The 72,089-nt window shown below is 37.3% G+C and overlaps 4 protein-coding genes across 5 annotated transcripts; 2 read left to right on the top strand and 2 right to left on the bottom strand.

Annotated features, from left to right (window-relative positions):
• Window positions 1-47,305: 47,305 nt before the first annotated feature.
• Window positions 47,306-50,856, top strand: LOC107779798 (uncharacterized). 2 transcript variants are annotated; one of them, XM_016600283.2, is made up of 5 exons: window positions 47,306-47,604; window positions 47,866-48,270; window positions 48,353-49,643; window positions 49,741-49,887; window positions 50,014-50,856. In XM_016600283.2, exons 2-5 carry the CDS (start codon window positions 48,217-48,219, stop codon window positions 50,505-50,507), a joined length of 1,986 nt encoding a protein of 661 aa, XP_016455769.2. In that variant the 5' UTR covers window positions 47,306-47,604; window positions 47,866-48,216; the 3' UTR covers window positions 50,508-50,856. The 2 variants fall into 2 exon arrangements, with proteins under 2 accessions (XP_016455769.2, XP_075088855.1); XM_075232754.1 differs by lacking the exon at window positions 47,306-47,604 and adding an exon at window positions 47,720-47,760.
• A 9,415-nt stretch (window positions 50,857-60,271) lies between these two features.
• On the top strand, window positions 60,272-61,044 carry LOC142170211 (uncharacterized). Its single transcript, XM_075232059.1, has 2 exons — window positions 60,272-60,397; window positions 60,601-61,044. Exons 1-2 carry the CDS (start codon window positions 60,272-60,274, stop codon window positions 61,042-61,044), a joined length of 570 nt encoding a protein of 189 aa, XP_075088160.1.
• A 2,743-nt stretch (window positions 61,045-63,787) lies between these two features.
• On the bottom strand, window positions 63,788-64,600 carry LOC142170210 (uncharacterized). The gene is made up of 6 exons (XM_075232058.1): window positions 64,524-64,600; window positions 64,336-64,441; window positions 64,166-64,246; window positions 63,969-64,049; window positions 63,858-63,913; window positions 63,788-63,808 (listed from the first exon to the last, which is right to left on the bottom strand). Exons 1-6 carry the CDS (start codon window positions 64,563-64,565, stop codon window positions 63,788-63,790), a joined length of 387 nt encoding a protein of 128 aa, XP_075088159.1. The 5' UTR covers window positions 64,566-64,600.
• Window positions 64,601-68,893: 4,293 nt separating this feature from the next.
• On the bottom strand, window positions 68,894-70,724 carry LOC107763049 (protein WHAT'S THIS FACTOR 1 homolog, chloroplastic-like). Its single transcript, XM_016581466.2, has one exon. The coding sequence runs from the start codon at window positions 70,483-70,485 to the stop codon at window positions 69,274-69,276; it is 1,212 nt and encodes a 403-aa protein (XP_016436952.1). The 5' UTR covers window positions 70,486-70,724; the 3' UTR covers window positions 68,894-69,273.
• Window positions 70,725-72,089: the final 1,365 nt, after the last annotated feature.

The following is a 72,089-nucleotide window of genomic DNA, read 5'->3' as shown; positions in this document are numbered from 1 at the left end:
CTTTCCTCTCTTCAGGCGGGCTCCTGATTTCAACAAACTTTGAAAATAAAGTGTCATTCCTTCCTTTAGGTTGGCGAGATTTAAACAACTTTAAAAATAAAATGCCTTTCCTCTCTTCAGGCGGGCTCCTGATTTCAACAAACTTTGAAAATAAAGTGCCATTCATTCCTTTAGGTTGGCGAGATTTAAACAACTTTAAAAATAAAACGCCTTTCCTCTCTTCAGGCGGGCTCCTGACTTCAACAACAACTTTGAAAATAAAATGCCATTCCTTTCTTTAGGTTGGCGAGATTTCAACAAGTTTTAAACATATCCTATTTGAGGGCGGATGAACCCAACATATCCTATTCGAGGGCGGATGAACCCAACATATCCTATTCGAGGGCGGATGAACCCAACATATCCTATTCGAGGGCGGATGAACCCAACATATCCTATTCGAGGGCGGATGAACCCAACATATCCTATTCGAGGGCGGATGAACCCAACATATCCTATTCGAGGGCGGATGAACCCAACATATCCTATTCGAGGGCGGATGAACCCAACATATCCTATTCGAGGGCGGATGAACCCAACATATCCTATTCGAGGGCGGATGAACCCAACATATCCTATTCGAGGGCGGATGAACCCAACATATCCTATTTGAGGGCGGATGAACCCAACATATCCTATTTGAGGGCGGATGAACCCACCATATCTTATTTGAGGGCGGATGAACCCAACATATCCTATTTGAGGGCGGATGAACCCAACATATCCTATTCGAGGGCGGATGAACCCAACATATCCTATTCGAGGGCGGATGAACCCAACATATCCTATTCGAGGGCGGATGAACCCAACATATCCTATTCGAGGGCGGATGAACCCAACATATCCTATTTGAGGGCGGATGAACCCAAAATATCCTATTCGAGGGCGGATGAACCCAATTTCCTCAACTTAAATGTAAAGACTGAAATGTATTAACTTCAAAACTTGAAATTTAAATTGCCATTCTACAGGTGGGCTCCTGACTTCTTCAACTTAAAATTTAACAACCTCCGTTCTACAGGCGGGCTCCTGACTTTAACAATTTCTTAAATTTTAACACCTCCATTATCCAGGCGGGCTCCTGACTTCAACTCTAATACTTTAAAAATAAATCAAGCTCCTTTCGAGATTTGGAGAAAGATTCATCGGACTAAGATTTGATATCTCAGGAGAAAATTTCATCAGACTAGGACTTTTATCCTAGGAGGAAAATGTAAAGATCAAAGGTTTGAGAAACTTACCTTTGTAATTCCTTTTTTTTCTTTTCTTTTTCCCTTGCGCTGCTTTGTTCCTGTTTCAACTCTCAAGCAAAGAAAATTTTATCAGTTTTTTTTTATGGTGGCCGATTTGTGGCCTTGCTGGGGGATGGTTATCTCCTTTAAAAGCTCGTGTTGTCTTTCCCCGAGACTGCTGGGGATAACACTGCTGGGGAATTATTTACTTACCTGTTGGGGAATAATATTATTGGGGAGTCTCCTTTCTTCCCCTTTTCTCCAAAGCTACTTCCTTCAAAACTTTTTTCTCTCAACATTGCTGGGGATAAAATATTATCAGCCAGGGATAATGCTGTTGAGGATAACACTGCTGGGAGATTTTGATTCCTTCAAAACTAGTGCTTCACTCTTCTGAAGGCTGCTGGGAATGATACTGGCCTTTTGCTTTTTCCGAGCACAAGTTTCATCCTTTTGTTCTGTCCGCTGGGGAACAACTTCCTTTATTAAAACTTGTTATGCTGGGGGTAAAACTGGTTCAAAGACCACTTCCCTTGAGACTGGTGCTATCTTTATTCTTCCCCAAATGAGTATCTGACTTCCAGAAAATTTTCTAAATGAAAGGAAAATTTTCTCCCCCAGTTTGATAATCTCCTTTGTGGCATGCATTTCCGCCATCAATCCCATTTCCTTTTAAGATTCGACTGTGGTGGTTGGTTGTGATACTCCTACTGGGGATGACTTTTCCCTTTCTCCTTCCCTGCTCTGCGTTCCAAAAAACTTGCTGGGGATGATATTATTTGCTGGGAATGATCTCTTTCTGCTGGGGATATCCCTCTTCTTTTGTAGCATAGTTCGGAAACTGTCATTTTCCCGACCTTTTATTCTCGTATGAATTTCCCAAATCATGCCCATTGCTCTTCTTTATTTGTCCCCGGGCCTTGGCCTTGAGGTTTATAACCTTTGATTTCGGCAAGGATATCCCTCTTGACATTCGTTAATCCTTTTGTCAATTTCCTTTTGCTGGGGATATCTTTCGTGACACTGGCCTCGCGCTTGTTCCTTCCTGACTTAGACCATTTGGATCTTCTAATCAGATCTGCTCTTGCCTAATTGGAAAACTGATGGTAGATTTTGAAGTCATTTCTCACTTATTCTGACCAAACAGACTCTACTAGGGAATTTTCTATGAAAGGAGAAAGATAAACAAAAAGGGAACCGAATAAAAGACAAAGGAAAAAGATGACTCTTTAACAAGAGAAATTATAAATAAAAACCTATCAAATGCAGATACCGACTCTAATGGTCATGACATGCGCATGTGGCCTATCCTCTACCGTCAATCGTCTTTCAAGATCTTCATTTGGCGATTCCCCATCTGATTCTCAATCTTATTCGACTTGTAGTGCCCGAAGGGTTTTCACTATCAAGTCTCTCTCATTTTTTTTTATTTTTTTTTCTCAGCTTTCATCGCCTTATGGCGTCCGTGAAGATTTTCACCGATAGAACTCTCTCATTTGTATCACTTTCCAGCTGGGGATTTGGAGTGTTGCCGGTATGATTCTCTCTGCTGGGGATTAGAGTCCCTTCTGCTGTGGAACAGAGTGTTATGTTCACCGGTAAGACTCTTATTTGTCTGACTTGGCGTCTTTTGCAGACTGATCAGAAGGTCTTTCTTTGGACAGTAATGTGGGTTTTTGGATAGGCTAGAAATAAAGGGTATTAAAGGCTCAAAAATAAATCAATTTGAGGTTCAAAAATTACAACCTTCGGAACCATATTTGTTTATAACAAGCGCAACCCTTGCCCCAATTTCTTGCTTGGGGATTATTTATTTATTTTTTTAATTTTTATTACACCATCACCGAGCCGTGAGGCGCCTGCGTATCCTCTTTGAGGAATCAGGTCGTACGTAGTTCCCAATTTCTCTGTTTTCTTATGACTTTTTTTTTTGTTATCATTTTTCTTTTCTTCTTTTTTCATTTTTCTTTTGTCGTTTTGTTGATTTTTTTTCTTTTTCTTTTTGTGTTTTTTTTTTCTTATCTTTTTATGTTTGTGTTTCTACTCTTTGCTACTGATTCCGAAAGAGGGGTATGAAAGAAAACAAATAAGGCTCAAAGGGTTAACGAAGGAGAAAGTGTTTAGATAGCAGAATAAAATGCCTTCGTCATTCCAATCTTCAAAACACGCCAAGCACAAACAACACCATTAAATATTCACCACATCTTCTGATTGTGCCGGACTTGATAACCATATGCATACATTTGCCTTTTTCTTTTGTCATTTTAAAGCACCGTTGGGCAATACTCTCACTTGATTTTACGGTTTTTCTTTATGTTTTATTTGCCCCAGTTCCACATGACTCGAGCTCCGAATAATCTCAAACCGTCTTTATTCCTTTTAAATGTTCCGATCACCTCCCAATGGTTTTATGATTATCTTTTAAGATCAGGCCCAAACTGTGTGCGCATGTCATGTCACCAGAATCGGCGCTGAACAAAAATGATAAAAGGACCAAACAAAAAGATGACTGGAAATAATAAAAGACCGGATTTTGCATTAGATTACCGGTGAAATGGTTTGGATAACAAAATAAACGAAACAAACCAGAATAAAATCCTAAAACAGCCTGGACAAAACTTAAACAAACCGCTATGACAAAATGGAAAGATAAGAAAGTTTGACGCAAGACAATATCCGAATTACAACCCTAATAATCTGGAGAACATAAATGACAACAAAATAAACCATCAAAAGCTTCTCTCTTACTAACCAAGGAACGAAGCGCCCTCCCAATTATCAAACCTGGCATCTTAGCCACTGAGCTTTGCATCAATACTGCCAAGACCATTACCAGCTTCAACATCATCAACCTCCGTCAACAAGTTCTCGATAGGGTTCGAGTGCTCCATGTCACTATTATTGATCACAATCCACCTTTTTTGGATCATTTTTTCTACTTCCCTTTTCAGATTACAACAGCTCTCAAGTTGTGCCCTCTGACATTGGAATGGTATGCGCATCGTGCTGCCGGATCAAAGTTTCTTGCACGTGGATCTGGAGTATATGCGGGGAGCGGCTCAATCAAGCCAGCATGCCTTAGCCTTTCAAACAGACTTGCATAAGATACTCTGATAGGGGTGAGAGCCTTTCCTCGTTTCAGCAACCTCTCGTTCCTAAATGCTTGATTGGGCCGGAAACCTGATCCAGGGGGCTTCCGGTAGGCTTGTGAGGGTGGATAGTCCTTCTGTGGAGCTGGGTATTTGGAAAGTGAAGCATGTCTTTGGGAGTCTCGTGGAGAGAAGTAGTGTCGAGGAGGGGAGTAGCGTTGACGAGTGATGGAGCTACTCGGGTAGCTGGGAAAGCTGCCATAAGTGGGTTGGGATGGAGAGTATGGGGGATCTTCCGTTATGGTGTTGGGTGCTTGGGTAATGACAGAGTTCAAGAAGCTTGGCGGTGGAGGGGGTGGTGTTTTCCCAGTCATCCATGTCTGATACATGTCTGCCATATGCTATCTCAGCATTTTCACTTCTTCTACCAACCCGTTGTTCCGTTCGACCAGTTGTTGTCGGTCATCAGTACCGACCCACTTGGTTCTGAGGTTTTGAGTCATTGTCCTTTGACTTTGCTTTGCAGGGAGGAGTTACCACAACCAACCACTTTTCTATATATGAACAACAGCAAAGTGAAGCCATCACGTTAGTGTTAGGGCATTTGACAGATAATCATATATCAGAGATACAGTGCCCCTAAGCAGTTAGACCGTTCTATCACGCATTCACTTCATTTACGTGCGTCATTCCGGCTTCTTGTAACTGTGCCCCTTTGAAAATCTCCCACACTTTCCTTTATTTTTTTTTCTTTTTCTCTTTTCAATGGTGGTCGAATCTTATGGAGATTGCCTACGTATCATGACCCCGCATGAATCAGACCTTGCGTATTTCGGACCAATAAAAGATAAATATTAATAAAACATTTTTTTTTTGGAATTTTCAATTTTCATATTAAAACAAACTTGATTACAAAAGTTTAAAAACTGACCATACTAACAGACTTTGACAAAAGACAACAAACGGCCTCGAAAATCAAATAACTCGCATACTCTAATCAAAGAATTACAAACTCAAAAACAAACGGTCAGTTCCTTTCCCCGTTTGACAAATGCAACCGAACAATTATTTTTTGCAAATGTGGCCCCTTTCAAATTTCACATGAATATTGAGGTCGGGGAGGATTATTTTATGACACTTTACAAACTTGTTCGTTCTTTTACGAAAATAGCCTTTCGACAACTGAAAGATACTCTAAGGCTATTTCGGCAAGAACGGTTTAAGACACGGCCGAAGCTGGCTCAGCTTATTTTTGATTAAAAATCCAAACGGTATTCACCTGACCGCTTACTCTTTGTTTTATTTTTTCAAATTACAATAAAAATCTGGTGTTGCAAACACGGCCCTTCAGCGCCTCGGGGACGGAGATTTTTAAGGATGTGTGGGTCAACTAGACCAAATCTTAAACAATGACCCAAAGGTGGCTGTTATGCAAAGTCAGCCCTCCGGCGTCCCTTTCGGAAACATTCGGTTATTTTTGACAAAAACAGCATCACCCGACTTATTTATGACTCTTTTATCGTTTTTCAAAATAGAAAACTCAATATTGCAAACACAGCCTTTCAACGCCTCGGGGACGAAGTTTTTTAAGGCTGTGTGGGTCAACTGGACCAAATCTTAAAAAATGACCCAAAGGTGGCTGTTTATGCAAAGTCAGCCTTCCGGCGTCCCTTTCGGGAACATTCGGCTATGTTTTGACAAAACAGCGTCACCCGACTTCTTTATGACATTAAAATTTTAACATGTTTTTTATTTATTTGTTTGTTTTTGGCTATTTTAGCAAAAAGGGAGGTTGGACCCAATGAGGGTTGCCTACGTATCTCACATCCGGTGAGAATCAAACCCGCGTAGTTCGGGAAGATCATGAATAAAGTAAATAAACTAACTTTTTTTTTTATATATATATATTTTTTTGAAGGAAAGACTTATAAAGAAGAAAGGGAGCATTTTTGCAAAGAAGGATTTCTAAAGAAAAAGATTTTAAAATTTTTTGAATTTCGAAAGAAAAACATCTAAGGAGGAAAGAAAATATTTTTCGAATTTTACTTCCAATGAAAGAAAAGCTTCTAAAACATATTTTTGAATTTTTAATTCTCTTTTCAATTTTGAAAGAAGAATAAAAATATTTTTGGATTTTTTTTTGTAAAAATAAAACAATTAAAAAGACTTTCTAAAGAAATCAATAATGGAAAATATTTTGGATTTTTTTTTTGAAAATTGGGGGTCTAAAAAAACTTTTCTAGAAAGGAAATAAAGAAAAATACTTTTTGGATATATATATATATATATATATATATATATATATATATATATATATATATATATATATATATATATATATTGCAACAAATAATAAAACCACGTTCAACGCAAGACTCTTTTTATTTTTATTTTTGGCATTTTAATAAACAAATAAATAAATTAAAAAAATCATTTTAAAAACAAGACTCTTTTTTCATTTTCATTTTTCATGGCAAGACAAACTATTTTTCTTTTTCTTCTTTTTCTTTATTTTGAAAACAAGACAAAGTGAAGATTTTTTTTTTCTTTTCGTTTCAACAAAATGACCAACCTATTCTTCAACCTAAAAATAAGAGACTCTTTCCTATTTTTTCTTTTGCTTTTTTGAGTGAAACAAACTATTGTCACACCTCCTTTTTGCGCGCCCGGCCCTGAAGGGTAGAATGCGCGAGGGGAGTTTTTCCAATTTAAGTGACAATATTCGAAATGGGATTATTTATTTAATTCAGAGTCGCCACTTGGGAAAGGTTTGGCTTTTGGTGTCCCAAGTCACCGGTTTATCGTGAATCCCGAATCGAGGAAATTTTCGACTTTTCCGAACCAGAAATTCTAAGTAAGGAATTTTGTTGACCCGAGGGAAGGTGTTAGGCACCCTCGAATCCCGTGGTTCTAGCACGGTCGCTTAAATTGTTATAATGGCTAAATATCTGACTTAAATACAATGTTATGACTTAAATGCTTTTATTAAGTTTAAACCACTTTTATCATTATCACTTATTTTATAGAATTGCAACGTCGTGAAAATGCATCTCGAACCACGTCACAATCAATGCGCCCGTGATTGTCAACACATTTTGACTTCGTTGAGATTTGGATTTGGGTCACATCAATGTGCACCCGAATTTAGAATATGATTTAATTAAGTCGCGCCTAAAGAGCCTAACGCGTTATAATTTTTTGAGAAGGCCATGAGATTCACTAAACGGCCTAGCCTGAATTCTAAATATTTATTATGATTATTTATCGAGGGCCCCCGCAATTTTGCATTTTTTATTTGGCGAGGCTCGTCTCTATTTGAGAAAGGATATCCTAAAGTGGCTACATTTCTAATACATTTGTCCCTAAAAAAAAATTAAAAGAGAAAAATACCAAACTTACTTGTTTAAGCAACTAACATACTAAATCTCTACTATATATGACAAATCCGAATTTTTGCTTGATTGCCTAATTGGTTATTTATGAGGTGAGAATTATTTCATGCCTCGTCTTTAAGGAGTGAATAAGTTCTGTTAATTTGATAGGAGGGATTGCAAGCAACAGATAACTCATACTAAATTTACATTAAACAAACCTTAAGTTTGAACTTTGTAATTAATTTATTTAGGCTTGATAAATGAAATCGGCTACTTATTAAGAAAAACTACTGTTAATTGGATTCGAGAATGCCTATTAGTTTTCCTCGAAAGTCATCGCATTATTCCGAAACGATGAATCTATATTGAAGCCCATATCGAAACTATGTAGAAACAAGTAGTCTAACAAAGGGTTGGCGTACATTATTACCCTGTTAACGTAACGCTGCATGAGAATTAGTTTGGGGTACACTTATCTTGGAGTCAAATGGAACCGAATGTAGCAGATTCGATAGTTCAGAGATCTAGGCAAAAATACATACATGTGCTTGCATGATTCTATGTTATGATGTCATAACTGAAACAAAACTAACGGTCGTATGCATTAAAACATATCTGATCTATCAAGCCAATGCTATCTAATTGTTCATCTCAACTTAGAATGTATGTTAATTTATACAGAGTATTTGCAGTTTGCATTTAAACAAATACAGGCCAAACTAACATTCAACCTATTTTTGAACACAAGTATTATAACATAAACAGACATTCGTTTCTTTATTTCTGCTTCAACTTCAAACTTTCAACAATCATATGGTTTCAGAAGTTGTGTACCTGGAAATGTTTGACAATTGAAGAAAAAGGGAAGTCAGCAGAGTAACAATGGCAACAAGTGCAGCAGCAGTAACAGCAGATAACCAAAATCCCAGTGCAAGATGCAGTTATAGCCAATGGGAAGAGGCAGCAAAATGACAGCAATAAGCAGGGGAGTGGACTCAGAATTCAGACGATCCAATTCCAAGAGAAAGCAAACCAATACGAACCAAACAAACAAAAACCTAGCTGATACTTGAGAGGAAATCAGCACTTATTTGAACAGGTTAAACAAACTGGGAATCGAACAAACAGTAGGAAGAAGAAAACAGTTTCTGCTTTCTGTGTATCCCTCTCCCTATCTCCTTTCTCTCCAGAATCCAAATGTCAATCTTCAGTTTTGAAACTATACTTGAGTTATCAAAAGAAATCTTTTCCAGTTTTCTGTTTATCTTCTTGAACTTCAAACCCTCAATGATTCAGTCTGAATCCCCTATGTCTGTCCCTCTAATATCAGATGGTATTCTTTTCCTCTCCCCCTCTCCTATATGTTCTGTGTGTATTAATATGTATGTATTTCAGCTCTTTTTTCTCCAATCCCTCCTCTGTCTGTGTCTTCCCCTTTTTCCCTTTTATCAGATGGTCTCCTTTTATAGGCCCTAACCTCAGCCCTTTAACAGCCTGTTAGACCAAAAAAAAACCCTCCCATGTGCCATCTTCTTTTCAGTTTCCACTCAGCTATTTAAGTATTGACCCCATGACATCCCCTTGGCCGGCTTAACTTTTTAGTAATATTTATTATTTCTGAAACTTAAAGCAAAATATGGGCAGCAGGATGTAGTCTGACAGCACATGCTGTCAAACTATTTAATTCAAAAGCACTTAGGCAGGGCACAGGCTGTGCACAAAATGCACATGTTGTGCATAAGTGCACATGCCCTCCAATTTCAAAACTAGACTAAACAGAACATTGATTTTTACATTTCTGATTCAAATTAACAACTATAAGTAGACAAACTCAGTTCCTAATTGATTCAAACAAATGCTTAGCAGAAGTAAGTCGATTTGTTATTGTTCGGACAACTAAAACTAATTGACGACATATGTCGACTCGACTATACTAGTTATAACACATACAATCGTAACCAAAAATCAGACATTTAACAGTATCACACAAGGGGTTCATATTGCAATGTTAACACAGAAAAGCCCTAGGAACTAAATGAATGGCCAATTACGAATTCAATTGAACATACAGTGTATACACACACATTATGAAGAAAGACTTGACTGAATACAGGAGTCCGGGCAAAGGGGGCAATTGACAGTTGACAAAAGAAATTCAAAGACAAATTACACAAAATATGCACAGACCTCTAAACCACACACGTACTGAATAACAAAGAGAAAACAAACTTACCTTAAAAACTTTGAAAGAAGGAACAGAAAATCAGCTTGTGTTTGAACAGACCCTTTTTAAGGTTGAACGGACTTTAATCGAAGGGTTTCTCAGATGAGAAACACCTCGATTAAGGTCCATTAGACCCTAACCTCTTGGCTTAACAGGCACGGACCGGGCTTGGGGTTTTTAGGTTTTGTGGAAGGTAGATTTGGAACTTGAGCTTCCATGGTTAGATTCGGACCAAACCAAGCATGGTTTGGTCACGAGGGGGTCCGGGGATTGTCTGGTATGAATCTAGGACAGATCGGCGTAGATCGAGTTTTGCTCGAATCTTCAAATGAAGATTCGAGGACCTGGAGGATGATTCGAACTAAACGGTCAACAGGTCCGTGTTTAGGGGGTGAGATGGTCCTATGGTGTTAAGGTGAAGGCCACCGGTGTTCATGCCGCTGGCTTTCATGGTGAAGAATACAGAGGCGGCTCTAGGGTTTGGGGTTCTGGTAAAGACGATGAAGGCTGGGGTTCGGATAGGGGGCAGGGTAAGGTTATGAGTTTATATAGTTAGTGGGTAGGTGGATCCTGGCCGTTGGATGAGATGTGATGAAGGGCCAGGATCCTTCGACTAACAGGGAACGGCGTCGTTTCAAGGATAAAGGGTTGGGGTCGGTCCGGGTGAGACGGGTCGGGTCTATTAGGGGGTACGGGGTGTGAGATTTTGGCCGTTGATCAATCTGAGATCAACGGCCCAGATTAGACCAGGTTAAAACGGTGTCGTTTGGAAGCTCTGGGTATCAGCTGGTCTGGACCGGGGCAGGCTCACTCTCTGGGCTTGATTTGGGCCTCAAATTTAATAAAAATGAGCCCAAGCAGATTTTCTAAACAAATTCTGCATTCTCTTTTATATTTTCTTACATATATTTTTATTTTATTTTTTAAAACAAACCCAAGTAAATCAAATTAAAATTAAATAGACACTTAATACAAATATTTACACACATATCAAAATATTTGAAGCAGGTAAAATCAAACAAAACAAAAATCACGGACCAAGATGCCTATTTATGATTTTCTATTTAAACAACCGGATTATGGTTCAAATTACGCATGACACATACATTTTTTTGTATTTTGTTTTAATAAAAATAAAATGGGCAAAAGTCATAAATAATTAACAAAGTGCCATGTAAAAAAAATCCAGAAATTATACAGCAGGACCACTTGTTATTATTTTTATTTCTTTTGGAGCAATCGTCGCGCGAAACAAAAATCACATGCTCACAGCTGCCCCTCTTTGTTCGGAAACACGAAGTGTTTTCGTGCAAAGATAAAGTGAGTGGATATGAGCGATATTTGCTTATGGACTACTCCGTGTGAAGCATGTTTTTGAAAGATCTGACCGAATCTTGCTTCAAAGATTTCCTACATATCCTGGGCTAAACAGGAATCAGGTTAATGTAGTTTGGGAAGTTTTGGTAGCTGGGACTACCATGGGATTGCGATGCTTGCTGTTACTGCTGTTGCTGTTGTCACTGCTGCGTCACTGACCGCCTTATTACAACCAAAGGAAAATTGGAACTGAACTAACTACTTATATGCATGTCAACTGCGAGTTACAAGATTCCTATCTATGATTCTTTTGCGACTTGATCTTGGGTCTTAGCTGATTGTGTTTGGAGACTTTGATCCGAATCTTGATGCTTGCGAGTTGCGGCGACTTGTTCAATCTTTGGGATACTGAGTGAAACAAGTGTTGATGAAGGAAGATAAAAAGGTTCAGTTCAGGGTTGGAGCCCTAATACTGACTAGCTGGGGAGAAGTTCAGTTTTAGAGTTGAAATTCTAATACTGACCAACTGGGGAAAAGTTCAGCTTAGGGTTTACAACCCTAATGCTGACTGAAGGGAAAAGTTCAGTTTAGGGTTTAAAACCCTAATGCTGATTACAGGAAACAGTTCAGTTTAGGGTTTAAAACCCTAATGTTGATTAAAGGAAAAAGTTCAGTTTAGGGTTTAAAACCCTAATGCTGACTGAAAGGGAAAGGTTCAGTTTAGGGTTTTAAAACCCTAATGCTGACTGAAAGGGAAAAGTTCAGTTTAGGGTTTAAAACCCTAATGCTGACTGAAAGGGAAAAGTTCAGTTTAGGGTTTAAAACCCTAATGTTGACTGAAAGAAAAAGTTCAGTTTAGGGTTTAAAACCCTAATGCTGACGGGAAGGAAAAGTTCAGTTTAGGGTTTAAAACCCTAATGCTGACTGGAAGGAAAAGCTCAGTTTAGGGTTTAAAACCCTAATGCTGGCTGAATGGAAAAAATTCAGTTTAGGGTTTAAAACCCTAATGCTGACTGAAAGGAAAAGTTCGGTTTAGGGTTTAAAACCTTAATGCTGACTGGAAGGAAAAGTTCAGTTTAGGGTTTAAAACCCTAATGCTGACTGGAAGGAAAAGCTCAGTTTAGGGTTTAAAACCCTAATGCTGGCTGAATGGAAAAAGTTCAGTTTAGGGTTTAAAACCCTAATGCTGACTGGAAGGAAAAGCTCAGTTTAGGGTTTAAAACCCTAATGCTGACTGGAAGGAAAAGTTCAGTTTAGGGTTTAAAACCCTAATGCTGACTGGAAGGAAAAGCTCAGTTTAGGGTTTAAAACCCTAATGCTGGCTGAATGGAAAAAATTCAGTTTAGGGTTTAAAATCCTAATGCTGACTGAAAGGAAAAGTTCAGTTTAGGGTTTAAAACCCTAATGCTGACTGGAAGGAAAAGTTCAGTTTAGGGTTTAAAACCCTAATGCTGACTGGAAGGAAAAGCTCAGTTTAGGGTTTAAAACCCTAATGCTGGCTGAATGGAAAAAGTTCAGTTTAGGGTTTAAAACCCTAATGCTGACTAAAAGGAAAATTCAGTTTAGGGTTTAAAACCCTAATGCTTATTGCATGGAAAAGCTTAGTTTAGGGTTTAAAACCCTAATGCTGGTTGAATGGAAAAAGTTCAGTTTAGGGTTTAAAACCCTAATGCTGACTAAAATGGAAAAAGTTCAGTTTAGGGTTTAAAACCCTAATGCTGACTAAAGGGAAAATTCAGTTTAGGGTTTAAAACTCTAATGCTGACTGAATGGAAAAAGTTCAGTTTAGGGTACCCTAATGCTGACTAAAAGGAAAATTCAGTTTAAGGTTTAAAACCCTAATGCTGATTGCATGGAAAAGCTCAGTTTAGGGTTTAAAACCCTAATGCTGGCTGAATGGAAAAGCTCAGTTTAGGGTTTAAAACCCTAATGCTGGCTGAATGGAAAAAGTTCAGTTTAGGGTTTAAAACCCTAATGCTGACTACATGGAAAAGCTCAGTTTAGGGTTTAAAACCCTAATGCTGGCTGAATGGAAAAAGTTCAGTTTAGGGTTTAAAACCCTAATGCTGACTAAAATGGAAAAAGTTCAGTTTAGGGTTTAAAACCCTAATGCTGACTAAAGGGAAAATTCAGTTTAGGGTTTAAAACCCTAATGCTGACTGAATGGAAAAAGTTCAGTTTAGGGTTTAAAACCCTAATGCTGACTAAAAGGAAAATTCAGTTTAGGGTTTAAAACCCTAATGCTGATTGCATGGAAAAGCTCAGTTTAGGGTTTAAAACCCTAATGCTGGCTGAATGGAAAAGCTCAGTTTAGGGTTTAAAACCCTAATGCTGGCTGAAATGGAAAAAGTTCAGTTTAGGGTTTAAAACCCTAATGCTGACTAAAAGGAAAATTCAGTTTAGGGTTTAAAACCCTAATGCTGATTGCATGGAAAAGCTCAGTTTAGGGTTTAAAACCCTAATGCTGGCTGAATGGAAAAAGTTCAGTTTAGGGTTTAAAACCCTAATGCTGACTAAAATGGAAAAAGTTCAGTTTAGGGTTTAAAACCCTAATGCTGACTAAAGGGAAAATTCAGTTTAGGGTTTAAAACCCTAATGTTGATTGCATGGAAAAGCTCAGTTTAGGGTTTAAAACCCTAATGCTGGCTGAATGGAAAAAGTTCAGTTTAGGGTTTTAAAACCCTAATGCTGACTAAAAGGAAAATTCAGTTTAGGGTTTAAAACCCTAATGTTGATTGCATGGAAAAGCTCAGTTTAGGGTTTAAAACCCTAATGCTGGCTGAATGGAAAAGGTTCAGTTTAGGGTTTAAAACCCTAATGCTGACTAAAATGGAAAAAGTTCAGTTTAGGGTTTAAAACCCTAATGCTAACTAAAGGGAAAATTCAGTTTAGGGTTTAAAACCCTAATGCTGATTGCATGGAAAAGCTCAGTTTAGGGTTTAAAACCCTAATGTTGGCTGAATGGAAAAAGTTCAGTTTAGGGTTTAAAACCCTAATGCTGACTAAAGGGAAAATTCAGTTTAGGGTTTAAAACCCTAATGCTGATTGCATGGAAAAGCTCAGTTTAAGGTTTAAAACCCTAATGCTGGCTAAAAGGAAAATTCAGTTTAGGGTTTAAAACCCTAATGCTGATGGCTGGGGACAAAATTCGAGAACAACCACTGACTTCTTTTTTTGAATTTTCTTATTTTAGTAAAAGAATAAAAGGGAGTTTCGTGGAAACTTACCTTTCGAGTGAATTCCTTATTGCCAAAATGTTTCTTGTACCCATGTACCTTCTTCTTTGGGCGACACCTGCTTCTTGCACGGTTGTCTTGGATTAAGCCTGTTTGAACTTTTCAGAAAAAGAACATTTGTTAGTTCGAAAAATGACGGTCGGTTTGGTGACCTTGATCGTTCCCGGTTGCCTTGTTGCGTCTTCATTTCTGTCGCTAAGTCCCGCTATTGATTTGATTCATATGTCGGAACCCTTTAGACTGCTCAGGCTTGCATTTCCAGATTCTGTGATGATTTGCCTCGTAAGGCTCTTTTTCTTTTCTCTCTCTTTTTTTTGTCCCGTTTTGATTGGAGGTTATCAACGGGGATCTTATTGGAGGTATTCTGTGGGAATTTGTACAAAAGGAAGCTCTGTGGGGGAATATTTACAAAGTGGATTCTTTGTGTGGATTTTGTACAATGGGGCATGCTGGGTATTTGTTTCAAAGCGAGTTTTCCAGGGTTTGTTGGGGTAAGCTTGTTGGGGAATATTTACAAAGGGACTCGCTGGGGATGTGCTGAGGAAATCACAACGGGGATTTTTTTTTTTTTAAGTATTGGGGAAATTCTGCGGGGGATTGTACAGGAGGAGACTCTGTGGGGATTCGTCCGAAGGCGGACTTGCTGGGGGAAATTTCTCTTTTTCCTCCTTACTTCGAACGCCATCAAACATCATGATTTATCAAGTTTGGACAGACGTACCAACGAAACGGGGTGTTTTCCTTCATGAAACGGAATTCCGTGAAAACAAACCTACCACTTGCCCTCTCTGGTATATCCTGAACTTGGGGTTAAAACATAAAAAGGGATTCGATTAGAAACAAAGAAAGGAGAAAACAAATTTCAGGAAGGGAGTGTCCCTTTCGGGACGAGAAAGACTTATCTGAGGAAGATAACGCTGGCTTTAAATGACATGACATGCTCTTTGGACTGGACGCCTGACCTTCCATGAACTTGCGTTTCTCCGAACCAGAACGGATCTGTGATTCCAAACCGGTGGAACTTTGCCGAGACCTCCTTGGGGTGGAGTCATTCTTTTCGGCCAACAGCGCCCTTTGCGGGTTTTCGCCAGCTGACCTCTCTCATTTCTCTTCCTGTCATCGCTTGATAGCACTCTTTGTGAGTTTTTACTAAACAAGCTCTCTCATTTTTGTTTCTCTGCTCCCGTCGCCTCGTGGTGCCCGAAGGTTTTCACCGACGAGACTCTCTCTTTTTATCTTTCTCAATTCAGCGTGTGCCGGTCTCCATTTGTGACGCTTATTGGTTCCCCACCATCTTTGGTAATTGATTTGAAGGCTTGTGCTTGGTAAAGAGAGGTAGATAATACTAACTTCTCAACTGCTCGACGTGCCCCGGTTTCCATTTCAGGGCGAATGGGATTTTATTGTTGGTGTGACTGAACCTCAGGGAGAGGCTGCCTACGTATCCTTTCGGAATCAAGTCAAACGTAGTTCAGGCCTCAATCAATGTTTTTTTTTTTTTTTTGTAAGCGGCTCAAAGGTTTGTAGAGAGAATTGGGTAGTGTTTGGGTAGTGGGGAATAAAACCTTCGTCATTTTCAAATGTGTCAGGACCACTGGAGTATGATTTAGACGTAGTATCTCTTGACTACATCTGCATTTACTGCTGTGTCGGGGTCATTTCCTTCGATATCACCTAAATACAATGCTCCTCTCGGCAATATCTTCCTTATGATGTATGGGCCTTTCCAATTTGGAGCAAACTTCCCTTTTGCTTCCTCATGATGCGGCAGAATACGCCTCAGTACCAGCTGACCTACTTCGAAATTCCTGGGCCGGACTTTCTTGTTGTAAGCGTGGGACATTCTTCGTTGGTACAACTGTCCGTGACAAATCGCGGCCATTCGCTTTTCATTAATCAAAGTCAATTGCTCTAACCGAGTCTTGACCCACTCGCTGTCTTCGATTTCTGCTTCGACAATGGTTCGAAGCGAAGGAATTTCTACCTCTGCCGGTATTACAGCCTCGGTCCCATAAACCAAAAGATAAGGAGTCGCTCCTACCGATGTGCGTACCGTAGTGCGATACCCCAATAATGCAAATGGTAACTGCTCATGCCACTGACGGGAACTTTGGATCGTTTTCCTCAGAATCTTCTTGATATTTTTGTTTGCCGCTTCTACAGCGCCGTTGGCCTTTGGCCGATAAGGAGTAGAATTCCTATGCGTTATCTTGAATTGCTCACATACATCTCCCATCAAGTGACTGTTCAAGTTTGCTGCGTTATCTGTAATGATAGTCGCAGGAATACCGAAACGACAGATAAGATTTGAGTGTACAAAATCCACTACAGCTTTTTTAGTGACCGACTTGAGAGTGACAGCTTCTACCCATTTTGTGAAGTAATCGATGGCAACCAGTATAAACCTGTGTCCATTCGAAACCTTCGGTTCGATTGGTCCAATGACGTCCATGCCCCAGGCGACAAATGGCCAAGGTGCAGACATGGGATGCAGCTCCGTGGGAGGTGCATGAATCAAATCACCGTGCACCTGACACTGATGACACTTCCGAACGAAGCTAAAGCAATCCTTTTCCATGGTCATCCAGTAATAACCTGCTCGAAGGATTTTCTTTGCTAAGACATAACCGTTCATGTGAGGTCCGCACACACCTGCGTGTACTTCGTGCATGATCTTTCTTGCCTCCTCGATATTGACACATCTTAGAAGATTGAGGTCTGGGGTCCTCTTATACAACAATTCACCGCTTAGAAACAAACCATTTGCATGTCGCCTAATGGTCCTCTTTTGATCTCCAGTAGCGTGCTCGGGGTATTCTTGCGTCTTCAGGAACCTCTTGATGTCATGGTACCAAGGCTGCGTATTTGATCCCGCCTCGATTACACTGCAGTAACCGTGTCTTTCCTTGATTTGGATTTCCAAAGGATCGACGTGCGCGTTGCCCGGGTAGGGTAACATTGAAGCCAAAGTAGCAAGTGCATCTGCCAGTTCATTGTGACACCTCGGGATATACCTGAACTCTATTGACGTAAAGCACTTGCTGAGGTCCACCACATGCTTTTGGTATGGGATAAGTTTGACATCTCGAGTTTCCCATTCGCCTTGAGCTTGCCGGATAATCAGGTCAGAATCTCCCATAATCAGTAAGTCTTCGACATCCTGATTGATTGCCATGTGCATGCCCATGATGCAGGCTTCATACTCAGCCGTATTATTTGTGCAGAAGAAACGCAGTCTAGCTGTGGCGGGATAATGCTGACCGGAAGGCGAGATCAAAATTGCCCCAATTCCTACACCTTTGGCATTCACGGCTCCATCAAAGAACATCTTCCAAACATGAGCGTCCTCCGAGACCACTTCTACGGTATTTACCTCTTCATCTAGAAAGTAGGTACGCAATGGCTGGTATTCCTCGTCGATCGGATTTTCGGCCAAATGATCTGCTAACGCCTGGGCTTTCATTGTCGTGCGAGTGACATAGACTATGTCGAATTCCGTAAGCAAGATCTGCCACTTGGCCAGTCTTCCAGTAGGCATCGGTTTCTGAAATATATATTTTAAAGGATCCAACCTGCTTATGAGGAAAGTAGTGTGGGCTTGGAGATAATGTCTCAGCTTTTGAGCAACCCATGTGAGAGCGCAGCATGTCCTTTCCAGCAGAGTGTATTTGGCCTCGTAGCCGGTGAATTTCTTGCTTAAGTAGTAGATTGCTTGCTCCTTTTTCCCGGTTATGTCGTGTTGCCCGAGGACGCAACCGAAAGAGTTCTCCAAGACTGTTAGATACAAGAAAAGTGGCCTCCCTGGTTCTGGAGGGACCAAGACCGGGGGATTCGAAAGGTATTCTTTGACTTTATCGAAAGCTTCTTGACACTCAGTTGTCCATTTAATCGCCGCATCTTTCCTTAGAAGCTTGAATATGGGCTCACACGTGCTTGTCAACTGGGCAATTAACCGACTGATGTAGTTCAACCTGCCCAACAGACTCATCACGTCTTTCTTTGTTCTCGAGGGAGGCAGATCTCTGATGGATTTTATCTTAGTTGGATCTAGCTCGATACCTCTCCTGCTTACGATGAAGCCCAAAAGTTTGCCCGACGGAACTCCGAAAGCACATTTGGCTGGGTTTAGCTTCAAGTCATACTTTCTTAGTCTCTCGAAGAATTTCCTCAAGTCTTGGATGTGATTATCCTGCGTCCTGGACTTGACTATCACGTCATCCACATACACCTCTATTTCCTGATGCATCATGTCATGAAAAATGGCAGTCATGGCCCTCATGTAAGTAGCCCCAGCATTCTTCAAACCGAATGGCATAACCTGATAACAGTAGGTGCCCCAAGGCGTGGTGAAGGCAGTTTTCTCGGCGTCCTCTTCATCCATCAATACCTGATGATACCCGGCGTAACGATCCACGAAGGACTATATCTCGTGTTTGGCGCAATTATCAACGAGGATGTAGATGTTGGGTAGTGGGAAATTATCTTTAGGACTTGCTCTATTCAGATCTCGGTAATCTACACATACTCGAGTTTTACCGTCCTTTTTCAGTACTGGAACCACATTTGCCAACCAGGTTGTATACTGGACTACCCGAATCACTCCCGTTTTCAGTTGTTTGGTGATCTCTTCCTTGATCTTGTCACTGACCTCAGTTTTGAACTTTCGTTGCTTTTTGTTGAACTGGAGGACAGTCAGGATGAATCGGCAATTTATGAACCACTAGATCAACCCCTAGACCCGGCATGTCATCATATGACCAAGAAAACACGTCTTTAAATTCAAAAAGAAGTTGAATTATCGCCTCTCGCGTTTTCTCGTCCGTGTGAATGCTTATTTTGGTCTCCCGGATTTCTTCAGGAGTTCCTAAATTAACCGGTTCGGTGTCATTCAGATTTGGCTTGGGTTTATTCTCAAAATATTCCAACTCTCGGTTTATTTCCCTAAAAGTCTCTTCCGCATCATACTCTGATTCTGGGTTCATTAATTCGCAGTTAAATAGCTCATTGTGATCTGGGCGTGAAGTCCGCAAGCATGTCATTTTTAAAGCCGCATTATTATAACTGAAAAGAAAGATAAAGGGAAAAATAACAAAAATCAGAACAAAAGAAAGAATGGGAAAGCATTGATGATTTTTTTTTTATTTTCTTTGGAAAGTTGGAGGACAACAATGTTTACAACTCAGGAATACAAAACAACAACGGAAAGGAAGAAAACGTTCAAGTTATGTCCTGGAGATAACTTGTGAAATAGGAAAGGTGGCAGGACAGGTCTACCCGGACTTCCGTCTAGTCGGGAATGGCGTGGCCTCCCAGTTTTGAAGTTCGGCATTCGGCCCCACGTACATCATCTCAGCAGCGCTTGTGCCTTCACCTGGTTGAACCATGTGGATCTCGTAGAGCGTCTCTCTCATTGCCCCACATATCTCCTCAATTTCCTCAGCTGTGAAGACCTCATCATCTTCTTCTTCGACGTACCTTGGCCTGATGAAAGTTGCATATAAATCTGGCAGTGGTCGAGGTAACTTCCAACCCTCATTTTTCCTTTTCTTTGCCCACTCTTCGTCTGCTGGAGTAGGCTTGAAACCTAGTCCAAAGGGTTTCTTGGTGACTGGCAAGGTAATGGGTTCTGTTATTCCCTGAAGGGTTCGTCCAAGCCCCTTCCCTGGCCTAAATCCGTGCCGGATCATCTCTTTGGCCACCATAACCGAGGCGTTAGACAAGAAAGGCTGGGGGTAGGGTATTCCCTCTTCGTGCTGCTCTGCCAGTACAATCTCAAAATCTTGATAGACCGTATGTTCGCTCCCTTCTGTTGGTTCCAGATATGGGATCGATGGGTCCCGATAGATAGCATGCTCATCTTCCCCATGGACCACGATCTCTCGGTCTTTGTACTCGAACTTCACCATCTGGTGAAGAGTGGAAGGCACAGCTCCCTGCCGCATGGATCCAAGGTCTGCCAAGGAGAAAATTGTAGGACGTATCCATGTCGAGCACCTGGAAGGTTACTTGAAATTCGACTGGTCCTATGACCAACAACAGGTCTATTTCCCCCATGGTATCTCTCTTGATGCCGTCGAAAGCTCTTACGCAGACATTGTTGGGTCGGATTCTTCCGGTCCCGATTTCCATTCTTTGTAGCGTGGAGAGTGGGCAAATGTCAAGGCCTGAGCCCCCATCCAACATTACCCGCTTGACATAATAGTCTTCGCATTTAACTGTTAGGTGCAAAGCCTTGTTGTGTGCCGCTCCTTCCGGGGGTAGATCGTTCTTGCTGAAAGAGATTTGGTTGACGGCGAAGAATCTTTCTGTCATCCGCTCTAATTGTTCCACCGAGGTTTCAACTGGCACATATGCTTCATTCAGGGTCTTCAGTAAGATCTTTTGATGCTCGGTCGACTTCATTAACAATGACAGCATGGACACTTGCTCGGGGTACTTGCGCAGTTGATCTATCACTTCGTAATCCGGCATTTTCATTTGTTGGAAGAACATTTCCGCTTCTTCAACACTCACGGGCTTCTTTGGCGGGAAGCGCCTTTATGTGGCGTTGTTTAGTTCTTAAGTATTTGAATACCTTCCAATGAAAGTATTTTCTGGAAGTTCTCCCATGACCTCTTTACCTTTGTACATCACCAAAGTCTTTTGATAATTCCACGGCACTATGGACGGGTTGGTCAATGGCCTTTGTGGCACGCGTCCGATAACCACTGGCTCGTTCAGCCGAGGTGGTTGAATCATCCCCCGGACCACATAGGCCCCTTTTGGCACGTACATAGGTTTTGTCTTTTTTATTCCGAAGTTCTGCGTCTTCTCAGCTTGACCTCGTGGTATGTAAAGAACTCCATCCTTTACCGGTACCACTTTCTTCTCCACCTTCTTTTCAGGCACTTTCTTTATAGCTTTGGCCTCTTCCCCTTTTTCTGGTTTCTGTTCTGTTTCGGGCCTCTTTCCCGTGTCGACAATGGCAATTATGGCTTTCAGAGCAGAGTCGAACTCTTTGTCTTCACAAATCATTCCGATCAGCGGCCCATTATTGTGAGCAGGTAACGGATTGTTAGTTACATTCGGGATCTCCTCGTCCCTTAGCACTATTTTCCCTTGCTCTATCAAGTTTTCGACCACTCTTTTTCAACGACCAGCAGTCATTTGTATCATGTCCCTCGGCCCCTGAATGATAGGCGCATCTGACTCCAGCTTTGTAAGAAGGTGATGTCGGGTTTTGCCTTGTTTGAGGGATTGGTTGCAAGAAACCCAACTGGACCAGCTTTGGGAACAAAGTTGAGTATGGTTCACCGATGGGCGTGAAAGTCCGCCTTCTGAGTGGCTCCTGAGGGCGGAAGTTATTCTGCGGGGGTTGTGGATTATAGTGGTTGCGGTAAGGAGGCTGATTTCTGGGAGGTGGAGCTGGGCCTCGGTTGGCTGGTTGTGGTGGATGGGTATAAGGTTGGGCATTCATGACCATATAAGGTTGATGAGCATATGCCAAATTTGAGTGGGGGTAGTAATGTTGTGGGGTTCTTTCCGGAAAATGGGGCCTGGGATGATGATACTCCCTTGCTTCCGAGGCTGCCATAGTCGTTTCTTCCTTCTTTTTCCCTCTTGTCGTTCCTCCGGACCCACTTTGGACGGCCTGGGAAGTCGCCCTTATGGCTGCTTGACTCAGAATCCTGCCTGTCTTCAAGCCATTTTCCACCATCTCTCCAATCTTGATCGCTTCCGCGAATGGCTTACCCATGGCTGACATCATGTTTTGGAAATAATCAGACTCTTGAGCCTGGAGAAAGGTAGTGACCATCTCCACTTCATCCATGGGAGGCTTCACTCTTGACGCCTGTTCACGCCACTTAATAGCATATTCTCTGAAGCTTTCTGAAGGTTTCTTCTTCAAATTCGACAGAGAATTTTGATCTGGCGCAATGTCGATGTTATACTGGAATTGTTTCACAAAATCTCTGGCGAGATCATCCCATATATGCCATCGGGACATTTCTTGGTTCATATACCATTCCGAAGCTATCCCTACTAGACTTTCCCCAAAATATGCCATCAGCAGTTCTTCTTTTCCGCCGGCTCCCCGCAATTGGTTGCAGTATTTCTTAAGATGTGCAATGGGGTCACCGTGCCCATCGTATTTCTCGAACTTTGGGGTCTTGAAACCCGTCGGCAGGTGCACGTGAGGGAACATGCACAGGTCGGCGTAAGAGACGCTCTTTTGTCCGCTCAATCCTTGCATATTCTTCAAACTTTGTTCAAGGCTTCTCATTCTCTTGGCAATCTCATTTTGTTCTGCAATTCTGGGGTTCTGATCCTGCCCGGGTGCAAGCTCGCACTGAGGCGGTAGAGGATTAGTGCTGGTAGCGAACCTAGTTGGTTCCATTGAGAACGATGGTGCTTGGAATGTAAAAGAGGATGAGTCAAAGCTTGGCTTGTACGTGGCCGGCTGTGCCGTGATCGGGCAAGGCGACGCAGTAAAGATGTTCATGCTTGCATCAGTGACTGACATTCGGGGATGAGGCTCAGAAGGCGATCCAGCAGAGAAGGCTGAGGTGGTTGGGTACCCGAATGGGGTAGCAGGATAATTTATGGGGACATTAGAAGTCCCACTCGACCTGGAGAATAATTCAGGGAATCCGGGGACGGCACTTGGTGGTTCTTTCCCATTATTCTAGTCGTCCAGCATTTCCAACATGTGGAGCCGTAGGATTCTATTTTCCTCCGCAGTTGCGGATTCAGGTGTGAGGACGGCTGAGATTGAGCTCTCCTCAGAAACAGGAATCGTTTGCAATGGAATTTCTGAAGACATTTCCACACTTCCTTTTGACCTGGTGAAGTAAGTGTGAGTACTGCTTCTGGTCCTAACAACAGGTAGTTGAACACTTCTCCTTGACCTCGTGAAGTATGAGTGCGAGGCCAGAATATCACCAAACCAACCGCCTTTTCAAAAACCCTGGAAGATACTCAACGACAAATGCGCGGTTAATTTGCAGCAAATAACAGATAGTCAATCTCACGTTGGGCATGATGCACCTATACAGTTAAGTGGATTACTATATGTTTGGCTACGATAGCATGCGTCATTCCGGCGTTTTTCCTCTTATTTGTTTTCCCCTTTTTTTATTATTATTTTTTATTATTTTGTAGTAAAAGAAATGCGACCGGATCCGATGAGGATTGCCTACGTATCACGATGCCTACTGAATCAGATCATTACGTAGTTCGAAAAACACAAATGAGCGTAAAAGAAACAACCTCTTTATTGTTGAAATGGTCTATTACAAACTACATTTTGCAAAAGAAAGAGCAAACTTTGAAAATAAACCTAGACTCAAAATAGACTAAAAATCACCCTGATGGGAAAAAACAGGCCGAAGATGCTAAGATACAGGCTTGACTTATGAGTGCATTATGGTTTTGAAAATTGGTGTCCGCGGGGCATCGTTCGACCTCGCCGCGGTCCTAGGCGTGAGATCCCTCTCAAATTGCTCCAGCTCATGCATAGTCTGCTTGACATAAGCCATCACTGCCGAGAGGACGGTAACGCTGGACATGTTCTCACATCGTAGACATCGTCTGGTGATGGCATGGGCAATGGCCTTGATCCTATCTCTGGTTTTCTTTTTCTCTATGAGTAGGCGTTTTATCTGATCGCTACATATCTTGAATACTTGAGCATCCTGTATATGCTGGTGCTTCAGTCGCCGTACTTCCAACTTCATCTGGGCTATTGAGTCGTACCAGTATCTGCTCTCAATTTGGAAACCCTTGGCCTGATTAGCTGCTTTGATCTCAAGTGTAGCCATCTCTCTCTTTATTTTAGCAACAATTTTCTCGTGGTCGCCTTCCAATTGATTCAGGTATCGGCGATGCTTATCTGCTCTTGTATCCCACTGTGCCCTGAGCTCTGCTATGACGTTTTCAGATTTCTCCAAACCATTTTGCCATTCCCTGATTTCACCTTTTAGCCTTTTTATCAGCTGCTCGTCTGATCGACGCCTTGGCTGTTTATCCGTATCCACCCTTATCTGTTTGATCTGGGCTCTGAGCATTTCGTTTTCCTAAATTAACCTGTTCCGCTCTCCTAGATTGGTAGCAACTTGTATGTTGTGCTCATATTTCAAGCTTCCCACTTGTTGCTTTAACCTGCTGATTTCGGCGCAATAGCCTCTTTCCTTTGCTAACCAATCCCACTGTCTTTGCGATGATTCGGTGAAATTCCGGATGTGGGGTCTCTTAGCTGGCCTTTCATGCTCAAGTTCCCTTCTATACCATGCAAGGTAACCTGGTGCCGTCTCTCCTTTGGCTCGATCCCGCACGCAAGTATCTGATTTCAAATATTGACACTCACTCCAGATTTGGCGAATCTTCGCTTCTGGGAATTGTCCGTTAAGACTTATCTCAACTGCTTGAGTGCTAAGATCTTCCTCATGAGGTACTGTCTGGAATCTTCCGAGCTGTCTCAAAACTCGGCAGGGTGCGTAAGGTTGAATGCTCTTAAGCCCCATCAGTAAGAAATGAGTTTTAGCTGCAGACATATATAGGATCTCATCAACAGGCAACCATCCCAACGTCCATTGTACTTGGCTGGCAGTAAGAGCTTGAAAGAACGAAGTCCATGCCAGGACTCCTTTGGGCAAACTGATCTCTTTGGTTCTCGTGTAAGATTCTTCTATGCGGGTCTTTTCCGGGGAACCATGGCTCAAAATCTCGGAATGATGGCAGAGGTGCTCGGTCATCCATATCTGTAGGAGCAAGTTACAACCTTCGAAGAAATTTCCCCCAGCTTTACAAGCTGTAAGAGCTCGAAAGATGTCAGATACCACCATTGGCGCGAGAGTACTGTCACTTTGCGTGAGTAAAGTGCTGACGACCCTGGATATCTTCAAATCAATGTTTCCGTCTTTCCTTGGAAATACCAGAAGGCCCAGGAACATCATCATGAACGCTACCCGTCCGTGCTTGTCCCACTTCTGACGAACTCCTTTGCTGCACAGTTTGTTGATTGGATTATTGAATCCCCCCTCATGACCGTACCTATCATATATGAAGCATGGAGTACAAAATCCGGCTGCCAGATTCGGGTTGTGGACTGTTCTAGGTATCTTCAATGAATCTAGGAACCGATGTACCGTGACGACTCTTGGGGCGACCAAGTATTTTTCCCTCAAAGGAAGTTCAGTATTCCCGATGTATCCGGCCATTTCTTCCAAAGTCGGGGTGAGTTCAAAATCAGAGAAATGGAAAACATTGTGCGCCGGGTCCCAATAGGTAACCAAAGCTCTTATGATATCTCCCCGAGGCTGGATTTCCAACAAACCCACAAGACCTTTCAGATATTTCTTAACCTCATTTTGTCCTTCAACACCTAGATCATTCCACCATAGTCGTAACTTGACAGGGATTTTGGTCATTATTGAAAAATGTTCATTTTGCATCGTGCTCATCCTGCACATTTATTAAGGTGATTTTAACAAAAAATGACTTGACTCAAAATATTTTACAGAGGGGATCAAGTTTTGAACACGGCCTTTAAACACTTCGGAGACGAAGATTTTAAGGCTGTGTGGGTCAAATGGGCAAAAATGCTACACAAGACCCAAAGGTGGCTGTTTATGTAAAGTCAGCCTTCCGGCGTCCCTTTTCGGAATCATTCGGCTATTTATGACAAAACAGCGTCACCTGATTTATTTACGACTTCTTTTTTTTTAAAGTTTGAAACACATTTTTTTTTTATTTATTGATTTTGGCTATTTTAGCAAAATGGGGTTGAACCCGACGAGGGTTGCCTACGTATCTCACATCCGGTGAGAATCAAACCGGCGTAGTTCGGGCATATCATGAATAGAGAAAATCAAATAAACCTAGAAATCAAGAATACGTATTTTTATTATTTTTGAAAAGAGATAAAGACTAAAGAAAATATTTATTATTATTTTTGTTTTTAGGAAATATTTGGACTATTAGTCTGAATTTATAAAAGCGGTACTACAAAAGAAACAACATTTTTTTTTGAATTATGAATTTTCCGTTTTTTTTTATTTTTAAAATAAATACCTTCTCTTTTTTTTTGATTTTGAAAATGATAAAAAAGAAAATTTTAATATATTTTTTTTTTTAAAAAAAAATCAAACATCTTTTTTTTTCATATATATTTTAGAAGAAATTCCGGCGAGGTTTCGACACTACTCGGACATTGGTTCTATTTTTCCAAAATCAGTAATTATCTCCCTACGCTGCTATTTTCTTTTTGTTTTCCTAGAAACCGGTCAGCATGCGGAACCGAAGCAAATAAATGCGCAAAGCAAATAGGATGCAGCAGGGTGGTCTTTTCATTTCAGGTTACCTGTCCTAGACGGACCCAACCCCTGTGTTGAGCCCCCTAAGTCAAATGCAACATGATGCAAATAAACATTCCTACTAGGGATCCGGCATGAAGTTTCGTTATACTAGGTTTATACCCTGGGTATTTGTTCTAGACTGTGTACCCGAGCGGGCAACTCGAGTCGAGGAGGGGGCTACGTACCGGGGACCCGCGAGATCGTCCAGCTTTGTAACTTGTCCGACCTCTTTCTTATTTCAGGTATTGACACTAACAGAATAGGGAGTCTCGACCAGCGAGCTTCTCTCCGGAGGTAAGAAGAGAAGGGTTTCGGCACAGTTTATATACAGTTCAGATAATATCAAAGCGGTAAAAGACAACATTTAGCACGTTATGCAAAAACATGTAATAAAGATCAGATAATAAAGCCAAATATAACAATTATTCTAAGCTCGAATTCTTGAACCCTGAACCAGTGGTTCTGGGTAAATCTCCCCAGCAGAGTCGCCAGAGCTGTCACACCTCCTTTTTGCGCGCCCGGCCCCAAAGGGTAGAATGCGCGAAGGGAGTTTTTCCAATTTAAGTGACAATATTCGAAATGGGATTATTTATTTAATTCAGAGTCGCCACTTGGGAAAAGTTTGGCTTTTGGTGTCCCAAGTCACCGGTTTATCGTGAATCCTGAATCGAGGAAATTTTCGACTTTTCCAAATGAAGTCTGCGAACCAGAAATTCTAAGTAAGGAATTATGTTGACCCGAGGGAAGGTGTTAGGCACCCTCGAATCCCGTGGTTCTAGCACGGTCGCTTAAATTGTTATAATGGCTAAATATCTGACTTAAATACAATGTTATGACTTACATGCTTTTATTAAGTTTAAACCGCTTTTATCATTATCACTTATTTTATAGAATTGCAACGTCGTGAAAATGCATCTCGAACCACGTCACAATCAATGCGCCCGTGATTGTCAACACATTTTGACTTCGTTGAGATTTGGATTTGGGTCACATCAATGTGCACCCGAATTTAGAATATGATTTAATTAAGTCGCGCCTAAAGAGCCTAACGCGTTATTATTTTTTGAGAAGGCCATGAGATTCACTAAACGGCCTAGCCTGAATTCTAAATATTTATTATGATTATTTATCGAGGGCCCCCGCAATTTTGCATTTTTTATTTGGCGAGGCTCGTCTCTATTTGAGAAAGGATATCCTAAAGTGGCTACATTTCTAATACATTTGTCCCTAAAAAAAAAATTAAAAGAGAAAAATACCAAACTTACTTGTTTAAGCAACTAACATACTAAATCTCTACTATATATGACAAATCCGAATTTTTGCTTGATTGCCTAATTGGTTATTTATGAGGTGAGAATTATTTCATGCCTCGTCTTTAAGGAGTGAATAAGTTCTGTTAATTTGATAGGAGGGATTGCAAGCAACAGATAACTCATACTAAATTTACATTAAACAAACCTTAAGTTTGAACTTTGTAATTAATTTATTTAGGCTTGATAAATGAAATCGGCTACTTATTAAGAAAAACTACTGTTAATTGGATTCGAGAATGCCTATTAGTTTTCCTCGAAAGTCGTCGCATTATTCCGAAACGATGAATCTATATTGAAGCCCATATCGAAACTATGTAGAAACAAGTAGTCTAACAAAGGGTTGGCGTACATTATTACCCTGTTAACGTAACGCTGCATGAGAATTAGTTTGGGGTACACTTATCTTGGAGTCAAATGGAACCGAATGTAGCAGATTCGATAGTTCAGAGATCTAGGCAAAAATACATACATGTGCTTGCATGATTCTATGTTATGATGTCATAACTGAAACAAAACTAACGGTCGTATGCATTAAAACATATCTGATCTATCAAGCCAATGCTATCTAATTGTTCATCTCAACTTAGAATGTATGTTAATTTATACAGAGTATTTGCAGTTTGCATTTAAACAAATACAGGCCAAACTAACATTCAACCTATTTTTGAACACAAGTATTATAACATAAACAGACATTCGTTTCTTTATTTCTGCTTCAACTTCAAACTTTCAACAATCATATGGTTTCAGAAGTTGTGTACCTGGAAATGTTTGACAATTGAAGAAAAAGGGGAGTCAGCAGAGTAACAATGGCAACAAGTGCAGCAGCAGTAACAGCAGGTAACCAAAATCCCAGTGCAAGATGCAGTTATAGCCAATGGGAAAAGGCAGCAAAATGACAGCAATAAGCAGGGGAGTGGACTCAGAATTCAGACGATCCAATTCCAAGAGAAAACAAACCAATACGAACCAAACAAACAAAAACCTAACTGATACTTGAGAGGAAATCAGCACTTATTTGAACAGGTTAAACAAACTGGGAATCGAACAAACAGTAGGAAGAAGAAAACAGTTTCTGCTTTCTGTGTATCCCTCTCCCTATCTCCTTTCTCTCCAGAATCCAAATGTCAATCTTCAGTTTTGAAACTATACTTGAGTTATCAAAAGAAATCTTTTCCAGTTTTCTGTTTATCTTCTTGAACTTCAAACCCTCAATGATTCAGTCTGAATCCCCTATGTCTGTCCCTCTAATATCAGATAGTATTCTTTTCCTCTCCCCCTCTCCTATATGTTCTGTGTGTATTAATATGTATGTATTTCAGCTCTTTTTTCTCCAATCCCTCCTCTGTCTGTGTCTTCCCCTTTTTCCCTTTTATCAGATGGTCTCCTTTTATAGGCCCTAACCTCAGCCCTTTAACAGCCTGTTAGACCAAAAAAAAACCCTCCCATGTGCCATCTTCTTTTCAGTTTCCACTCAGCTATTTAAGTATTAACCCCATGACATCCCCTTGGCCGGCTTAACTTTTTAGTAATATTTATTATTTCTGAAACTTAAAGCAAAATATGGGCAGCAGGATGTAGTCTGACAGCACATGCTATCAAACTATTTAATTCAAAAGCACTTAGGCAGGGCACAGGCTGTGCACAAAATGCACATGTTGTGCATAAGTGCACATGCCCTCCAATTTCAGAACTAGACTAAACAGAACATTGATTTTTACATTTCTGATTCAAATTAACAACTCTAAGTAGACAAACTCAGTTCCTAATTGATTCAAACAAATGCTTAGCAGAAGTAAGTCGATTTGTTATTGTTCGGACAACTAAAACTAATTGACGACATATGTCGACTCGACTATACTAGTTATAACACATACAATCGTAACCAAAAATCAGACATTTAACAGTATCACACAAGGGGTTCATATTGCAATGTTAACACAGAAAAGCCCTAGGAACTAAATGAATGACCAATTACGAATTCAATTGAACATACAGTGTATACACACACATTATGAAGAAAGACTTGACTGAATACAGGAGTCCGGGCAAAGGGGGCAATTGACAGTTGACAAAAGAAATTCAAAGACAAATTACACAAAATATGCACAGACCTCTAAACCACACACGTACTGAATAACAAAGAGAAAACAAACTTACCTTAAAAACTTTGAAAGAAGGAACAGAAAATCAGCTTGTGTTTGAACAGACCCTTTTTAAGGTTGAACGGACTTTAATCGAAGGGTTTCTCAGATGAGAAACACCTCGATTAAGGTCCATTAGACCCTAACCTCTTGGCTTAACAGGCACAGACCGGGCTTGGGGTTTTTTAGGTTTTGTGGAAGGTAGATTTGGAACTTGAGCTTCCATGGTTAGATTCGGACCAAACCAAGCATGGTTTGGTCACGAGGGGGGTCCGGGGATTGTCTGGTATGAATCTAGGACAGATCGGCATAGATCGAGTTTTGCTCGAATCTTCAAATGAAGATTTGAGGACCTGGAGGATGATTCGAACTAAACGATCAACAGGTCCATGTTCAGGGGGTGAGATGGTCCTATGGTGTTAAGGTGAAGGCCACCGGCGTTCATGCCGCCGGCTTTCATGGTGAAGAATACAGAGGCGGCTCTAGGGTTTGGGGTTCTGGTAAAGACGATGAAGGCTGGGGTTCGGATAGGGGGCAGGGTAAGGTTATGAGTTTATATAGTTAGTGGGTAGGTGGATCCTGGCCGTTGGATGAGATGTGATGAAGGGCCAGGATCCTTCGACTAACAGGGAACGGCGTCGTTTCAAGGGTAAAGGGTTGGGGTCGGTCCGGGTGAGACGGGTCGGGTCTATTAGGGGGTACGGGGTGTGAGATTTTGGCCGTTGATCAATCTGAGATCAACGGCCCAGATTAGACCAGGTTAAAACGGTGTCGTTTGGAAGCTCTGGGTATCAGCTGGTCTGGACCGGGGCAGGCTCACTCTCTGGGCTTGATTTGGGCCTCAAATTTAATAAAAATGAGCCCAAGCAGATTTTCTAAACAAATTCTGCATTCTCTTTTATATTTTCTTACATATATTTTTATTTTATTTTTTAAAACAAACCCAAGTAAATCAAATTAAAATTAAATAGACACTTAATACAAATATTTACACACATATCAAAATTTTTGAAGCAGGTAAAATCAAACAAAACAAAAATCACGGACCAAGATGCCTATTTATGATTTTCTATTTAAACAACCGGATTACGGTTCAAATTACGCATGACACATACATTTTTTTGTATTTTGTTTTAATAAAAATAAAATGGGCAAAAGTCATAAATAATTAACAAAGTGCCATGTAAAAAAAATCCAGAAATTGTACAGCAGGACCACTTGTTATTATTTTTATTTCTTTTGGAGCAATCGTCGCGCGAAACAAAAATCACATGCTCACAACTATATAAAAAAAATTCTTTTTTTTTTTCATTTTTCCCAAAATTTCGGCAGAATTTCGCCAGTGTTTGGGCCATTGGGGGTTTTTTTTTCTAAAATAGGCAATTTACTCTCTACATAGTTACTTCCCTCTTTTTCACAATTTTCCAATATTCCCGATTTTTCGAAGCCGGTCAGCATGCAAGTCCGAAACAAGTAAATGCATAAAGCACACAGTATGCAGCAGGATGGTCTTTTCACTTCAGGTTGCTAGTCCTAGACGGACCCAACCCCTGTGTTGAGTTCCCTAAGTCAAATGCGCATGATGCAAATAAGTGTTCCTACTAGGGATCTGGCATGAAGTTGAGTTATTCTAGGTTCAGAACCTGGGTATTTGTTCTAGACCTGACTTACCCGAGCGGACAGCTTGAGCCGAGGGGGGGCAGCGTACCGGGAATACAGAAGCTTCACCGGCTTAGCAACTTGTCCGAACCTCGTTCTAAATTGGGATTTGACACTATACAGAAAAGAAGTCGTACGAAGTACACCCTTCTTCATGATTCAGAAGACTCGGAGAGGAGATGGGTTTCGGTACAGTTTATATACAGTTCACATAATATCAAAGCGGTAAAAGGCAACCAATTAGCACATTGAGCCCAAACATGTAACAAAATCAGATAAAACCAAATATAACAATTTATATAAGCTCGAATTTCTAACCCTGAACCAGTGGTTCTGGGTCAAGTCCCCAGCAGAGTCGCCAGAGCTGTCACACCTCCTTTTTCCGCCCTCGCGAGGGGTGAAGGATTTTTTCCAATTAAAGGACAATCGAAATGGGATTTGTTTGTTTATTTCAGAGTCACCAGTTGGGAGATTTAGGGTGTCCCAAGTCACCAATTTAATCCCGAATCGAGGAAAAGAATGACTCTGTATTACAGTCCGCGAACCAGAAATCCGGATAAGGAATTCTGTTAACCCGGGAGAAGGTGTTAGGCATTCCCGAGTTTCGTGGTTCTAGCACGGTCGCTCAACTGTCATATTAGGCTTGTTTATCTGATTTTATACAATTATGAGCTCATGTGCAAATTTTAACTATTTACCGCTTTTATTATATTTTTAAAGGAATGTGAACATCGTTTAAAAAACATGTCTTTGGATTGCGTCACATGAAATGCACCCGCAATCCGGAACATATTTTATTCAATGTTTTGGGATTTGGATTTGGGTCGCATGAAATGCACACCCGAGTTTAAGAAGGTAAGATTATTAAAATGCGCCTAAAGAGTCTAACGCGTTATTATCTTTGGGGAAGGCAGTGAAATTCACTAAACAGTCCATCCCGAATTCTAAATATTCAATTAAACATTTATTGAGGGCCCCGCAATTGGTGCGTTTTATTGGGCGAGGCTCATCTCATTTATTTTTAAAGGACAATCCTAAAATGCCTACATTTTTCTCTATTAAATTTGTCTCTACAAAATGAAAGAGAAAATGTCTTAATTTATTTACATGTTATTATAGTTGAGTTTTGAATATGATTCATAAAATCTGAAAATGATGCAAACAGAACAGTCCGTTGCCAATGCGGGCCCAGGCCCAACGTGTATGGCATAAACTAGACCTGGGCCATCTTATTCACATGTTACTACCTAATTACATTATACTAGGCATGTTCACAGTTTGTCAAATTAAAAAAAACTTAGCAATCTAATTTTAATTCTAAACCATTTACATGCTGAAATTAACCAATAGTATTTAACTAAACAACAAATCTACAAGTTCCAAAATGGTCTATTCACTTGATGAACTAACGTGCTTTTTGAGACATGGTAATCATCCAACAATAACGAATTAACTAGACGAAGTTACTACATCATTTATTTATTTTTAGGCAATATATAGATAGTTCGTCCATTAAGCTATCGTCAGATGTTTCACTATATATATTAAACAGCTACATGATTCTGATTAGAGTAAGCTAAATAATTTATATATACAAATAAAATTCAGAATATAATTAAAATAAATTTAGAACTTCAACTCTTCATTTTCGTATTCATGCTACATGTTTCAGTTTACAATAATCAACGTGTCAGTTGTGTACCTGATATTGGAAGCAAAAGAAAAGTGAGATCAGCAGAAATTCAGTAGCATACAACAACAGCGACACCCAGCAACCAGCAATGGGAAACCAGTGAAGGATTTTAAAACTCAAGATAAAAATCCAGAAACACCAACAACAATCAACGGACAGAAGTCAAGGGAATCTTTTCAGATTTGAAAGACTAATTAATGTTCAACCCTTAATTTCTGAATCCGTATATCAGAATATTTAAATTGTATATCAGGTGTATACTATTCTTCTCTTGAATTTCCAGAATGTTTTTCTTTTTATTTTTGGAATCTTAGTATTTTCGGAATTTTTCTCTCTCTTAAAATTCAGCTCCCTTTTTTTCTCTTTCCCTATCTCTTTTTTCTTTTTCTTCCTTTTTTCTCCTCTTCCCTTAAAAATCTGATCAAGTCCCTTATTTATTTCCCATCCCAAACCCTTTAATCCATTAATAAAACAACCACTTTCTCCTATCAAACTCACTACTACATAAAAAATACAATTATTATTTATTTAAACAACTTTTCTTGAGCCCCGCAATCCCACTATGTCTTGTTCCCCATGCTTACATTAAACAAATACATTATTCCCCCCCATTATGTTTTGTCCCCCATGCTTCATTATTTTAATAATTGTATTATTCCCCACCATTATATCTTGTCCCCCATGCTTGATTATTTTAATATTATTTTAATCCTAATTGACAGAGCACTCAAAATAAATAATTGTTCAGAATTTTAATTCCAAAAATGCCCCTCTAACCTTACTGAAATTACCATTTTACCCCCATCAGCTATAACCAATTCACCTAATTAATTTCAACCAAAATACATCAAATATGACCAATTTCTAAATAATTTTCAACAACAAATTCAAACTAAATGATGATCAACAAAGAAACAACTAAAATTATTTTGATTGAACAATATTTTTTAACAACAAACAAACCTACTTTCAGATTCAACAACAACAACAACAAACAAGTATATTCAGATTTCTAAATTCAATAATCATTTGAACTTAAAATTAAATCTAACAACATTACAACCAACAATTTCTATATTAAACTAAACAAGATCATGAAACAAACTGAAGAAATAATCAGAAATGATAAACAACAAACAAGAAAATCAAACTTATACTAATTTCGGATTCAAGAACAATCAAACAAAGTATGGACATAAATGAAAAGATTCAACAACAATAACAAGCAAGTTTTATTCAAATTCGAATTAAACTCGAATTAAGCTTAAACAAAACAAATAAACATATTCAAATCACTATACTTCAAATAATCAATTGATCTTTTCAAATTAAATCCAACAAAATTATAACAAAGATACATTGAATCAAAAAAAATTAAAAACCAAAACATAACTTCACATTAAATCACTGAATTAAAAATGAACTTCAAACAAAATGAACACGAATTAAATCTATATTAAACAACAAACAACGGATTCAAATGATTTAAACAACATTAACAATTTCTGAAAAAAAAAATACATAACAACACATGAAACAAACTGAAGAAATAATTAATTAAACTTCAATTTGAATCTAACGACATTAAACTAACAATTTCACATGAACAAACTGAAAAATTAACAAAACAATGAACACGAACAAAATAAAAATCAAACATTTACCGATTTTAGATTCGAGAATATCAAAAACAAAATACGGACAAAAATAAAACTCAAACCCACTAACCGGATTGAAACCATGAACAACGACTGACCAACGATGAACTGGTTGCTGCTGGATGTTGAAGCAGCAGCGTGAGGTTGGAGCTCGACGAAGGCAGCAACAATGGCATTATAGTCGTCGACGGGGCAGCTGGGGACAAGGAGATGAAGCAGTAGCAATGGCGGACTGTTTGGTTGCTTGGTGGAGCTCGTTTTTGGACTGGAGGTCGACGGACTGATGAAGACGAAGAAACAACAACCATGGTTGTTGGTCGTTCATGGTGGAGCTAGGAACGAAGAAGAAGAAGAAGAAAGAGGAAGCAGCCATGGTTGCCGTGTGTGGCTGCGTTGCTGGAGGGGTCGTTTGGAGGGTGGTCGCCGGGCAGCCATGGGAGGTGATGGTGGAGCTTGAAGAAGAAGAAAGAAAAAGAGGGGGGGTGGCGGATGGGTAGTGTTTTAGGTTTTGGTTTTTAGGGGTTTTTAGTTTGTTTTGTGAAAATGTAAGATAGGGGGTGTTGGGTCTTTGGGTTATGGAGCGGACCGGGTCGACCCGTGTCGAGATGGACCGGGTCATGAGGAAGGTTGGTTATTTTTCGGGCATGTGACATGAATTTGAAGAAGAGCCCAATTCCGAGTTTCTTTATATTTTTTGCTCTCTTTTCTTCTTTTATTTTTCTAAAACTAAATTCTAAAAATCCTTAAATTATTATATAGAACTAAATTAAGTTATAAAAGCGCAAATTACCTCCCAATAACAATTAACACACAATTAAGTAATAATTAAGCATGAAATTGTACAATTGGACATTAAATGCTAAAAAAATGCAAAAGATGCCAATTTTTGTGATTTTTATTTTTTGTAAAACAAACTTAATTACCAACAATTGTAGGATCAAATCCTAAATGCAAATGCGACATATTTTTATATTTTTTATTAATTTAACAAATAAACATGCACAGACAAAAATACAAATAATTATACAAAAATACCACAAAAATTCAAAAATTGCACACCAAGGAAAAAATCGTTTTATTTTGAATTTTTTGGGAGTAATTCTTTCATAGGGAAAAAATCACGTGCTTACAATGACAAGTTTGCCCTAAGTTTTAGATCACGTTAGATACTCACCTAGGTATAAGTCACTTCCCTAGTGCTTTTAGACCAATTAAGAAAACATTACAAAATTATCATACTTACCTTATTTTTCTGTATCATTAGTATTAAAGTAGAATAGTAAACAAACAAAGAATGATTGGAAGTGTAATTAAGAACATCGCACATTGCTAGAATTAGATAGGAACCCAATTCCAAAGCTATCTTAGCTCTCTATGGGTTCGATCCCGATCTTTCGGGTAAAAGCTGCATCGGCCGCTCTTGTCATTTTATAGTGGTATAGGTAGGGGTGTTCATGGTTCAGTTTGGATCGATTTTTCCCTAAAAAGAAACCAAACCAAGTAAGTCGGTTTTCTAAATATTTTTTCTCGATTCGATTTATGTCGGTTTTTCGTTTTTTCTGATTATTTGTCAGTTTTTTCTTAAATATAAGACATACACTACCAAACACATATTCCGGCGATCACATTTTCAATGTAACACTATCAAATCAATTGGCCTTTGGAGAAATCTATTATTTATCAAAATATATTGATGATTAATTGAATCAAATAGCGATGAATAATTTAAGGACTCAATTAAAAATATGTTATTTTTAACACGAAATGGATTTTTACACTAAACAAAAGAAAACTACCAATTAAACTAGAATGTAAAGGTAAAGAACTATATTAAAAGTGTAAACTATTAACATTTACCATAAATTTTTTGAAACTTTGTATAACAATATACATACATATATAGGTGTAATAATAAATTTGGAATAGCTACTCCAATAGTCGGTTTGGTTCGGTTTTTTTCTGATTAAAACCAAAACCAAACCAAATTTGATCGGTTTTTAAAATTCAAAACCAAAAATTATCGATTTTTTTGATCGGTTTGGTTTGGTTTTTGGTTTGGTTCGATTTTTCGGATTTTTATGAACACCCCTAGGTATAGGGTTGGAACCGATCAAGCATCTTCATAACGGCGGGATCAGTCCCAGATCCATTATCGTTCAATTTCTCCTGTACTGGTTCGATCCTATGAACAACTTCCTGCGATGTATCGAGTTCAATTCTGTTTGGTGCCCGATTCTAGAGTTGTGCTATTGCAGCCTGCTGAGTTTGTAGCATGTCAAATATCATTCGAAGGCTAATTCTGCCTTCTCCACCATTTTATGTATTCCGATCAGCTGCTCGAGTGTCTCTGCGGACGATATTTTGAGGGTCGGCGCCTAAATCTCTACGAATGGAGACATGAGAATTGACATCAACAGGATCTACGACCTGTGGTGCGTCGGGATTGATTGGAGGTACACCGTTTCCTGGGGCGACTACATGCTCGTTTTTGCCATGAAGACCAAGGTCAGTGTCAGTGTGAGTGAGTACTCCTTGAGAGTTTGACTTGTTGATTCCCGAAATAAAAATTACTCACAATAACAAGCGTAAAAGCAGTGTGAGTTATGAAGGCTAAAATATTAAGCAATCACTATTATCCTTAGCCCCACGGTGGGCGCCAAACTGTTTACCCTAAAAATCGAGTAACAATTAAACTAATAGTGCGGTTTTAAGGATACATGATTTCACATAATACCAATTGATTAATATAGAGATAAGTGATGAAATTGACAAAAATATAAAACAAATCGATGTTCAGACAATATTCTCGAGCTGATGAACCCTCGAGAGTAGTGAAACAAGAACAGTTAAAGAACAACAGTTGTAAGTTGATGAGCAGAAGAAAGAAATATTATATTGCCTTAATCTGTATGAATGTGGGACAGCCTACAAATGATGGGGATCCCTCTTTATATACTAGAGGAATCCTAATTGAGGTACAATTCTAATTGCAGAAATAAATCCCATGATTGATATAAATAACTGCCTTTGATTTGATCCATTCCGAAATTTCCGCCATGATCTCTAACCGGTTACGGATATTTCGCCTTTCCGTTATTGTGTTCCTCTCGAAGCTGGTCATATCCGATCTCGATCATCGGGGACCTCGATCTCGACAAGGCTGACCCTCAATGCAGTTCTCTGATCTCGAAATAATGACAAAATCGGGCAAGCCCAATTTTACCCGTTTACAGGGTGGTTAATGAGAAATTTGTTAGCCTTGATTTGCTCCCTTACGATATTGCCGTGGACCAACAAATAGCTAGAAAACATTGAAGATTATTATTATATTGTTATTATTATTTAAGATTATATAAAAATTAGATGGAGTTAACTATGTTTAAATACTACAAGTTTATAATTAAATAAGGTGATAAGTATCATTTAATTATTAGCTTGGTGTATACATCGGGTGTGGGTAAGTTTTTTCCGATAATAGGGGTCGTCATCATACTTTAATTTTTTTATTCAATTTTGAGTGATCCGACTATAAGCTAGTAATAGATTTTTAGTTCTTTTCTGCTCACTGGTAGCAAATAATGTACTATATAATAGTCATTCACTGTAAAAGTCGAGTTATTCTCGGTACTGAATATTATATTATGTTATAATATATGTCTTCTATAACAATACTTCACTATAGCAACCAAAAAATTTCAGAACAAATGAGACTGTTATAGAGATGTTTGACTGTATATGTTTTTGGTATTAAATAAAATTATTGGAACAAAAGATGTTGTTTGGAGGCAAAATAACAAATAAAATAGCTGTGGTTGGATATTTAAGAAGGAAGAGAAAGAGATAAGGTAAAATTTAAGGAGTGGAAATGACAAAAATATTTTAAAGTATTACGTTACCATTTTCCAGAAGAGGTAAGCAGGAATGAAAAGCACTTCCATTTGACGAACCGTTTTTTTTTTCTTTAATTAAATGATTACTGAAAAAGTGTTTTGCAAATGTTTCTTACAAAAACATATACTCCCTCCGTTCTAATTTATGTGAACCTGTTTGATTGAGCACAAAGTTTAAAAAAAATAAAGACTTTTGGAATTTGTGGTCCTAAACAAGTCCAAATGGGGCCCAGAGTATTTGTGTAGTTATAAAAGCTTCTCATTAAGGGTAAAGTTGTAACTTTAAGCAAAATTGTTACCAAATTTAGAAAGGGTTCATTCTTTTTGGAACGGACCAAAAAAGAAATAGGTTCACATAAACTGAAACAGATGGAGTATTTGATTGTTGTTTTTAAGAATCTTTATGATTTTTTTCTCCCAAAAAAGAAGGTTCAAAGAAAACGTTTTTTAAAAGAGCGGTAGAAATCAAATCCAATCAATGGAATGTACTGTTATGATAAATATCACATTATGGTGGATGTCTACTCTTCTTCCATGATCTTGATCTCAAATGCTTAATGACATATTTTGTATGTTCATATTCCATGACATATTTTCTTCACTTTTTATGCCTATATAAAAGCCTTGTAATAAATAGGAAAATACACACAATTGAAGAAGAAAATTTCTTCCTTCTCTCTATCTCTATTTCTTGTTCATGTTTTACTAAATTGCTTTTATTTCTTGTTTATGTTTTACTAAATTGCTTTTATTTCATAACACGTTATCAGCACGAGTCTCTAACCAATTTTATATATATCTACAAACTTGTCCTACATCCGGAAAGATTGCAATCAGAAGCCATACATATCATTTCATGGTTGAAAGTAAAGAGAAACCGCATATGGTAAGTAATGAAACATAAGAAGGTATGGTTATCTTATACTTGTCATTCCTCTAATGTCTCGCATGCACACAACTTCATACCATACATATATTACATAAGCATATATTAATATTACATCTTTCATATCGCATGAATGAAATAAAATTTTCGAAGTTCTATATATGAAAATCATAGTAGCAATTAATTGTTGATATGAGGCATGTCATGGTAACCAAGGATATCTTATATAAGTTGTCTTATGCATATTTGTGTGTTAACTATCTTAAATTTGTCCTACCGCTTTTAACATTTTCTTTTACTTGGATGAATATTTTTTCCTTTTGGATTTTTGCACTTGCATATAGTACCAAAAAAAGGGGGAGAATAAAAAAATGTCATACTGATTAGAAACATAAATCATCTTGAAGAAAACAAGAAATACTTCACATCTTTATCTAGGTTGATTAATTATTTCTTTGAAATTTGGAAAACAAATCAGCTACTGAGAAAGTATACTTCATAATTTATGATCGTATCATTTGAAAGCAAACAGTGATTAGTATGACTACTAGAAGAGGTATTTTCGAGTATCCATGATCTACTTGATGCTTGTTACTAACTTACCATTTTCAAGTATTTTATATGAATGATGCATAAGCTACAACTGGTAAGTTGTTACCTATAATGTCACTTTTCAGGTAATATAAATGTGAATTTATATATTAGTACTATATATGTGTTGTTACCTATATGTTGTACTTTTGATAAATTTATTCATTAATTGCTTGGTTGAATTGAGTGAAGGAAAGTCATGGCGTTAAATCAAATCCAATAGGTAGGGTATACCCCGAAAACAACAATATTTTCGAGAGAGGCTCAATAAATATTATGACAATGGTTTTATGATCCAATTAAACTCTAATAGAATTTAGAAGAAATATTCTGACTACAAACGGTTGTATTTCATATAGATGCTACAAATAATTGATAAAGCTTTACGCTGATTTGAAATTTGTACACTCATTTAAGAAAACAAATTTGATTTGTTAAGTTGCAAATTAGTTGTGTACAATTTTATTGACATGTGATTGAAATTAAGGCTTGAGAATGAATCTCAATATTGTTTAGCCTATTATGCAATTGATTGAGGGTAAGACATCAAGATCAAGTCCTGATGCTCCATAATGATAAGAGTTAGGTTTGAGTCCCAATTTATTATGGCCTAACATGCCATTATATTGGTAAGACATTGGGTTTGAGTTTCAATGTACCATATTGATGATATAATGAAGACTAAAGAAAAATAATATATTTTTCATGAAAAGGCATGAAAATTGTCCCACTTGATTAGCTCTATTCTTGAAGTGAATGTGGTAGCAGTGCATAATAAGTCTAAACGAAGACAAGTGGTTGAACAATGAATGTGAGCTAGCATTCCAATAATAATAATCATCACAATGATTATAAAAGGAGAACAATAAGGATTCTCAAAATAGTCCTTCAAAATGTGAAGGCAATGTTTACCATCAAATTGGTATGAACCACATCGCTCATTATGATTCATTCCTTGAAGAGAATGTGACTTGTGATAAGCATTAAGAATGCTGACCCATTCCTAAAGGTGAATGTGGTAATATGTGATAAAAGTAATGAATAAAGACATGCAAGGCATGGTTGGATGGATAGCACACAACTCACCTTTAAGGGAGGTTTGAGTGAAATAAAGAGAATAAATATTATTGTGTGGTTACATGAATATGTCATTGGTCGCGTACATGTGATACGCCAAAATATTTTGGCATGCCTTATAAAAAATTATTAAAGGCAAAATTAAAGCAAGAAATGATTTTGCTTATGATAATTTTGGCCATGACAATTTATTATGATATAATTTTCTCAGTGAAGGAGACATTTACCATATGAATGGTATGATAAAAGATCTTGTAGTACAAAAGTTGTTAAGAGCTCCGAAAAAACTAATTTGTTACTATCCGGATGAATAAAATTATTCATGACATTGATATTGTAAAGTCTCAAAAGAAACTTTTTGAATTTCAAATGTATAAGTCAAAGTGATTGGCATATTGAGGCTATAAATGAAAGGAAGATTGAATATTTTCATATTTCTATAATCATACCGGGTAATATGAAAGATTACCCGATTTTCTTTCTATTTGTACTACACAAATATAAACATGATGCTGGAATTATATGCCACAAGTAAACTAGAGGTTTATTAAAATAAATATTAGTTGGCATGACCGGTTGACCATCCCGGTTCAATTATGATGCAAAAAATTAATTAAGAATTACATTGACATATATTGAAGAATAGAAGATTCTTCAAGAATTCTCTTGTGTTGCTTATTCTCATGATATACCAGTTAAGGTTGGGATTGAATCCCTTGATTTCTGGAACGAATATAAGATGATAAATATATGGGCCCAGTCACCTGCCATGTGGACCGTTTACTATTATATGATTTTAATAGATGCATCTATTCTATGGTCACATGTGCATTTGTTATCAACTTGCAATTTGACTTTTGAAAGATTGCTAGCTCAAATTATTAGAGCACAGTTCCAGAATATAAATTATGATGATTTATCTTGATAATACTGGTTTAAATCTAGGTTAGTTTAACGGAAATTGTATGCCTCCAATTATAGCTAAATCATTGGTTATGAGAACAAAACTCCCAAAAATGAAATTTGGTATGAGATGTATTATTTAATATACACCAGCACTTATATGCATCTAGCCAAGTTATGAAAATTTCTCCCTATCATAATCGGTTCAGGGTCAGGAACCAAATAATTTCTATATAGAAATATGAATGTGCTATATGATTTAATTATGCCACCACAATGCACAAAGATGGGTTCCCAAAGAAGGTTGGGAAATGTGTTGGTGATTCCAACATTAGGGGGAGAAAATGGATAGATGAGAAAGTGATACCTGAAATGAATTATTATGAATACATATAGATCCTCGTACAAGAAAATATGAACTTGAAGTTCAAGTGATAATTAATTTATAAATTATTGCCAGAAGCATTTGCTGACCCAAAGCTAAATGTCATATTTCAGCTGTTAATGCTCCAAATAGAATAAAGTCCATGAGAGACAGAGTCTATGGCACGCATGAAGCGTAACAGACCAATCGGTTCCAAAGATAAAACTCCTTGAAGAAGGAGAGGGGCAAATGTTCAAGATGGTCATAATAAGGAGGCAAGCGCTCTAGAAGAGTACCACGACATAACACTTCGTAAGACCTCATGTGAGAGGCTCAATTACCTGAAAATAATGAGATAAAGAGATATCACTAAGTTATGTCTTTATTAGGTAATAATGGAATCGACGTAGAGTGATCATCGATGATATTGTTAACATAATGTAGCACTCAATATTATTAATATTGACGAGGATCTTGAGCTAAAATCTGTCATGAAATTTTGACCGATAAATAATTGGCCAAATGAAAAATACGCAATGAAAATTGACTTCACTTGAAAAAATGTGAAGTTAGGCGAATAGTCCCAACACCTGAAAGTATAAAGCCAATGGAGGTATAAATGTGTTCTTGTGCAAAAGGTTCAAGTCGATAGACATAAAGACGACTTGTGACACAAGAAAATTAGTAAATATCTCACATTGATTATATGGAGACATGTGTCTCTTATGGTGGATATAATCATTTCAGGTTTTAATCTGGCAATACATGAAAACTTGATATGCGTATAATGAAAATCATTGAAGGATTAAAATTGTTCTGAAGTATATTAATGTTTCCAAGAAATTTATTAAATAAAGCTTCAAAAATTCTTATACGGATTGAAACAATCAGGGCGCATGTGGTATAAACGCCTGTGTGAGTACCTATTGAAAGAAGGGTACAAAAATGATTCAATTTGTCCTTGTATCTTTATAAAAAGATCTGGATTTGAATTTGTTATAATCTCTGGGTATGTTGATGATTCAAATATCATTACAACTCCCAGACAACTTCATAAAGCAGTAGACTGTTTAAAGAAAGAATTTGAAATAAAAGATCTTGGAAAGACTTTTTGTCTTGGTCTACAAATTGAGTATATGAAAGATAAAAATTTTATTAATCAATCAGCATATACTAAAAAGATTTTAAAGAGCTTCTATGTGGATAAAGCACATCCATTAAGTACCCCAATGGTTGTAAGATTACTCGATATAAATAAAGATCCACTCCGACCTCATGAAAATAATGAAGAGCTTCTTGGTCCTAAAGTACTCATATCTTAATGCAATTGGTGCGCTAATATATCTTGCTAACACTACAAGGCCTGACATAACTTTTTCAGTTAATGTCTTAGCAAGATATAACTCCGCTCAAGGAAACATTGGAATGAAATCAAGCACATATTGCGTTATCTAAGGGGGATTACCGATGTGGGCTTATTTTATGGCAATAATTGCAATACCGATCTTGTTGGTTATGCTGATGTGGGGTATTTATCTAACACACACACAAGGCTTGATCTCAAACATGCTATGTGTTTACATGTGGAGGCACTGTCATATCTTGGTGATCGACTAAGCAATCAATCATGGCCACTTATTCTAATCATGCTGAGATAATTGCTATTCATGAAGCAAGTCGAGAATGTATTTGGTTGAGGTCTATAACATTTCACCAAAGTTATTTTTCACACATGATCTTCAAAAGAATGGCGATATCAATGTGCAACAGATTCGTTCAAGTGATAATATGGTTGATTTGTTCATCAAATCTCTACCGACGTCAACTTTCAAGAAACTAGTGTACAAGATTGGGATGTGAATGATCAAGGATGTGAATTGATGCTCTCATCAGGGGGGAATTAATACGCGTTGTACTCTTTTTCCCTTACAAGGTTTTGTCCTACTGGGTTTTTCCTTGCAAGGTTTTTAACGAGGCAACCAAAAAGCTATTTTTAAATATGTGTACTCTTTTTCCTTCACTAGGATTTTTTCCCATAGGGTTTTTTCCTAGTAAGGTTTTAACGAGGCACATTATCTATGGACATCCAAGGGGGAGCGTTATGATAAATATCACATTATGGTGGATGTCTACTCTTCTTCCATGATCTTGATCTCAAATGCTTAATGACATATTCAATAACATATTTTGTATGTTCAATGACATATTCCATGACATATTTTCTTCACTTTTTATGCCTATATAAAGGCCTTGTAATAGATGGAAAAATACACACAATTGAAGAAGAAAATCTCTTCCTTCTCTCTATCTCTATTTTTTGTTCATGTTTTACTAAATTGCTTTTATTTCTTGTTTATGTTACTAAATTACTTTTATTTCATAACATGTACTTTGTTTTCTATTCATTAGTATAAAATAGTCAGTATTAAAAAAAACCCTTCTAAACTCATATTTATCTTTTTATTATTTAAAAAGTACAACAAATCACAAATTTCATATTTTACTCATACGAGTTAGTAAAAAAATTAAATTCCTAATTGAAAATTTTATTAATTATTTTAAGTTAAGATATTATTTATTTAAAAGATAATCAAGATACCGATAATTCTTTCTGATACTAGTTACTAATTTTTAAATATTTATTAATACTTTTATTCTAAAAAAACATAGTTTAAATACCTGATCTAAATAGTACTAGTATATAGCACTTCCTATATACATGCATTTATCACACACTAATGAGTTAGAAAAAAATTAAATTGTTATTGATTAATTAAATATTATTTATTTGGAAGATACATACTACTTTTAAGATATTATTCATTAATTTATAATTATTTAATATATTTTGATAAGTTAATATGAACAAAAATTTATTTAATTATGTAATTACACTTATTCAATCAAACATGATAGTAAAAATTATACTATAATTATATTTTAACAAACAAGTCATCATAATATTATACTATTTGGAAAGCCACCGGGTAATTGGAATTGGTGTAATTACACAACCTAGTAATTATACAGTTGTGTAATTACGACGACCTGTTTGTTTGTCATTATATAATTACACTGTAATTACAAGTTTACTGTTTGATTGCACAAGTGTAATTACACAGTTAGATTAAATTTTAAATGAAGTAATTATCAAAACTTAAAAGTTAATATAATAAATATATGCGTATAAATTGTAATAAGTATAAATGATATTATATTTGGTATTTAAGATGTATATTTTTTCGTGAATATATGTTAATTAGTAATCATATATTTATAACTAATATTGTAAAAATAATTTATATATATTTTTTAAATTAATAATATTTAGTTTAGATACTTACAAAAACTAAAAAATATCGTTTTGTAAGAACATCATTCATGTTTGATAAAATAAATTAATATTTATAAATATAATGTCATAACATTATTCAAATGTTTGACAAAACTAATCTATCAATTCTAACTAAAAAATGAACAACATGCAATGTGAGTCAATACTACTAAAACAAGCAAATTGGAACCATGAATACATTGTCAAAATTCAAAATAAAATAAAATTGTTTAACATATGTCAAACTCCAACATAATAATAATAAGTTCCGCTGCAACTTAAGATTATGAAACATGATAAGTTATAACCACATTCAGCAACGAAATTTCACTTTAAATGCATCGCTCATTATATGCCAAGTTTGTTCATGACTCATTATTTCTAATATTAGGAGGTGTAGTTTCAAAAAATAGAATGATAAAATAAATAAAAAATAAAATATAAGCAATTACCTGGAATCATAAGAAATAAAGGTAGAGAAATAAAAGATAAATAATGTACAAAAAATATATATATATATTAAAATTTCAAAAGAAATTTAAAAGTAAAATAAAATTAAAAAATTAAACTAATAGAAATAAAATGTTATAAAAAATAAATTAAAATAAAAACAAAAATAAAAAGGAAAGAAACTAAAAACAACCTTGTAATTACACAGTGTAGTTATCACCAATTCTCACCTCCCCTGAGAATTGGAGAGTGTAATTACACCCCTCCAATTACACCTAATTCCATGCTGATCAAGTAATTACTTGATCAAACAAACATATCAAACTGTGTAATTATATTTAATTATACCCAAATTTATTTTCAAGGTGGCTTCCCAAACATGCTCTAAAATTAATGGAATATGTAATTACTATCCTAATAATTACATAATTAAGTAAGTATACATGCTTTTCAAACATACCCTAATAAATGAAAAAAAAGAAGAAGATTTCTTCTATATGTTAGCAAAGGAAAAGGGCCCCAAAAATACTTAAAAAGTAAGCAGCAACAGCAGCATGTTGTGTGGCCGCAGGTGACCGTGTAATTTGCGCGTATCTGTCTACCCCTTTCTCTCTCCTACCTATTTCTAGTCTCTTCTTCCTTTTTTCTTCACCCTGCACAAAATACCCCTAACCCCCTCTTGACTCCCAGTTTTGACAAATCTAATTAATTTTTTGACACCCATTTTTGATCCTAGGATTTTTCAGCAAGTTTTGTTTCCTCAAAGTCACAACCTGGCATACTATTTCTTGGACAGGTACAAATTTAATTGATACTACCTATGGATTTTATTTCTCAATTCTGTCAAGATTCCAGCCCTTTTCAAGATTTCTTAGGTTGTAAAAACCCTTTTTATTGTTTGTTCAGAATCTTCAGACTGCATACCAATTTAGAGCTGTAAGCAACTAAAAATGTAGGAGTAGTAGTTATAAAGGTTATGAGTTTTACTTTATTTATTTGAATCAGGTTCTGGAATTTTAATGGGGTTTTTTTTTTCTTGTTGTTAATGTATGAGCAGGGGAATTATTTTGGTGAAGCTTCTGGATAGAAGCAGCAGATATTAACACTCTGGCATATACTTCAGTGAAGTCCTCTCCCCCTTTTGAATGGGATAGGGTTGAGGCTAGAAGAAGAACACTTGTTGGAATTTCACTTGTTAATTATCTTTCTTCTTCTCCAAATTGGTCTCTTTCATGGCTTTGGTGTTTGCCTATTGATTATGGCTAATTTGCCTTTCACACTCTGAGCTCTGACTTGTTTCAAGATTCCATCTTTTGAATTGAAAATTTTCAAAGATCAAAACTTTTTTTTTTTGTGGGGGTAACAAAGATTAGTAAGATTAGAAGAGCTAACAAATTGGAACAAAGAAATGGCAATTTGCAACTGCTTCCGTGGTCCAGTAAGGAGAAACAGGAAAGATAAGGTGGGTACCAATTTTTTCTTTTCTTTTAGTATGCATGTTAAAGTTAACATTTTTTCTCATTTTTATGTTTTGTTCATTTTAGGGAGATAAGAGAGTTCCAAAAACTACTGATGTGACTTCACCAGTTGAAAGTCCTGTGAAATCTACTGCTAAAACTGATGACTCCAAATCATCTTCTTTTCTTGTTCCTTTACCTTTTGGGAGTTCTAGGACCAATGTCAAGGTAATGAATCATGAAAGTCCTGTTAAGGGAGATACAGAAGAGGTGGCGTATGAAGGGGAAGATGAGCATGACGAGAGCTTGTCGATGAAGAGGGACAACTCTGATTTTGATCTTCAAGCACGCGTTCATAACTCAAATGACGAGTATGATCAATCATTCAGCAAAGAGATTAATCTTAATTGCTCATTTGAATGTGAAACGAATGACCGGTATCATAAGAAATCTGAGAAAGATGAAGAGGTTGTGGAGATAATGAAAAGTGGACACATTAGTGACCCGGGGTTTGATAAAGTAGAATCTTGGGCTTCTCCAAGGCTTCAGCGCTCCTGCTCCGATTTAGCAATTAGGGATATGTTCACTAAAATGAGTGACCAGCTATCACTCTCGAAATCCCAATCTTTTGATGAGATGCAGAGATTAGCTGAGAAGATGACTTTGGGAAGTCCAGCATCCGTGTTGACACATCGCAGCGCTGACAAAGTTATGTTGAAGAAGCATTCTTCAAGCCAACTCCTACCATCAAGAAGTCGAAATTTATGGTGGAAATTATTTCTATGGAGCCATAGAAATGTACAAGGAACAGGTGGTATCAAACAACACCCAATCCTTGCTAAGATGGCTCTAAACCAACAGGGCGGGTACTCCTCGGACACACTAGAACTAGGGAAAGGCATGGAATTGAGCAACTTGGGGTCTCCTGGTTCATTCACTGCAGAATCCTTGAACAAAGGGCGCTACGACAAGGGCAAGGATGTCTTAGTTGACTTCCAAGGAGCAAGTGGTTTTTGGCCGCAGAATCAGTGGGTTGCTTTCCCTGAAGAATCCTCTAGATTTATGAGAATTAGTGAATGGGTGAGCGAGCTTCCTGTTCATCCACCATGCTTAATTGATGAACATGATCTTGTTGAAGATGACATGGATCTCCCACCTTCTCTTGATGCTGGTAAATCACCAGCAAGAAACTCATCTCTCATCAGCCCACACCCAAATACAAATGTCTCAGAAGAGGTTGCACATGCTAATACTGTCATCCGGTCTCTCAACCTGTCTTCAACGGTTGCTCACATTGCCGGTGCTGGTCTGAAAGTTATCCCTGCAATGTCACACTTATCTAGCCTTCGATCTGTCAATTTATCAGGCAACTTCATAGGTATGTAATCAAAGGATAATTCGTACTAAACTAACTTAAGGCTAAAGAAAATGGTCATAGAAAGCTAACATAATATATGTTTCTTGCGGCAATGCAGTTCAAATAACTCCAGGATCACTACCAAGGGGTCTGCACGTTCTCAACTTATCAAAAAACAAGATCCACACAATCGGAGGACTCAGGGAATTGACACGCCTGCGCATGCTTGACCTAAGTTACAACAGAATCTCTCGAATTGGACAAGGTATGTCGCTTCCTTAGACCTTCCACCGAGGATAAACTGTCTTGTTAGGGGACTGACAATATAACCCAGTTTTACATCCTTAAAAGACCTCCTGAAAAATGTGACTTTGGCTTCAAATTGCATCAGGTTTGTCGAATTGTACGCCCATCAAAGAACTCTACTTGGCTGGTAACAAAATAAGTGATATAGAAGGGCTGCACAGACTTCTGAAGCTGACTGTTCTAGACTTGAGCTTCAATAAAATAACAACTACTAAAGCACTTGGTCAGCTTGTGGCAAACTATAACTCTCTGCTGGCTCTAAATCTATTGGGCAATCCAATCCAGAGCAATATAAGTGACGATCAACTGCGGAAGACAGTTTGCAGTTTGCTTCCAAAGCTAGCTTTCTTGAACAAACAGCCAATTAATGCACAGAAAGCCCGAGAGGTAGGAACAGAAGCAGTTGCAAAAGCAGCATTGGGCAGTAGCAGTCGGGGCACTCATAGAAGAGCAACCAGGAAAGTTGGAACTGGAGCTTCTTCATCTGCTAGCGTGCATAGGAGCAGCGCCAGTGTTGCTCAAAAGAGCAGGCATAGGCTAAGAAGCCGAACTCAACATCAGTCTTCCAAAGCCAAGTGATCTGCTCTAGGCATCATCGCCTTCCTAAATTGTTTCATACTCGTGGACAGTGCAATCCGAAAAACCATGGTTCATATTCATGGACAATGCAATTCCAGAAAGCATGGTGTTCAGTGTGTTTCAATTTTGTTTATTATTTTTATTTTGTTCTTCAAAAGAGGAGTGATTAAGATATTCATGTTAAATTGTGGAGGTTGTTCCTCAATTTCCATTGTGTTATGGAAGTCTGCTTGAAAGCCAGGTACTTGTGGCTTCAGGTGCTTGTCTTTCTATAATTGTTGAATTAACATGTTTTTCCACATTGATTGCACCTTTATAAATGTACTTCGCTTCTTGTTCTGTTTGCTAATGAGTTGTGTTAATCTTTTCGGTTTTCATGAAGTACAACTTTGGATAACTAACCTAATTTAGTGGAGTTTCACTAGGTAGGGAGTAAGGTTTGCGTACACATTATTTTTGCCTGGCCTCACTTGTTGTTATTGTTGCTCCCTAGGGATCGATTGTTTGTGGTTGGATAGAACATAAAGAAAGGTAATTGAAATGTTAAGTTAAAACATTTTGACTAATTCATACCGATTTTATGTTAATCATCCGCTACGAGAATCAATAGTTTGATTAAAATTTGTATATACATCGTGTAAGGTTCATTAATCAAAAAAGAATTTCCTAAAGCTCAAACTTTATACCTCTGGTTAAGTATAGATGATCTCATCGAGGAGAGAAGAATCATTTTGACTTAAAGAGGAGAGACAATCCAAAAATGTATTGTGCTTTCGGTGGAAGGAAAAAATTCCTTGATCATACGTCAAACTCAAGGCTTTGGAGAGATTCTTTTGAGCCACACAAGCATGGTTCTTGTTGTCTTAACGACTTGATGTTCCAGCTTTCAACTATAACCACTGACACGTATTTGCTTTGGAGAGTTGAATAATATTCTCAGAGCAAAGACAACCCACGATTGAATAGGGCCAAGAGCATCACGAAACTAATTAATCATGCTTTATAGATGTATCTTCCACACCTTTTTTTTTTAAAAAAAATAAAATTTAATGATGGTATTCAGGCTAGTTTGTGTGTAGGAATATTTTATCGGGTACATACTATCTTCCGTCAGCATAAAATAACAGGTAACTCTGGCCACCAACGCTAAGAAAAATGAGAAGAAATCTCCTAACGCTTTGTCGTTGCGATGATCTGAACCCCTAGTCTTCAAAGTTTTCAAACATTATTGATCATTGTGTTGGGAATAAACCCCGTAAAAATAATATTCACAGTATTAGTGATAAACGCGGACCACTAAGTTATGGTTAAATCAACAAGAGTAAAGATGCAGCAATAATGACACCAAGATTTTACGTGGAAACCCTTCTGAATAAGAGAAAAATCACGGCTAAGAAGAGCAACTGATATCACTATAGCGAGGAATTTTATACTGTGTAGTAACGATTACAAAATACTCCTAAGACCACTACACCCTCAAAAGAAAAAATACTCTTTTGCTTTTTCCACCTCACTACAATATCTCTCACACTCTATTTTTCTTCACAAACTATTTTTTTATATTCTATGAAATACCTTGCTCTCTCTCTTTTTTCTCTCTTTGTTGGTGTGTAGAAATGAGAGTTAAAGCTCTCTTTTTATAGCCAAAACTTCACTCTCTAAGGCCTACAATATTTGACAATTTGCACACCCTTTTCACAATTTCAACAAGGTTGGCTACCAAATCATACAAATTCAACAAGGTTGGCTACCAAACCAAGTCAATAAAATTGGCTACCAAATCATACCAATTCAACAAGGTTGGCTACCAAACCAAGTCAACAAAATTGGCTACCAAATCATTTGAATGAGATGGACACCATATCAATCTCCCCATCCAGTCTCATTCATCTAGAGGAGGTAGCACTGTCTTCTAGTCTGAGTGCATGCCGACAAGTTCTTTGCATAGCTCGAACTTGTCTCTTGGTATCACCTTGGTCAACATATCAACAGGATTTTCACTTGTATGAATCTTTTTGACCTGAAGTGATTCGTTCTCCACTTGCTCACGAATCCAATGATATCTAACGTCGATGTGTTTTGTTCTCGCATGGTACATGAAGTTTTTGCTTAGGTCTATTGCACTCTGACTGACGCAATAGACAACATACTCCATCTGTCGCAATCCAAGTTCTTGAAGAAATCTCTTGAGCCATATCATCTCTTTGCTAGCTTCAGTAGCCGCAATATACTCCGCTTCAGTTGTAGATAGTGCGATACACTTCTGCAACTTCGACCGCCATGATATAACTCCCCCTAAAAAAGTAAACAAATATCCAATAGTGGATTTTCTGTTATCAAGGTCACCTGCCATATCAGAATTTGTATAGCCCTTCAAAATTAGATTTGATCCTCCAAAACATAAGAATTCATGAGAGCTTCCTCTTAGATACCTGAGTATCCACTTTACAGTTTCCCAATGCTCTTTTCCTGGATTTTTGAGAAATCTGCTAACAACATCGACTGCATGAGCAATATCTGGTCGAGTGCATGCCATTGCATATATCAAACTTTCGACAACAAAGGAATAAGGAATCTTGGACATTCTTTCTTTTTCCTCCGTTGTTGTAGGACACATCTTCTTACTTAACTTCAGATGACCAGGAAGGGGTGTGCGAACAAACTTATCACTTTTCATATTGAAGCGCTCCAGTACACGTTCTATGTACTTCTCCTGTGACAAGTAAAGCTTTCTTTCGTTTCTCGAACGAGTAATTCTCATGCCCAAAATCTGCTTAGCATGACCCAAGTCTTTCATTGCAAAAGACTTATTCAACTATTTCTTCAACTCGTCAATCTTGGAAGCATTCCTGCCCACAATCAACATATCATCCACATATAGCAAGAGGATGATAAAATCCTCATCAAAAAATCTTTGTACAAACATACAGTGATCTGAAGAAGTCTTCTTGTAGCCTTGCTCCCCCATAACAGACTCAAACTTCTTGTACCACTATTTGGGAGCTTGCTTCAATCCATATAAACTCTTCTTAAGTTTGCATATAAGATTTGCTTTACCTTTTGCCTTGAAGCCTTCAGGTTGTTCCATATAAATCTCCTTTTCTAAGTTATCGTGAAGAAAAGCAGTCTTCACATCCATTTGCTCAATTTCCAAATCAAGACTGGCAGTCAAACCAAGAACTGTCCGAATAAAGGACATTTTCACGACAGGAGAAAATATTTCGTCAAAGTCAATACTTTTCCTTTGACCAAATCCCTTGACAACCAATCTAGCTTTGTATCTAGGTTTCAAACTATGTTCTTCAGCTTTAACTTTGAACACCCACTTGTTTTTTAAATCTCTCATGCCCTTAGGCAATTTCACCAACTCATAAGTATGGTTCTCATGCAGAGATTTCATCTCATCTTGCATGGCTTCAGTCCATTGATCCTTGTGCTTATCTTCTATGGCCTCCGCATAACATTCAGGTTCTCCCCCATCAATGAGTAATACATACTCATTGGGTAAATAATGGGAGGAAGGAGTACAAGGTCTAGAGGACCTCCTGAGTGGAATATCTAGCTCGTCCACAGCTTCGTGAGTAGGAACATCTACCTCATCAACATTAGCATTGTTATCACCATCACCATCAATATGCTGATCTGGAATATGGTTCTGGGCATCACCATCATCATTGAGCCCACCAACGTCATCCGCATTTCTATGAGGAACTTGATCAAGATTAACTAAACCTTTAGAACTTGGAGATTTTAGCTTCTCCGCTTTGTTAATATCTTCAATGGTTTGATCCTCCACGAAGATAACATCACGGCTTCTCACAACCTTCTTATCAATTGGATCATATAGCCTATAACCAAACTCATCAAGGCCATAACCAATGAAGATGCACTGCCTTGTCTTGGCAGTTATTTTTGACCTCTCATCTTTAGGCACATGTACAAAAGCTTTGCAACCAAACACTTTCAAGTGGTCATAGGAAACATCCTTGCTATACCAAACTCTGTTTGGAATATCACTTTGCAAAGCAACTGCAGCGGATAGATTAATAACATGTGCGGCGGTCAACAAAGCCTCACCCCAAAAGGAATTCGGCAACTTTGCTTCAGAAAGCAAACATTTGACTCTTTCCATCAAGGTCCTGTTCATCCTTTCTGCTAAACCATTAAGCTGAGGAGTCTTAGGAGGAGTTTTCTGGTGTCTGATACCCTGTTGCTTACAGTATTCGTCAAACGGTCCACAATATTCACCACCGTTATCAATAAGAATACACTTCAGCTTCTTTCCAGTTTCTCTTTCAACTGAATCCTGAAACTGCTTAAAGACACCCAACACTTGGTCTTTAGTCTTCAAGATGTAGACCCAAAATTTCCTTGAGCAATCATCAATAAAGGTAGAAAAATAAAGTGCACCACCCAAAGTCCTTGTCTTCATTGGACCACATAAATCTGAATGCACCAACTCAAGCAACTCTGTCTTTTTTGAAGGAGGATGAGACTGTAAAGAAACTCTTTTTTGTTTTTCAGCCAAGCAATGCTCACATTTTTCTAATTTTGCACTTTCAAAATTTGACAACAATTTCTTCTTGGCCAGAACATTTAGTCCTTTCTCGCTAATGTGGATAAGCCTCTTATGCCATAATGTTGAAGAGTTATTGCTCTCAACGACATTCACCATATCAACACAGGTAGAAGCCGTAGTCCAGTATAAACCACGACGTTTTTCCCCACGAGCCACAATCATGGAACCCTTAGTGAGCTTCCACTTTCCAGCATCATTGGTACTGACATATCCCTCATCATCCAAAACACCAACATAGATTAAGTGCAAACGAACATCAGGTGCATGCTTTACATTGTTTAAAACTTGTTTAGTTCCAATACTAGTTTCCAAACAAATCGTTCCAACACCAGCCACCCTAGATACAGCCTCATTACCCATACTCAAAGTTCCAAAGTCACCCTGAGTATAGGATGAGAAAAATTCCTTCCTTGATGTCACATGAGATGCGGCACCACTGTCCACAACCCAGCTTGACTCATCACAAGCAATATTTATCAGATCCGCATCAAGGACGGTAACAAGATCTTCTGTAGTGACGGTGGCAACACGATTGTCATCTTCTTTCTGCTTTCCTTGTCTCTATTCTCCTTTTTCAAAATCCGGCAGAACTTCTTTGTGTGCCCTTTTTTCCCGCAATGATAGCATTCAATATCTTTAAATTTGCTTCTGGATTTGCTTCTATTATGTTCTCTATTTTTAGAACCCCGATTCTTGCTTCTCCCCCTAGAGTCAGTCACCAAGACATCTGATGAGGAGGAACCTTGAGATTTTCTTCTCATCTCTTCATTTAAAAGGCTGCTCTTGACAAGATCCATAGAGATCACACTATCCGGAGCAAAATTTGATAATGAAGTTCTAAGTAGGGAACCAAGTAGAAACAGACCTTGAATTTCTTCATCAAATTTAATGCCCATAGCAGATAACTGGTTCATGATCCCCTGAAAATTATTCAGATGATCTGTCATCGTGGTATTATCATGGTATTTTAAACCCAACATCTACTTTATCAGAAACATCTTGTTGTTTCTAGTTTTTCAAGCATACAAACTTTCAAGGTGCTCCCATAGGGTTCGAGCATGTGTCTCCTCAGAAATATGGTTCAAAACATTATCGTCAACCCACTGTCTAATAAAGCCGCAAACTTGTCTGTGTAATAGATTCCACTCTTCATCTGATTTACTATCAGGCTTTATAGTGGCGAAGACAAGTTGATGAAAATTCTTGACATAGAGAAAATCTTCCATTTTGCCCTTCCAAATGACATAGTTTGTGTCATTCAAAGTAACTATTCTACTAGTGTTGGCTTTCATCGTTTATCACAAATACAAATACTATTTATTAGGAGACCAAAGTAATTCTTTTCTGATGTGGAAGTTCAGATTGTGCTGCAACCACAGAGCATACTCAGACAGAACCTTGGCTCTGATACCACTTGTTGGGAATAAACCCCGTAAAAATAATATTCACGGTATTAGTGATAAACGCGGACCACTAAGTTATGGTTAAATCAACAAGAGTAAAAATGCAGCAATAATGACACCAAGATTTTATGTGGAAACCCTTCTGAATAAGGGAAAAAACCACGGCCAAGAAGAGCAACTGATATCACTATAGCGAAGAATTTTACACTATGTAGTAACGAGTACAAATACTCCTAAGACCACTACACCCACAAAAGAAAAAAAATACTCTTTTGCTTTTTCCACCTCACTACAATATCTCTCACACTTTCTTCACAAACTATTTTCTTATAGTCTATGGAATACCTTACTCTCTCTCTCTCTCTCTCTCTTTTCTCTCTTTGTTGGTGTGTAGAAATGAGAGTTAAAGCTCTCCTTTTATAGCCAAAACCTCACTCTCAAAAGCCTACAATATTTGACAATTCGCACACTCTTTTCACAATTTCAACAAGGTTGGCTACCAAACCAAACCAAGTCAATAAAATTGGCTACCAAATCATACCAATTCAACAAGTTGGACTACTAAACCAAACCAAGTCAACAAAATTGGCTACCAAATCATTTGAATGAGATGGACACCATATCACATTGCACCATACCCTTTGGATTCCACACTCTCTATTTTAGGATATTTAGGAAAGGAATAAGAATAGATGTAATATTCTCAAGCAGCCAAGCTGTTCACGGAGCTAATTCTGTCTCTTCTTTGGGCTATCCTTTTCCATTGAAAGACCAACGGATAACACACGAATTCAACAATTAACACCCATTCATTTTGATAGATAGCTAAAAGCATAACCCTTCCAAATGCAAATCGCCATCTTTAGCAAGCCTGTGTCTGGCTTCACATCAATAATCAGAAGATCTGGCTCATGAAGAGATAACTGATATTCGGTAGAATAGCCGAATTACGCACCAGCTAACTTGGACACCACTCTTATTTTTAAAAAAAAAACAAAGAGAGGGAGAGAGCTGGTCAGGAAAACGAATACACTGACTATACAATAGTACTCCCTCCGGTCCATTTTAATTAATTTTTTGTGATCCATAATATTTGATTTTTTCAAATATCAAGAGAGAATTAACTTTTTTTCCAAAGTTGCCCTTGGAGTAATGTTTCTAGGAGTATTGTTGTATTTTCAATGAACAAAATTAAGGTTAATATGGTCAATTATATTGTTAATTAATGCCAAAAGATGAATTTCTTAAGGGATTTTTACCTATCTATACCATATATCAAATCTTATTACCAAAAATATTCATAATTTGTTATTTACCCATGTAGTCCACACTTTTACTACAAATTATATACCAATCCAAAAATAGGTAGATTTTGCCATTAAAAAAGCCCTAAAATGAAGGCACCAGATCTGATGTGATTATGTCAAGGATTTTATTCGAATTTTGAAACTGAAGGAGATATCTCTTCCTGATGAAGGCACCAGATCTGATGAAGGCACCAGTTGCGTAATTCTCTCCTTCCTCAACAGAAAAAGATCTCTGTTGATATCAGCTACAACAAAAAACGCAATCAAATTGTACAATTACTGAAGAGAGACTATATCTATTCTTCGTCTCAAATTGTACAAAATTGCTCTTCATCGATATCAGTACTCAAATTGTAGAAACTATATCTGTTCTTCGTCTTTTTTCCTATCAACTACACGAAATCATGTCAAAAATCCCAATAATGCTGAAATCGAATGGTAATTGGGATAACTATGGCAGATTTAGAGATTTTGAAGTTGATGCCATTGTGGTAGATGATAATGCAAGCTACGGAATTCTCAGTTCTACAATTGCAGAACAATTATCGATTGATACATCGGATAAAATTATAGAAATCAAATACATTGTGAACGAGAATTGTCCTCCAATGGAGATTAGGAATGATATGGGGGTTCGTGTGTACATGGAAACCAAAAAGGAGAATAAAAACTTAGGTTCGTATCCTTTATGTATAAGCGTAAGAGATTTCAATATGGAATTGGCAATCAACAATGAAAGCACCAGTGCAGGTATATTTGATTCGACATTGCAGAGAGTTATGGTGTTACTATGTTATCTACAATATTACTACAATTACCTAAAATTAAACTACAAAGCTCACATAGTACTGAAAAGGATAAAGAAATGTTGCTTTCAAAATTATCTACATAGAAACTACATTTATGAATTTATTGCTGGATCCCTAAACTTACTTGAATTTCCATCCTCACCAGCTATAGAGGAATATCAAAGTGAAATAATAACTGAATCTACGCAAACATATATTGAAGAAGGACAAGTTTATCAGGACAAGCAAACAGTAGCTGCTGCAATGAAGAATTATTCAGTGATGCACAAGTTCCAGTTCAGAGTAAAAAGATCTAGTCATAGAAGATATGTAGTTATTTGTGGATAATATATCAGCAAAATCAGTGTATGATTGAAGATAGGTGGGTTTTATAAATTGTAGTTAAATTGTAGTCAATTTGTAGTTAATTGTAGTTTTTTCATAAATTTGTGTAAATATTGTATTTCTTTTGTAGCTACTGGCTTATATGTGTTGCTGAAAGCTGTAAATGGCATTTCAAGGCAATGTCAATTAATGATTCGGCAATGTTCAAGATAAGAAGTTTCAGCCGTCAACACACATGCTGCCTAATGGATGAAACATTCATACATCGCAAACGTACTGCAGCAGTACTTGGTAGCATGGTCGTTCCAAAGTATTGTGATCCTAAGACTGTTTACACACCAAAGGACATACAAACTGACATGTTATCCGAACATGGACTGAACCTAAGCTACATGCAAGCATGAAGAGCAAAGGAAAAAGCTTTACAGTTTTTGAGAGGGAATCCGTGTGACTCCTACAACAAATTACCCAAATATTTTTATATTCTTGAGAATAATTATCCTTGTTCTATTGTTAAATTGAAGAAGGCAGCAGATGATTGCTTCTTATACGCATTTGTTGCTCTTTGTACATCAATAAATGGTTGGCAACATTGTAGGCCGGTAGTAGTGGTTGATGGGACATTCTTAAAGTCAGCCTACAGGGGGATTATGCTGACAGCAAGCACCATGGATGCAGCAGGTAAATAATGGAATAATTTTGTACTTATTTTGTAGACAGTCTTTAAAATGCAGTTAAATTGTAGTTATGTTGTAGTTATTTTGTAGTTATATAAAAGAATGTAGTTAACATGTCTATATTTCTCAATATATATTGTAGTTGTTATTTAATCATATTTTATGTCTTAAAAATGTAGGTACTATTTTTCCCTTGGCATATGCTGTGGTTGATTCTGAAAACGACGCGTCTTGGAAGTGGTTCTTTGAGCAATTCAAGGAGGCATATGGTGAAAGACCTTCAATGTGTGTTGTTTCAGATAGGCATGAGAGTATACTGAAGGCAACATCAGTTGTCTATCCAGGATTGGCACACTACTCTTGCATGTGGCATATATGGACAAATATAAGGTCAAAATTCAAGAAGGGACATCTACAATTACATGAATTGTACTTTGCTACAGCACGGTCATACACTCTGGATGAATTTAATGAAAGGATGTTGAAGATTGAAGAGGTAGACCTGCGTGTAAAGTCTTACCTATATGATATTGGCTATCATAGATGGTCAAGAGTACATGCAACGGTGAATAGAACTTTTACTATGACGTCAAACATTGCCGAGTCGTTGAATGCTATAACAAAAGAATGCAAGAGAGCTTCCAATATTTGATCTATTTGAGTATATGAGGACTCTTCTTGAACGTTGGACAAAAGAAAAGTTATCGAAGGCAAAGGGTACTTTCACATACCTTGGTCACAAATACAACAAAGAATTGGAAGACAACAGTACATTATCTCAGAAACTAAGGGTAAGATATTTTTTTTGGTACAGTAGAATCAAAAAAGTACTAGCTGCAGTGTTTCCAGACTGTAGTTAAACTGTAGTCAAATTGTCGGTAATAATAGTTTGTAGATGAGCTGTAATATATTTGTTGCTGATTTGTAGGTAAATTATTGATAATCCATTTTAATGATTGATGTATTATTATTTCTGTTTGATCTTCAATTGTAGGTGAGGGCTTCAACAGATCATATACATACTGTGTTAGATGGTGTGAAGCGGTACATTGTGTGTCTAGAAAACAAGAAATGTAGCTGTGGACAATTCCAACTTGATGAACTTCCATGTGCGCATGCTTTGGCAGCATTAAGGCATAGGAATGAAACATACGAAAACTATTGCTCTCCGTATTACACAAGGAAGAGCCTTCTGCTTACCTATGAAATGCCAGTAAATCCTCTTCCTGATGAAGGCAAATGGGATGTGCCACAACATATTTTGGATGAGGTAGTAAAGCCACCAGCGGGAGATAAAAGGCAGCCAAGGAGACCTCACAAGGAAAGATATAAAACATTTGATGAAATAAAGTCAAAGAAATACAAGGTGTCATGTGGCAATTGTGGAGGTGAAGGGCATAACAAAAGAACTTGCAAGAATGCGCCGAAAAAGAAATGAATATCATGTAGTTAAAATAGTTATTCAAAATAAATGTTAGTGAGCTCAAATTATCGGATTTTCTTGTGTAATTGTTTAAGTTTTTGAAGATGAATAAGAAGTATAAACATCAATTTGTGTATCTGCACTATTTATGTTTTTATGTATTCTGTCAAGCATCTAAAGTTGTCTTTTTTTTATAGAATAGTTAAACTTTAATATTTACTGTATACAAAAAAACTGATATTAATAAAGAATGCATTCAACGTAAATTGTATCCAGATTGTAGTGAATATGTAGTTTAACTGTGTTAGAACTGTAGTCCTGTTATTCATATGTAGAGGAGTTGTAGTTAAAATGTAGTTTGACGTAGTTTAAATGTAGATAAATTGAATTTTTTTGATAAACCTTGTTGATAAAAGATGGCTAAATTATTTATATGATTCCTGTATTTATTTTATCTTTATGTTGTGTAACAAATGGCAGTTATATACAGATATTACTTGGCACTTGAAGGTATTTATAAAAATAACTTGAAGATTAAAGTCAAATTGTAAGACAAAGCTGTTGCTGTAAAAATGTAATCAGAGTACTCGAGTATAATGTAATCAACAAAAAGTGTTGTAGAAAACCAAAACGACATATTTCCTACATTGTTTTCCAATTCAACTACCAAATTTCACAGACCAAACTAGGAACACAATAGTCTATTTTTCTTTCGTTGCACTCTAGTCCTCTCGTTTTTTGCCGGAGCACCCTTCCTCCTTGCTAGCCTGCCAGTAACCTCACTCTCACTGATTGACCCATCTTCTTGCTTCTTTGTTGCATAGTCCCACAGTAGAGCTCCATAGCGTCTACGGTGTTGGTCAATATCAGAAAGATCTTCCTTTGGAATTGCCAAATCTCCAAGGCTAACATACTCCGCAAATGCAGCCACAAATACACCACAATCGCTGCATAAGATGAGAATTTTTCATTATATAACAAATGATTAAAATAAAAAAATTAAACATATAGAAAGGGAGATTATTTTTTTACACTGAGCCTTCCTTTTGTTGTGGAATCTCAGAAACCATCCATTGTATGTCGAGAGGGTCCGTAACTGGTTTCTCGATGTATGCCTTTGTGCTCTTGAAGTTAATGTCTTTACGTTTACCATAGAAACCAGTGCATGACAAATACAGAGGGATAATGATTGAAAACTTGTCAACCAATGTCTCAACTGTTTTATGACGGTTTGCTCTCACCATGGAATCATAAACATAAAGTTGTATGTCCTTTATGTCAAAAACTAGCAACAACCAATGAAAGTTCTCTACAAGGTTCACAGGTATGAGCACATAGTCAACAAGATCCCAGGCAACATTAGCAAGAATTCTGTACCCAAGAATATATTCTCCAACATCATCCTCGGGTTTAACAACCGAATACCTTTGTTCCGGTGGAGAACTTATGAACTTGTCATAGATTCTTTCAATCTTTGTCTTGAACAAGCAATCCGTAGTTGTGAACCTAGTATTATTGTTGGGGCCATATTTGCCTCTTTTTCGCAGATAATACATAATAACATCAATGTGCTGCCAAAATAGAATAAACATATACAATAAGGTACGGTGTAACCACACTTGTCTACAAGACAGCTACAGATTAACTACAATTTGAATTTATTAAAAACTCTAACAGATTGCTGCAAATTAGCTACACTATAACTACAGAAATATAACAGTTAGTCCAAGTACCTCACAAAATGTAATTTAATTGTAGTTTGTATGAACCATAGTGAACAAGTACTATATGTACAATTGACCCATCAGACTACAAAACAACTACACATTAACTATATTTATGCACTGTCTACATTTATTCACTATACAGAGGAACAAATGAAACATACCACCTAACTTAAGGTCCCAATAATCAGCAAGTTCAACCTACAGTTAATATTAATAGGCACAATCACAAGCTCTACAATATTACTACAAGGTAACTACAATTGTGGTACACAGAGATTCCAAGTCAGTCAAAAGTACCAAAATTCCAGTTTGTACATACAATCATCATCACATATGATACATAAGGTCCATAAAAAGCAAAATTTCACAGCTGAGACATAAATATAGTAACATATATATGTTGTCTACAATATTACTACAATTACACATCATAGCTGAAAAATAAACTACAATTACACTACACAGCTGAAGACAAAACAGATATTGTGAATGATTATGTTCTTTATACTTACTGTGTTATTGATGACTTGTCCGGGGTGAGCAAGGTCATAAAATCAGTCCTTCTTATCAATCTTTTCACAACCAAAATCCAACCAAGGCTTGATTTGGTTATCCTTCTTGGAAAAGTAATATTTCCTCCTGTAATAACAAAAAAATATCAAATACAAAAAATTGACAAAACGAATTACAATTTTAAAGTATAAAAATGGTGAACAGACAGTGTAAAATGAAGCATTCATACCTCCTAGATACTTTATCACTACGAATGTATAACCAGTTGGTGAACCTTTCTGTCAATTCAGGATCTACATTTTCACCTATGACACTTGTGAAGGGGTGCTTGAGGTAAAAAAATTTAGGTCCAACAGATGTGCTGCCTCCAGAACTATACAAAGATGTGAAAGGTGATCGTGCATGTTTTCCCGGTTGCCTGGTTCTACCGGGATGAACAGGGGTTGATTCATCTGGTATGGGCTCGCCATACATGACCAACTGTGATAAGTTTTCTGGCAGCTCAAAGTCATCCAATGTCAAACCTTTGTTTTCAATGCCTTCAGGAACAACATTTTTATCAATGCCTTCAGGAACAACTTCAGTCACAGTCACACCGTGAATTGGCGACTGTGAAACTTCACCTTCTGTAGATAAGTGTAGATCTATGTAGATATGAACAGTATTATGGAGTTATAGAGAATATAGAGAATATATTACCTGCTTGTTGTGCCTCAGCTACTTCATCAATTGCTGGTTCTTCCTCAATATTTCCTTGTAGATGTTCTGCTGAAACTTCAGCTTGAATGAATAATTGGAAATGAGAATTGTAGATATATGTAGGAATATGTAGTTAAGGTGTAAATTATTAAAATTTTGCATAAAAACCTTATTGTAATGAAGAAATGGTTCTGTACCTGCTTTATATGCCTCAGCTGCTTCTTGGAAGTCAGGATATAAGTCAACATGTGGTTGAAAATGTTCTGGAGAAATTGTAGCTGCAACACACAGTAAAAAAAATGATTAGTATAATTAAATAATGTTGTCTTGAAATTTGTAGATATGTATGTAGGAATTTTGTAGATACCTGTATTGCTTGTGCTTCCATGCAGTTGATCACCAGCATTGAACTGGAATTGCTGGTTGTTCTCTCCTTGATGTTGGTAATTATTTTTTGTTGAACTACCAGCAAACTACAATTTTGGGGAATATTTGAGACTACTTTATTCATATGTCTTAATTAGTCTTAGTACAAAATTATATGTAAATTCTTACCTTTGACTCGTCCAAATCAAACCTCTTGTTTATCACATTCATAACACCCTTCAAAGATTGATCTATGAACTCTCGAAGGCTTGAGAGTTCCTAAAAAACAGCCTTCCTATAGGCATCTAACTTTCCATCAACCTAAAAATTAAATATATAATTAGTTGGTAATCTTATTCTAACTGCTACAGTTACACTACAATTCAACAAACTATAATTGTTATAGATTTATACCACAAATTAACTACAATGTATAACATACTATAATTGTTATGTAATGAAGTCAAAATGTAGCAAATTATGTCAATATATTGTAGTTATTCATAATACCTGCACAATCCCCTTTTTCAACTTCATGAGCTTGCTACTGACAGATTCAATGTCCTCTTGACAATCTGTATATTTGGGTTCAAATGATGGAGAAGCAGCAGTTGGAACATGTGATGGTTGAGCACCATGTTCATCTTCATATTGAATCTTGTCTGGCAGATTAAGCACTCCAAGCTCTTCTCCAGATTCAATCATGTTTGTGAACTGAATGATGAAAATAACAGTTAATTCAAGTGATAAAAAAAAATGTAGATTCAATGTAGTTATTATGAATGTAATTGTAGCATCATACAAAAGTGGAAAAAATACCTTGATCCACTCAGGCTTGATCATCTTCTCTTCAATTGCAGTTAACCAAATCTGCCCCTTTGTAGCTGACCATCTTAAAATGCGAGGTATAGATTCAGAACATCTCGTAGCAAGCTCGGTGCTGACGGACGAGCAATACTCATATAGCCACACTTTCAAGGCTAATGAGCATCCCCGTATCAGATAAGAATGTACATGGGGATTAAGACGATGTCGGACAGATTCAATAACCTGCTTGAAGGATTTGATACCCCATGGGTATGACTCAAAATTACCAGACTCTATTAGAAAGAACATAAACTTGTCTATGAAAGTCACATGGTCTTTATCAGAAGGACAAACAAAAAATTCCAACATATAAAGAATGCACAACTTCACCGCATCCACATCGTTTGCCCATGCTTTATTAGTCACTACATTTTTCAAATGCCATTTCTCAACCCTTTCTTTGTTCGGAAAATATGTATTCATTAAAGGGCTAACATAGGTGGAAGTGTAACCATAGTCTGAAAACTTATTCACACAATTAAGACCAGTTATCAACCCAAATTCTCTCAAGGAAAAATTCAATTTTTCACCCTTAAATAGTACTGAAAAATATGAGTCAGTAGTCTTTGTCAATTCATACTTCATCAGAAGATGAAGTGATTGGTTTTGCATACAGATTGTGGGGAGACCTAATAAGTAACCAAAACAAGTTTTTCTGAAAACCCTTAAAGCATTCAGAGAGAGTAAAGCTTGTATCTGGCTAGGTATGCTAGGATCACACAAACTGTGGAATCTAAGCACACCATAATCAACATTTTGTTGTGCAAAGTAAGGTCCATTCTGTAGAAAATATAAAATTAATGAACATTAGTAGTTTGCATAAAAAGGAAGCAGTAATCTACATATAACTACATGACAAATACAAAATATAACTAGAAGAAGAATAGCCTACCCACACCTATAACTACAAAACAATAACAGAAGAACAATGCACGTGTAAACATTATCTACAGGATGTAACAGTTACTTCAAGTATCTCACATAAATGTAGATTAACTGTAGTTAGAATGAAGTTAAATATATGAGCTATACAGGCTACAATAAAAAATATCATATCTACAATTTAACCATCAGACTACACATCAACTACAAACTAACTACATTTATACACTGTCTAAGAGTCACAGTTCCAATTAAACTACAAAATTGAGACAAAGAATCTACAAAATTAGGACAACACCACATTTTACCAAAATACACTTGAACAATCAAAGAAGAACAATGCACGTGTAAACATTATCTACAGAATGTAACAGTTACTTCAAGTAACTCACAAAATGTAGATTAATTGTATTTAAAATGAAGTTAAATGTAGCAGCAATACAGTTTGCAATGAAAAATAACATCTCTACAATTTAACGATCAGACTACAAATCAACTACAAACTAACTACAGTTATACACTGTCTAATAATCACAGTTCCATTAAACCTACAAAATTGCGACAAATAATCTACAAAATTAGGACAATACCACATTTGGCCAAAAAACACTTGAACACTAAATTAACACTTGAACAACAGATTTTTACAACCAAAATCAAACTACAAAACAGTGAGGAAACATAAATAGTGTTTACCTTTATTGAAATTTTTTCCTTAACCAATTTTGGTACTTTTTTTGAGGGTTACTTCTTCTTTGGTTTTGATGAAGAAGGAGAGACCTTGTGTTTTTTCACAGATGGAACTTTGGGAGAATCATCTACAAAATCTTCATCTACACTCAACTCTTTCCCCTTGCGTTTGAGTTGATTCTCGACTAGTTTATCAACTCCACCAACATCAACATCGTGCAAATGCTTGCTTCTCATTTCCGCACGAATTTGTCTAGGAGATGAAATACCAGTAGTTTGTTCACTTGCATGCGTCGATTGTGGGTTTTTGGGTGGTGATTTTGGTGTTAAAACACCCAAATCAAAGGTTGGAATATCAGCTAATATAGCTTTTGATGATTTTTTTGGGGAGTGTTGGTTTTTTTCATGATTTAGGAGTTGAAGACAAAGATGGAAGTGAATTCAAATCGTGGGGGATACAACTGAAGGTAATTAAGTGGAGAAGAAAGTGATGGTAATTGTGGGTGAGAAGAGATTGTACGAGAATGGAGGAAAAACTGAAGGTAAATCGTGGGGGGTGTGGGGGGGGGGGTGGGAGGAGAGAGAGGCGGGTAAACCAAATAACGTGAAAATACAGTCCTAAAATCACGCCTACAATAAATGAAGGAATAATTATACCCTTAATTTGAATTATGGCATATAAAAGGTAATTTGGTATGCTTAAATGTAATTAACACAATCCTTAAACAATGAAGGTAATAAGGTTTGATATATGGTATAGATAGGTAAAAATCCCATTTCTTAATATGTGTAAAAACAGCCAAAAAAAACGCATTGGACCAGAGGGAGTAGTAAATTTGAGGCTTAGCAACCTAATAGACAGCATTAGTTGAATTTCCTGATGATACGTCAAATTCTCAAGGCTTCTTTTGAGCCACACAAGTATGATTCTTTGTAGTCTTATATTTCCAACGTTTTAGTTGACTGAATGTTTCAACTATAAACACTAAACATGAGGCATATTAGCTTGGAAAGTTGAACAAATTTCTGACTAAATGACAATCCATGATTGAATAGTGCCAAGAGCATCAAGAAACTGATAATTCATGCTTTATATAATCTTCCACACCTATTGGATACTTAGGATAAAAACAGAATATAGGTAATATTCTCAAGTAGCCAAGCCATTCACGGCGCGTATTCTGTCCCTGTTGGCTATCCTTTTCCATTGAAAGACCAACAAGTAACAGACAAATTGAACAGTTGACAGCTAAATCAAAACAGAAGCTTTCAAAATGCAAACCTTCATCTTTAGCAAGCAGCCAAGCCATTCACGTTGGCTATCCTTTTCCATTGAAAGAACAACGGGTAACACACGAATTCAACAATTACTACCCATTCATTTTGACAGATAAATGAGCAGAACCTTTCGCCATCTTTAGTAAGCCTATGCTCTGGCTTCACCTTTTCTAATCACTAGTCTGTGGTAGATTGTCATCAAAGGTTGAGCGTAATTAAGAATGATTTTTTTGGGGTAAGGTAATTTTATATAGTAGTACCAAGAAAGTAATGAAAAAGTACAATAGGAGGATAACAAGTTCCTCATTACAGCTTTAGTCACAGAGAATTAAAAAATGCAACATCTTCTAGCACTATCTTTACGCCACAAGTATAAATTCTGCAAACATCTATTCTTTACAAAAGAAATGTGTTGTTTCTTTACTTCAAACATCTCTTATCCTCTCCAACCAAACAGTCCACATGATGCATCATGGGATAGTCTTCCAAATCTGCTGCAGTCTTCTTCTGTACTTGCCAGCATTGAAGCAAGGACGATTCTATTCTCTCGTGTATTTCTCATCGAGTTATGTATTTCATACGAGTTCAATGAACATTATATCATAATTTACTCATGTCTTCACAATATATTTTTTTAAATGTTCTTCACAAAATATGCATATTATATCAGCTCTAACCACCATCCTATGTTATCCAATTAACCAACTGAAAGTAGAGGAAGTAAATGAAGATATCACAATTGAATTTAATTACAGATAAACAGTGGGAAAATGGACTGAACAAGATTGTAACTTTCATGCGGATAGAGAGATCAGAAAGAGAATTTACTCATGGAGTCATGGTTAAACCAAACTAACCTCAGTCATCCAAATTTCTCAAATAATAGTAGAATACTGAATATTACCTTAGACAATGAAATGCCATAGCTTTTTACAATGTTTTTCTTTTTATGATAAGTAAGTTTTCCACATTGTTAGCGCAATAGTGTTCTACATTGTGAATATGGACATGATTACAGCTGAAAGACCATAGGCAGCAGGAAAAATTGTAAATAAATGTTCGAAACAACTCCGATACCTCTAGTATAATGTTGTTTTGATGTATAATCTGGTGCATTATTCTACCACAAGTTGGAAGTTTTTCGGTATTCTTGGTGCAAATTCTGCTCAATGAAGCTCTGTCATCACAACAAGTTACACAAGAACATAGCTAAAGAAACATTTCATGTCTCATTGACAAGACTGGTTGGCTCCAACACTTTCATGCCAGCATATCCATACAGTTTCTCATTGAACAGCACCTGAGGATCCTTATTTAGCAAAACCCCATCTTCCCCATACCCATCCTTTAGAAAGACACACCAATTCATTTCCGTACCAGCCAAGTAAAACGTCCGCGGCTGTTTCAAGAGCATCTGATAAGTATGCTTTGTAAGACAAAACTCATCCTTGAACTCCACAAGATTATGTATATAGGCTCTCTTCTCCAACGTCAAGCTCAAGAACTCATGAATCAATCCAACCCTAAACTTCTCAGCCTCCACAGTCCACAAATCCAACTTGCTTCCATTAGAATAAGGCGAAACCAAAGGCAACGTATACAACAAGTTCAACTTCCTCTCATCGCCTTCATCCAAATCCAATGCCTTGCCATGTTTAATTGGAAACTTAAACGCCCTCTTCACCTTATCCTCGTCAACCATATACTCCTTCTCCAACGCGCTCACCGCCAATGTAGGATCCCAATTCACAAGCTCAACTACCCTTCTCCCATCTTCCTCAACAAAAACCTTAAAATAATCCTCGTACTTCCCTATCCTATCCCTAAGATCTTCAGGTATACCAAATAAAAGCCTATTATGATAAATTTTACTCAAGGGAATCCTCTTGTCTTTCGACATCATTAACAATTTCCTAACAACATTAACTCTATCATTTTCCATTTGATTCATTACACAAGATTCTTCTTCCAACAATTGTTCCATAAAATCAGTGAAACCAAACCACATCTTACCATCAGTATGTCGATAAATTTCGAAGATTGAAGGGTGGCGTTGGAGGGAACGGACAATCTTGCGGCCACGTGGGAACCCCAGCTGCTGGTGAAGTTTTCCAGCATCGTCAAGGCGAAGGACATGATGGGGTTGTTTGGACAGGAATTCTTTGGTTTTAGTGAGGAATCTGAAATGGGTATCGCGTACGAGGATGTTTTCGAAGTAGGGGATGATGTTTGGTTGAGTTTGGACCAGTTTGGTACGTGGGAAGTCCTTTTTCTTGCGTTTCTTTCGGAATTTTTTGGGGATTTTAGTGACGAGGAAAGAGGTGGAAAGTTGTCTGAATTGAGAGAAAGTGGAGTTTGGGGAAGTTGAGGTTTTGGAAATGGAAGAAATGGCGGTGGTGGTAGATTTGGTCCAAAGGAGACGCCAAATTGACATTTGTGTATTCTTTAGTTTCTGATGTTGGAGTGAAGGGTTTAAGGAACGACAGACAAGGGTTTAGAATTTTGGATTCAATTTGCAGGAAAAACCAGAGAGGGGAAGGGGGAAAGGGAAGGGGAAAAAAAAGCAACGACAAAGAGATTCATTAGAAATTAGAAAATAAAAGAAATTTTCCGACCTGACGGATTCGAACCAGAGACCTAAGGATTGCTATGGAAGCACGCTGCAGTCCTCCACTCTACCAACTGAGCTAAAATCGGTTTAACATTTGAACTTGATATTGACTTAAAGATAATCTATGAGATTTATAATCAAGAAATGTCCCGGGCCTGTGGCACATCATTAAACTTGGTGGATAATGCGCTCACCCCTCTATCTTTCTCCACTTAATACCAAACTTTTGTCTACAGCAAGATTCAAACTTGTGACTTGCGTTTAACTCACACATCATGTGTTACGCTCTTACCACTAGACTATGCCATGAAGAATGAAGATCTGACCAACTTTCTGGATCATTGCCCTTCCATGTCATACTTAGTTGCAATAATATTTCGTAAAAGGGCTATTCCTGCCCATGTACTATTATATATTAGTTATTTGTACCTCCCGTTATACTATTGAACCCTTTCTATCCCTGTCATTAGTGTTATAAATAAGATTACCCTCTCATTAATGGACCCAGCCGAAACGGACACGTGGCTCAATATTAATACACCCAATTTTTTTTAATTATCGTTTGGTTACCCATTTTTACACCCGATTTGAACCCAAGTGTGACCCGATCCGTAACCCTTTAACGGGTTCATTTAAATAGATCATTTTAGCCCTTTTATCTCATTACACCTAAATCTAAGAGACCCGTTTCTTCTTCTTACTCCATCCATCTGCTGATTCTTGAATCTCCTATGGTGTAAAGGTACTAAAATTCCACCAAAACTATAGATGCATTCTTGTTAGCCTATAATTTTTGTAGTAATGTGTCTTAAGTTAGCGTTTATTTCATAGGTTTAATATCGTCGATTTTAAGGTTTCCTGATTTTATCCATTTTAGTTAGAGATTCGTGTATGGGTTGATTTATATATTGTTTTTACTATAATTTTTGATTATTCTAATGCAACTTTTGGCTTTTTCTTTATGGGTCAAATTTTGACTTTACTGCATGTGGGGTAATATCACTCACTAGTGGTCCTGAATGTGGGGTAATCCGATTATTTTAGTAATTTTGTATTTCTTTTACACATTGATTGTTTTGATTGATGTGTTGGTCTCATTTTTCTGTTTTCTTTGGGTGGTTTAAGGTTTTAGAGATGGTTTTATTGCTATGGTGGTTTAGATTATGTGAATTTGTTGTTTTTATGTGTTTTTCTTTGTTTTATTACTCTTATATGGTATTGTTTAATGCATGGATCAATAATAATTTAATTTAGTTTAGTTTGTGGTTGGTTTTCTTAGCTCAACTTTCTTACAATTTGTTATCCAATCTTTATTTATGTTATCTAATTTCAGATCAACAAAATGGTTAATCTGGACATAATATTCAACTATAGTGGGGAATAAAGTAGAGAGCCACAAGTGAAATATGCTAAGAACCTGTTGCACA

This window comes from Nicotiana tabacum, chromosome 16 (genome assembly GCF_000715075.1).
Source record: "Nicotiana tabacum cultivar K326 chromosome 16, ASM71507v2, whole genome shotgun sequence".
NCBI classification, from domain to species: Eukaryota; Viridiplantae; Streptophyta; class Magnoliopsida; order Solanales; family Solanaceae; genus Nicotiana; species Nicotiana tabacum.
The sequence above is the reverse complement of the archived record's forward strand: the minus strand, read 5'-3'. Positions and strand labels throughout refer to the sequence as shown.

Coding starts and splice junctions, on each gene's coding strand:
- LOC142170210 (XM_075232058.1), bottom strand. CDS start 64,565: ATGAATGTGATAAACAAGAGGTTTGATTTGGACGAGTCAAAG. Junction 64,442..64,523: donor TTGATTTGGACGAGTCAAAG/GTAAGAATTTAC, acceptor CCAAAATTGTAG/TTTGCTGGTAGTTCAACAAA. Junction 64,050..64,165: donor AGCTGAGGCATATAAAGCAG/GTACAGAACCAT, acceptor TATTCATTCAAG/CTGAAGTTTCAGCAGAACAT.
- LOC107763049 (XM_016581466.2), bottom strand. CDS start 70,485: ATGTCAATTTGGCGTCTCCTTTGGACCAAATCTACCACCACCGCCATT.
- LOC107779798 (XM_016600283.2), top strand. CDS start 48,217: ATGGCAATTTGCAACTGCTTCCGTGGTCCAGTAAGGAGAAACAGGAAA. Junction 48,271..48,352: donor GGAGAAACAGGAAAGATAAG/GTGGGTACCAAT, acceptor TGTTCATTTTAG/GGAGATAAGAGAGTTCCAAA. Junction 49,644..49,740: donor TTTATCAGGCAACTTCATAG/GTATGTAATCAA, acceptor GCGGCAATGCAG/TTCAAATAACTCCAGGATCA.
- LOC142170211 (XM_075232059.1), top strand. CDS start 60,272: ATGAGGACTCTTCTTGAACGTTGGACAAAAGAAAAGTTATCGAAGGCA. Junction 60,398..60,600: donor CATTATCTCAGAAACTAAGG/GTAAGATATTTT, acceptor CTTCAATTGTAG/GTGAGGGCTTCAACAGATCA.